Raw genomic sequence first — 65,219 nt, 5'->3', positions numbered from 1 at the left:
TGTATGATTCTATTCTGTTACACAGATAATTAAGGTATTCTTTTAGGCTATGGAGAGCCCTGGGACTCTTCCTTCTGGGGGCCTGGTTTTCCAGTTGGTATGTCGTTTCCATAGATACTGGGCATATAGCTCAAAGTCCACAGTCTGGCCCGAGATGGAGTCCTGCTTTCCAGATGGAGCCTGTTTTGTTTCCCCCTTCAGCCATCACTACTGAGCCCACTAACCTAGAGCCTGTGCTCTGCAGTAAGGGAAGCTGCCACAGTGAGAAGCTCACACACCGCAACTAGAGAGTAGCCCTCTCACAGCAAGGAAATGAAGAGCCAAGATATGGAATTCAGAACAAAGGATCCTCCACTCCCCTCCCACTTCTACCATCTATAGAATCCTGGAGCTGGAGGAACCCCACAGATTTTTAATCATTCTTACCTTTCCTTAGAAAGTATTAGCTCACAAAGGACCTCAAATGGGCCTGCCCACTCACAGGCAGTGGACTCTTGTGTTCACATCGCTACAGATGAATCTTTGGCCACATGCTTAGAAAGACATTGTACTGGGGAGTTTATAATAGGATTTTTTAAAAAATAATATGAATGCTGATAGTAAATTTGGATTTTAAAAACGTATAGTTTCTTTTTTTATTAAAAATTATAGCTTCTAAATATACTTTTCATTTCAAAGACAAGATTTTTGTCCTGAAGTTAGTAATTATTTGATTTCTTTCTCATTCAGAGGCATTAAAAAAAAAAAGTCAAGATCAGAGTACATATAAAATTTCATGGACCTTTTTTCTTTCTTTTTACTTTTAACAATCAAAACATACTTTCTTCTCTTGACCATAAATTACTTGGCCTTGAGCATCATTTCTGGCTACACTGAGAGGATGTGCTGTGACTTGTTCAGTCACTCCCCATGTTATGAACATTTAAAATGCGCCCATAATTTTTCAAAAGAGTGAACATGTAGATGGTTATGATGGAATCATTTTCCAAGTGGAATTTTTCTATTAATTGATACTGTCACCCAAAACAAATGTTTGTTTCAATGCTTCTCTACATGAAGATATTCTTCATGGATATCTCACTGGGTTGAAAATTATATCTAATTGTTGTAGTCTTCTTTAATTACCACCAAAATGTACCAAGTAATTGCAGTCCTTCATTGCTAAATTATTTGTCCATGTCCTCTGCCCACCGAAATATAAAAACTGCCTTTTATTTTACTTGGTTAGTCACTGTAAGTTTTAGATAACCCAAATCTGAGGCCCTGGGCCGAGGAAGGGAAAGTCATAGAATATAAATCAATTTATAGTTTGACTCAGCTGAAAATAAGAATGGGATTCTCCAGGCAAGAATACTGGAGTGGGTTGCCATTTCCTCCTTCAGAGATCTTCCCGACCCAGGGATCAAACCTTCGCCTCTTGAGGTTCCTGCGTTGACAGGTGAATTCTTTACCACTGAGCCACCTGGGAATCCCCCCAAAATGTATAATATGTTTAAAAAGAGATTCTAGGTTGGGAATATGGCTGCAACGGAACAAACTCTAAGACTAAACCTATTTAAGGACACATTAAAATCTTAGAATTGGAATTATATACAGTAACTACGAATGGAAGACATTCTGGATGTCTTTGTTTTGATTCAGAATAGGTATAAATTCATTGTTCAGAGGAGGGATGCCAATTTCCAAACTCTAGTTCAAGCTGCTGAAAAAAAATCTTCTCTGCTCACTACCCAGATTGACCACTGGGATGCCCACATGAAGTCTAATGGATTTTTATCACAGTGGATCCTTTCTTAGCCTTTTCGATATATGATGTGAGACTCAATCTGCTTTAATAAAGTCCCATCAAATAAGTGTAAAATTGGTCCCTATATCAGTGGGTGGTAATGCTAATTGATGGCGGCTGCATTACTATTAAGCTTAGTGCATCTATGAGTATTTCATCAATGTGCTAACCTCCAGTAAAATCTCTTGTGAATATATTGACCTTACTGATCTGGGTTTTTTTTTTAAATTATTATTTATTTTGTTGTTTAGTTTTTTGCACCTTGGGACCTTAGTTCCCCAACCAGGGATTGAACCCGGGCCCTAGGCAGTGGCAGCTCAGAGTCCTAACTATGGACCACCAGGGAATTCACTGAGCTGTTCTCCCATGTCAAAATGACACACCGGTTGAGCCCTGGTAACATACTGCTCACTGAAACAGGTGACTTGGCACATGCTGTCACATGTTGATGAAAGGAACAATAAAACACCAAGACCAACTTTGGCGAGCAATTCTAACAAAATAACACCTGGTGACTTCTCTGGGGCCTCAGTGGTTGAGCATCTGCCTGCCAATTCATGGGATACGGGTTCGATTCCTGGTCCAGGAATAGTCCACATGCTGCTGGGCAGTTAAGCCAGTTCACCACAGCTACTGAAGCCTACACACCTTACAGCCCATGCTCTGAAACGAGAAACCACCACAGTGAGGAGCCCGAGCACCGCACCTAGAGAAGGCCCACGTGCAGCAGCGAAGACCCAGTGCAGCCAAAAACAAGTAAATAAATTTAAAAACTGACACCTGGCTTTTGAGTGTCTTCCTTTGTTTGTTTCGGACAGAGAACATTTTCTACTTTAGAAAAGTGATGACGTTAGGAGATGTTACCACCCCTGGAGCTGGTGATGCAGTTGGTCAACTCCTCCCATCTCCAGGTGTACCTACATCTCCCAGTAGAGAATCACAACCATTTTAGTGGAAGTTTAATAGGTGGAAAATACACTTTTAAAGAAAGAATGAATAAAATTGGATTCCTTTTAAAGAAATTGTAAGAAGCCAGCCCTTAAGGGCAGCAATAAGGGTCAAGCTGCCTTTTTAAAAAAATATTTACTTTTGGCTGCACTGGCTCTTTGTTGCTGGCTTTTCTCCAGTTGCAGCGCAGGGGGTTCTCACTGCGGTGGTTTCTCTCGTTCTGGAGCAGACTCCAGCGGACTCAGGCTTCAGCAGTTGCATTACGAGGGCTCAGTAGTTGCGGCTCCTGAGCTCTGGAGCACAGGCTCAATAGCTGTGGTGCACAGGCTTAGCTGCTCCGCAGCATGTGGGATCTTCCCAGATCAGGAATCAACCTGTCTCCCCAGCATATGCAGGGGGATTCTTTACCACTGAGCCACCAGGGAAGCCCCCAAGCTGCCTTTAAGCTATACACACAGCTAAATTTTGAACAGGGAGAAAGGCTTGAAGGTTAATTCAAGTCTTTTAACTGCATGTCCAGCCTTAAACTCTGAAGACGTAAATAGACTACTGGACAGCAACTGGTCTGCCTTCTGGAGAACCAGGTAGGGGGAGGAGGGTGGACAAGCCAACCAGCTGTGGCTGCAAAGCTCTATGTCAGAGGCTGCGCCACAAGACACTGAAACCATTCTTTCTGGGTTCATAACCTGGTTGGCTCACCTCCTAAATGTGTGGTCTTGGCAAGTTATTTGACCTTTCTGTGCTCTACTCATTCAACAGATATTTATTAAGTAGCTACTCTGGGAACTCCCCAGCGGTCCAGTGGTTAGGACTCTGAGCTTTCACTGCTGAGGGCTTGGGTTCAATCCCTGGTGGAGGAACTAAGATCCCATGAGCCCTGCAGTGCGGCAGGGAGCTGGGGGGAAGCAGCTACTCTGTGCCAGCGGCTGTATTAATCACTGGGGATCGAGCAGTGAACAAAGTAGACCAAATCCCTGTTCTTTTTGTAGAATGTGTGCGGTGGGGGTGGTGGTAGTAGTGTTTTGTGATTTTCATGCTGGTTGATTTTGGTATTCAGTTCATAAAAATTCATTGAACTGTACATTTATGATATATGTACTTTGTGTATTTTATTACTCAATAATGTGTTTAAAACTTCATGTCCTTGTGTAGATCACAGCTGTATTAAATGAATTATGTAAAAGCATGTAGAGCAGTCCTTGCCATGATAACATGCATTCAAAAACCAGTGGCTACTATTTGTTGTTCCAGTGAAATTCCTTAATAGCACAAACCAGGCCATCAGGGGATGGTCAAGAGGGATTCTGCTGGCTTTGCCGCTAGGATTAGTACACAGAGTCCTTCTTTAAACCAGTTAGGCATGGACTGTGCATCTGTCAGGGAAAAAAGATGTGCTTTTCTTTCGGGATCAAAGCATAGGAAGAGGAATTTTGTTTGTACTTGTGAACTAAAGTGATTTAGGGCTGCTCTGATGTGTGGACAAGCTGTGAACTGCACAAAGTTTCCACATTTAAGGGGTTTCCAGTCAAACTCCAAGCCTCGGGGGCTTGTCTATTTATCATTTTCTGGCAGGAATTCTGGTGGTCAAGTGTCTAACAAAACTTTTTATTAAAACAACTGTCTGACAGAGAGGAGCCAAAGGTGTGAAAAACACCGCTAAGTTGCAAAAAGATGTTACAGGGAACCACCACGCAAGAACTTGGAAATGAAGAGAGGAGCCTGCCTCCTAGGAGCTGTGCCTTCAAACAAATACACAGGGGCCCTGACACAGCCACCTCTGAGCCTACAGAGCCCCAACCCCTGAGACCTGACTGTCGCTGAACTTCAACAAACTGGACTTGTGGCTAGTCCGTTAGCCTTTGAGGTTCTGGATGATGAAAGTCTTCAACAGAGACACATCGTCTCTGAGGTGCTGACAATTCACGTTTCTGAGGACAAGACTTCCTCCCAGTGTGGCTTCACTGAGGTCCCAGCCCCTCGTAACACAACATCCAAACTTCTCCCGGTGAAGTGAGTTCTAGCCGACCTCCTCCTAAGAGCCAGGCCGACTCCTAGATCCCCAGACTGGCAAGTCTGAGCGACACCCAGGCATCTGTCTGGCTGACAAACATCCAAGTGACTCGAGTCCATGTGAGGGTGGAAGACACCATTCTGATTGGGTTTCTACTGAGGGGACTGAGATCAGGTTCACTCGAGCTCAGCCAGACCCCTCGCCTAGGAGAGAAGGGGTGTGGGAAAGCAGGAGGCTATAGTCAAGCTCAGAAAGGCTGGTATGTGCAGTGGGGAGAGGGAAAGGAAAAGCTGGGAAGTGGATCCTGCCCTCTCCTAGGCTGGGCCAGGGAGAAGCTGCCTGCTGGGGTGGGTGGGTGGAGAGCTAGTGTGCAACAAGCCTGGCCTTGTGGGGACCGGGGGTGGGGTGCGGGGTGCGGGTGCAGGCGCTCATCCTCCAGCAGCCACAGGTCAAAGAGCAGAGCAGTCACCGCGCTGCCCTCCCTCTGGTGCAGGCCTAGGCCTGGGCCTGGGCTCCTGGTTTTTGTCTCATCCTATTCACAGGACAACGAAGCTCTAGGGACAGAATTAAGCCAAGCACTGAAGAGCTGTGGAACAGTGACAGGGAGAGTCAGACTGGCCACCAAACTGTAGACGGTCCAGGCTAGCCCTGAGTTCCAACGCCTGACCCCTCCCCAGTCATCTCCTATGCTCAGAAGAGTCCAGGCTGGGACCAGAGTTGAGAGTGGCTTCTCTGCCCACAGCCCCTCCAACATGCAGACAGTCTCCACACTGCAGTCAGTGAGCGGGGCAGTAGACCACGAAGAATCACCCTCTCAGGGCCTGCTCCAAGCCTCGTGACTCAGGGCGGCAGCAGCTTCCAGTCGGCTCCACTCTCTGTGGCCTCTGTCCCCAGCCCTGGGGAGGGGACCCCAAGAGCATTTTTGCCAGAAGTTGGAGTCTGGGGCACCTGTAGGGTTAAAGCATGGACTACCCGCAGCCGTCACCACTATTGCTTCTGACGCCACCACCGATCTCTGCCCTCAGGACGGCCCGGGAGGTGCCTCCCACCCCTTCTCCTCAGAGGCCAGCCTTGCTGTTCGTCCCCTGCTCCCAGAGAACACGGTGTAACCAGTGTTGTTGGGGGCTTGGCTGTCCTCCCCTGTGGGTTCCTGGCACAAGAGCTAGGGAGCGCAGAGTGGTCAGGTGTGGTCATCAGGGAACAAGGGTCAAGACCAAGAGGCCAGAAGCCAAGAGGCAGGACGTGGAGAGGGGGTGCTGGGCTGGTGGAGTCACCGTGCACACTTTACACAACCAACAGGAAGGACTTGGTGGGGAGAGGGGAGGCGGGAGGCGGGGAAGGAGTGAGGACGGCTCTCCCGGCCTGAGCAGCTCAGGGAGGCCACAGGCGGCTGGGGGGCAGGGCCGGAGCTCTGTGCCCACCCCATACCCAAGGCCCAGCCCTCACCTCAGAGCCCCAGGGCCCTCGCTGTGCCTGCTTTCCCCACAACGGGCAGGCTTACAGGAACAGCCTCCCATCCTCAGCCCCCAAGGCGGGAACAGTGGGGCAGGAAAGAGTGGCAGGGGGCTCCGGCCCCTCTAAGGAGCTGAAGGGGACTCAGAAATCTGAATGAAAAAGGCCGAAAGGTTTTACTCTGTGAGCCCCAGGGGAGGGCCGGGCAGAGCACAAGGTGTCCACAGGAAGAGGGGGTGCGGAGAGGAGGAGCTGGTGCTGGAGGAGCGAGGGGGTGTGGGGCTCTGGAGCCCCAGTCCTGGGTCCAGCTCAACACCTGCCCACTGGAGTTCACACTGGAGTCCTGGGCAGTCCTGAGATCACGGGGCCCGCCTGAAGTCTGGGTCGGGAGAGGAACGCTGGGCAGAGGGAAGAGGCCGGCCTGGGCTGCCCGCAGCTGATCCGAGTTCTCCCGGGGCTTAAGTTTCCACGGCAGGAGGCGGCACCGGCCAGGCAGACACCACTGAGACCCCGCACTGCTCCATCTGCGGGAGCCGGGGGCCCAGACCCTTGGGCTCCCAGCTCAGGCTCTCGGTCAGCAGGAGCTGCTGGGTTAGGCTCAGAGCTCGTCAGGGGGGCTGTGTGTGAGCGGGGAAGCCTTCTGGATGCCCTCGTCCTCCTCGGGGCTGGGGTCTCCGTCGAGGTCGCCCAGCTCCTTCCTCTGTTTGCTGCCACCGCCGCCCAAGGCCTTGGCCCGGCCACTCTTCTTCTTGGATTTCTTGCCTCCCAGGGCAGCTGTGTCCCCCTTCTTGCCAGACCACTGCTCTGCCAGGCAGCCTGCAGGAAGGAGAGACACCCTCAACAGGCTGGCTGGCTGGGCCCCGGCTGCAGAGCCACCGGGGGTGGTGACGGGATCTGGCCCCAGCTCTGCTTTGCTGGGGCCCTCCCGGCCCATCTGGGGGGCATCTGAGGCACCAGGCCCTGACCCCGCCCTGTACCATCCAGCTCCTTGAGGATGGAGGCTCCAACGCCACCATTTCTTCTTTCTTTTGCATCCTCTCCTCACCCACCTCCCGAGTGGAGAGTATGGAGGGCCCAGCCCTGCTGCCCTGGGACTCACTGGCGTCCTTGCCCTTCAGCACATGGTTGGCACAGAGGAACTGAGTCAGGTCCTCCTCCTGGTGGTTCCTGTACCAGTCCTCAATCACCTCCTCGAACTCCTCCACCAGGACGTCGCACTGTTAACCACAAGGCCTCACGTTGGCAATGCCCGGGCCTGACCTCTCCCGGAGGAGCCGGGCGAGCCTGAGCCTTGTCTCGCCACCCACCCGGCTGGTGGCTGTGACTCCCCCGAGGAGCCAGAGGCGGGGTGAGACGGCTTGACCACAGTTCCCCGGCTCCCGATGGTCCTCGTCAACTGAGGACCCACCCTCATCGAGCCTGGAGTTGGGGCGGGGCCCCTACCTGCTTCTTGAGGTCGGCCACCTCTGCCGAGGTCTCGTTCCACAACTCGTAGGGGATGTCCATCACCACCTTGACCCCTTTGTGCACCAGGTTGTGCAGCGTCTCAAAGGTCTCGGACATGCCCTGGAAGACGCGACGGGATGTGAGGCAGAGACCCTTCCCCTCCCTGCCCTGCTCCTCTCCCGGTGCGGCTGGAGATCCAGGGACCCCGCCAAGGTCAAGACCCTCTCCAGCTTCTCATGCTCATCCTCACGTTCTCCTCCCCTCTTTGAGGCCTGTGTCCCACAGCCCCTCCCCACACCTCCTCCTTTCAGAAAGGTTGCTCTCAGGACCCTTTGAGCAAATACTCCTTTCCAGGATAATAAACTGGTCCTGTCTCTTTCCCCTCACTGTGGCCTCCCCTGTGGCCAGCCTACTCCCTGCTTCTGGTTCTTCCCAAAACTTGTATCTTTCCTTGCTGGGAAGAAGCACAGGCAAGGCAGGGAAGACTCTTGGTTCTGTACAAAATTATTTCTGCCAGCCACCTAGGTCTTCTCCAGAGACAACACAGTTTCTTCTGTCTCCCAGAGACCACGCATGCGGATGCAACCCACTACGCACACAAAAATAGCCTCTCCTCCACCCCTACTTCACCCCCGTACAAGCAGCTCAATGTATGTATCATACACAATATTCTGCACCGTGTGTTTTTTTACTTAATAATATCCTTTGGAGAGGGCTTCCTGGGTGGCTCAGTGGTAAAGAATGTGCCTGCCAATGCAGGAAACTCAGGTTCCATCCCTGGATCAGGAAGATCCCCTGGAGAAGGAAATGGCTACCCACTCCACTATTCTTGCCTGGGAAATCTCATGGACAGAGGAGCCTGGAAGGCTATAGTCCATAGGGTGGCAAAAGAGTTGGATATAACTTAGTGACTAAACAACTATACTCTGGAGGTGATTTTAGTTCAACTCATAACGAACTACCTCATTCTTCATTACACAGTTTGTCTAAGAGTCCAATGAATGGCCAATTTACTTAACCACTCCCCTACTAGTGAATGGCCAGGCTGCTTCTAGTTTTTTCACTATAGAAAATAAAATTAAACATTATTACATTAAACATGGGTTTATTACCAAGTACAATATTAATACAAATTATAAAGATAAAACCTAGGACTTTTGTGGCTTAGAAGTATTCCTCTAGGTTTCCCAAGGGTTTCTGAAGGATCTCCTTTGCTAAAAGGGTACTTAGGTGGAGAAATGTGGGAGACAGCTCTTCTACCAGGCATAGAAGATAGAGATGAAGAAACATGGGCCCTTGTAGGAGTGACAGGAGACACATGAGCCTCCAGACCCTGCTCCCCAACCCCCTCTGGATCCTTTTGGAAAGACACATGGCAACAGGTATATGGGGAGGGGTATGGAGATAGGTGGGTAGGATGACATCTTATCAATGTCCGGGAGTCCTGGCATCATTAAGCCACAGAAGAGTTTATTGTCAGTTTATTGTCAAGCCACTCCCTGGAATTGCGTGGCTGGTAGATTCTGCGTATGAGAGTGGTGTGCTCACACACGTGTACTGACTTCTGAGCCACTGCATCCATGTGACACAGTCTTCAAGCAGAATGTGTGAGATGAGGCAAGAGCAAAAGAGGAAAGGGAAGACATCCAGTTTTTGATGGGACTTTAAAACCCTGGGCCAGAGCAAGATTGCTGTTGTACGGATCTGTTTTCCCATCACACATCTTATTCTGGATCAGAACTTAAACTGATACACTTTATTTATTTTTTCACACACTCATGCACCTTTCTTTTGTGGATAGAAAAATAAATAGCACAAGGGAAAATTTTAAAAAAAGGAAACATGGGCCTTGCTGCAAGGAAGCTCATTCTCCAGTGAAAGAAGCATTCATATACATGGTGAGTGCAATAAATGTCATAAAGGCATCATGAGCGAGATCCAGGTGGGGCCCCATGGGCCCAGAGAAGGGACATGGCAGTCATCACGCCCTCCCCAAGAGTTTTCTGACATCTCTAAAACTCCCACAGTTCTGCGCATCCTGAGTTCTCCCCCTGCACAAAGTGCTCTGGTCCCCAGGGGGCTGCCACCTAGGAGCGTTTCTGTCCTAGGCTGAGGCAGGACCCCAGGGGGCAGGCCCAGACATCAGCAATGTGCCCACCTGCACTGAAAAGTCAGGCCGCTCAGGACGGGAGGAATGCAAATGGCAATGGATAAAGAACAGGAAGCTGCCGAGGAGGGAAGCTCCCAGGGCATGATCTTCTGATGGCACTCAGACCAGGCGACACACTGAGACCCGAAGCCCGGCCCCAGTGGGGAGGAAGGGCATATACAAAGCCAACCTTAGCAAATCGGTTGCTGCCGGTCCTCTCCTTGTGCAGGCTGTAGTCCAGGAGCCGCTTGCAAATGGTCTCCGTGACTTCAATTAACCTTAAGTCCCTGCCGAGACAGCAGCACAAGACAGTCCCTGCCTGAGCTCCCCTCCTCGACCCTGCGGGTTAGGGGTCCAGCCCTCCAGCCCTGCTACCCCAGCACCTGCAAGGCTCACCAATGGGAAGGCAGAGCTGGGAGGGAGATAGGTCATCGGGGGGGCTCTGAAATGCTGGAACACAGACCAGAGAGACACAATTTTAACAGTTCTATGGGAAGAAAGTTGTTGTTGTTGTCTTAAATATAAAGTTAAATGATTAGCTAGATTTTTTAAAAGTAAAGCAAAATGTATGGATATTTGATGTCGAGATAGTGTTTCATTTGGAAAGGATGATCATATTTGATGGAAATGCTTTTTGGTTTGTTTTCAATATTTATACCTGGCAAGATTAAAAGCTGGTGAGCCTGTTTTTTCTGGCTGCACTGAGCAGCTTGCAGGATCTTAGTTCCCTGACCAGGGATTGAACCTGGGCCATGGCAATGAAAAATGTCCAGCCCTAACCACTGGACCACCAGGGAATTTCCCAGCAATCCTATATTTTTAAAGATTGGTCCATAAATTCCAATCACTGGGAGTTACTGGTGAGGTCCAATAGTCTTGCTTTTACAGATGAAGGATGTGAAGCCCAGAGGCACTTGGGGATTTAGGAAGGCCATACAATCAGTTCAGGGTAGAATCAGTGGGCAAACCTGGGTCTCAGTTAGAGAGCTGCCTCCTTTTGGTGGGTCTGCCTAGCGGGAAGGGAGAAGAGAACTTCAAGATGCTGATGCCTCAAGGAACAAAGCAGGGCAGGCTGGTGCCCCTCTCCCTCCCCTCTACTTACGACTTGGTATATTTGACGCCTGAGGCCTTCCGGTCCAGGATGCCATAGCCTGTGTCAATCACCTCCTTGGTCTTGCCAGTTTCCTCAAAGGCTGACTTCAGCTCCACAGCGACATATTTACACACTGGGGAAAGAAGACACAGCACCACCTACTGAGTTCATGTGAGTCTTTGCTGGGAGCCGGCTGCCAGCAAAACAGACCCAAGCGGACACCTCTCCGGGACTGGGCTGAGTTGATGCTTGGGGCAGAGAAAGGAGTCAGCACCAGACCAGCAGTACAGTTCAGTGGGCAGACCAGCAATAGAGTTCAGTGGGTGAAAGTAGGCTCCAAGATCCACTGGCCCCTGTCCTCTCTGGGCCCTTTTCCTACTGCCTCCATTTCTCCCAGCTCCTTCCTGTCCCCTACCCCCACAATCATTTATGTCACTGAAAAGAATTTCAAACATACAGAAAAGCTGAAAGAGTACAATGAATAACCATATACCTTATACTCACAGTCAAGAATTGTTAGTAAAAAAGAAAATAAATAAATTAAAAAAGAAAGAAAAAACAACAAAAAGAGCTGTTAGTAAAAAAAAAAAACACACACAACAGTGATTTACCACTATTTCCTATTTATAATATAAAGCAATGTGATAATAACAGATGTCAAAATATATGCACTGTTTTTGCTAAACCATTTTGAAAATAAGCTGCAAGACATCATGATCTTTGCTCCTAAACAAGTCATCGAGCACTTCCTAAGAACAAAGACCTTCCCCTACTAATCATAAAACAACCACCATGCTTGGAAGATTTAACAACAATTCCTATCTCATCTAATACTCAGTCCATGTTCAAATTCCCCAATTGCTCCCAAGATGTCTTTTATGGCTTTTTATTTCTTGATTTCATATGTTATTTCAACACCACGTCTCTACTCCTACCAAGTTAATTCGCTCCATTTCCCCCCACAGGCCTGTTTCTACTGTTTCTGCACATTTATTTTCTCATTTCCTCTATTCTTCTTCAAATAGTTATTAAGCAACTCCTATGTGTCAGGCACTGCCTGGGGATACAGAGAGGAAAACAAGGTCTCTCCCTCCCAGATACTCAGTCTAATGGAGCAGAAAGAAGTGTAAACAAATAAATTACCGTTGCATAACACTGCTACCACTGAAAGTGTGCAGTGCTTGGGGCCTTAGGGAAGTGCTTCAGGGCTTGTCTGTCCTTCCTCTCCACCTCATCTTAAAAGCCTGCTCCCCCAGGAAGCCCTTCTGGATGAGTCCCACCTGCTCTTGATTTCATCCTGAGACACTGTAGGACCCATGCTCTCACCAGGGGCCTTGATCATCTCATGCGACTCTCCAATTAGACTACAAGGGCACTCGAAGTGAGGCTCATGGGCTGGATTTCTTCCTTATTCCCCTATTTTGGGACTTGGTATGTACTGGATACTTGATAAATACTGCCTAGAGAGACTGTGCTTCTGATCGAGCAGCTTCGGATGTCTCTGAATGGAATATGATCTGCAGGCTAAATGTCAACAGCATTGTTTTAACAACATCAGCAGAGTTGGATAGAAAACCAATTTACCACCGAAACAAACAAATCCCCTGGAGGCCTGCTTGGTGAAATTTTATAACATACGCATTAATAGATGGCTTGGAGAACTTGGAACACATGAAGATTCCAAAACGTCAGCCACTGATCTCAGAGTCCAGGATGAACTGAGGGTGTCTCACCTCCCTGGCTCTCCATCCAGGGCCGAGGCTCCCGCCCTCTTCTGTCCTGTACTCTGTGCGAGCTTATCATTTTTCTGACTCCTGTGCTCCCCCCTCCCAGGTGCTCAATATGTAGTATGCCAGGCCCGGGGGGGTGGGAACCCATCAATCCATTTCTCTTATATCCATCAAGTACAACCTTGCCTCTCAACTCTCCCAAACCTTACCTCTTCAAGACCCCCTCTAGGGATCCCACCCAGAACCAGACTTGGAGGAGACTCATGGCATAGACCCTACATTCCCGTGAACATCCACCCACTTCTTTCTGGGCAGGTTCTCTTTCCTCTGTGCCAAGGCCTCTTCTACTCAGGCTACTAAGCCAGAGGCAGGTTTTGTGGGCCAGTCAGCACTTAATAACTAAGGTGTCACAGTGATAAATAAAAGTAAATATACACTTAGGTTAAGCCATCCCATGACTGAAAATCCCTTTTATTCTTTACCAATTACCTACAAAATCAGGTTGGATTAGAATGATCTAAAGATTTTTGCCAGCTCTATGCTTTTATGAGTCTCCTATGGAGAAGAAGTGTGAGCTTCTTAGGCTTCGAGAACAACAAGAGAAACCGTAAGGGCTCTTTGGCATCAGAATAAGATAGAAAATGAGAAGGGGAAGTGAAATCCCCAAAGGATCTTAGCTGTGGCCAAGAGAGTGAAAGGAAGGCATTATAACCCTGTGACTGTCTGTTCACGAGAGTGAGGGAGAAAGTACAGGCTAGAACCCATACTGGAAGGCTGACCAGTGAAGTCAGCTCATCTCTGAAGCAACTCACCTTTAATCTCTCAAATGAAAGGATTATGCCTCCCAAACCACCCACACTTCCCAGTGCTCAGGAAGTATCTGGCTGGCTACAGGCTTTGAATTAGGATGCAACCGGTTTATAGCCAGCTTTCAGGGGTGAGGGGCTGGGGTTAGAGAGGTGAGAATGTAGGAGTGTGTGTAAAAGTCTGAGGACAAAACTGAGAAATGGAGAGGAGGGGAAAAAAGGCCCTTGGCTGGTGTGTGTGCTGGCATGCTTCTCTCTCTCCCTCCCTATCTCTGTTTCTCTCTCACACACACAAGTGCCACACTTCCACCTCTCTGTCTTTGGGATTCACTCTCTTCCCATATCCCTAAAATCTCCCTCTCTCACCAAGTTCCCTCAGGTTCTACTTTTCTCCTAAAGTGACTCCTTAGGTCTCAGACCCTCTTCCTTCCTCCACACACACCCACAGCACCCCAGCTTCACCCACGTCCACTCATGCCTGTATGTGAACAGCTACCTAGACAAGGGCCCTTGCCCTGGAGGAGCTCACGGCTGGTGGAGGAGACGGCCGGTGACACACAGCCGGTTGTGGTCAGGGCACAAGAGGAGCGTCTCAAGTTCTTCCCCCAAGACCGGTCATGTGAATCTTTTCAGTTCTTCAAATCTGCCCTTTGCCTGTAGGCCTCAGCATCTCGTGACTTCGCTTCTCTTCACTAGACTAACTCCTAACCTCTCAGGGCTTCCAGGAGGAAGCCTTTCTCCGCATCTGGGGTCTAGATTTAGATGCTCCTCACCCAGCCCCCAAAGCCTGGCGCCTCCTCTCTCGTGGCATCTACCACCCCCATTGTAACTGCTTGTTTTCACCGATTTCTGAGCTCCAGGTGCACCGAGACCCGATCTCTCGGCCGCCCCTGCGTTCTCAGCGTTCAGCACAGTGTCAGGCACAGAGTAGGTTCCAGGAACGGAGACCCGCTCAGAGCCCGGGTCGGTCCCTCCCCCAACCCTCTCCGCAAGCCCCGCCCCCCAGCAGGATACTCCCCACGGGCCCGCCCCCTCACCTTCGCATTTGCTGGGCAGTCGAACCCAGTCGGTGTCCTCGGCTTGGGCCTGCCTGGGGCCCAGCTCCGGGGCCGGCAGTAGCAGCAGCAGCAGCAATAGCAGGGAAAGAAGCATAAGACGGTGGGGCCTGGGTCGGGGCCCGGACGCGGGCTCAGGTAACGGCTCCATGGCCCAGCCGGACCCGACCCGAGCGGACCGGGGCTGTGCTTCCTCCGGCTGCGCGCGCTGGGCAGCTTCCCGGAGCCGCTTCCGGGACTGCACACGTGCCTCGGCGTAACCAGGGCAACGGCGAGCCCCCCCCTCCCCGCTCCCGCAACACACCCGCTCCCCCTCCAGCTACCTCGGCCCGCCCCCAGAACGACGGAGGCCCGCGGACTCGGCAGCCAATGGGCTTTTCGGGGTTTGCCTTCTAGCGAATGGGAGGACGTTCTTTTTTAGGCTTCGGCCAATGAGAGAACGAATGGTGTCCTCAGTGACCTATGGCAACATCTTTTCCCACCTCCTAACGGAGGCTCTGGGAGGGACTCGAGGACCAGAATTAGGGGAGAGGGAGCAACCCTCCGGTCCTGAAAGGTATGGGAAAGACAGTTTTCACTGCCTTCTCCGCCTTCTTGCACGCCACTTACCCCTGGGATCATAGGGCAGCTAGCCCTATGTCTTTTTATTATTATTATTGCTTTTGTTGTTACTGTCACTCGAGTAGGCTCTGTGGATGAGATTTGGATGATTCAGAGTCCCCTGCCTTCAAGCAGCTTTCTTTGTGCCCAGTAACCCTAGGCTTCCCCGACAGCTCAAACGGTGAAGAATCCGCCTGCAATGCAGGAGGCACAGGAGACACAGACTCTATCCCTGGGTGGGGAAGATGCCCTTGAGGAGGAAATAGCAACCCACTCCACTATTCTTTCCTGCAGAATCCCCTGAACAGAGGGACCTGGCAGGCTAAACCCCATAGGGTCGCGGACACAACTGAGTACGCACACGCCTGTCGCATAAAGCCCTAAGTTTATCCCGCTGGTAACTAGAATAAACCGTTTCCTCTCTGAGCCTCAGTTTTCATCTGATGACAAAGTGATCCTCCTAGCTGCTGTTCAAGGCTTACCTGTTCCTGGGAAGCTCGAACGGGTTAATAGAATTAAAACTTATCGAGAGGATTGTAAAAAGTTCATGCATTAACTTTCATATTAGTGTGTGAACTCAGTTCCTTTTCTGGCCTATTATTTGTATCTTTGGATTCTGAGCTCCCACAGGCAGGGACTTGACTAATGAACGATTGATTTCCCGTCCACATCCCCGGCATCAGGGCGCTTGGCACAAGGAGTTACTCAGTGAAACCTCCTTATGCTGTGTCATCAGGAAGAAGACTCTCTGGGTTTAGGGGGATGGCTTCATTCTGCCCCTGAGCTCAGTGGTCTATGGACACACAGAGTAAGGCTGCTTCTCTGGGAGTCTGCCTTCAAATTCCATTTTTTGCCCATAAATCCCTGTTTCCAATGCCTCCTGTTTCCTTCCTGGAGGTTGGATATTTATGGTATTTTATAAAGACTTTAAAGGACTGATGCTCAAGTCTATTGAGTTGTCATTTCCTGATCTTAGCTTCTTGCTCCCAACAATTCCGTAGCTGACAAGGCACTCTTGGATAGGCAGGAGCTGTGGTGTGTAGAATTCCACAATGTAGAGGATCAGATCACTGTCCTGAGGTCCTCCATGCTCTCTAGTCTTCAGAAGACTTGGGGAGGCTCAAAGTCTGGCCAGGAGACCTCCTAGGAAATGATGTTAAGCCAGCCACAGTGGGGATTCAGAGTCTGGGGCAGGGCAGGATTGGGGGAGGGTGGGCAAGACGGAGAGAAGCATTGAAGCTCAGGGAGGTTTGCTTCCAGAATAAACAAAAGGGCCTCTGAGAGCACACTTACTGAGACATAAATTAGTTTGGTGGGAGCTCTGGGTTCAACATGTGGGCTGAGAGCTGGGAAGGGACAGTGACTGTAGAAAGTCTGCATTCGCCCCTGCCCCCACCCAGCCGCCCCCTCCTCAGTCTGTGTGGTAGGGAAGGAGAAGACCCTGTGGGGCTGGTGAACAGACTGACCCCCAGAAGCTGTGTCCTCTGCCTCAGAGAATCCAAAACAGAGGTGGGAGAACCTCCTTACAGGCTGGTGAGAGAGGACCAGTGAGGAGAGGTGAGGGTTTTCATGGAACAGCAGCTGAGAGGGCTTAGAGGCTCTGGGAAGCTGGGAGTGTCATTGACACCTTGTGTGTGGGCGGAGGTGGGTGGGCAGGTGGGCAGTGCTAGAATGGAGTGCTGCCACTGCCTCTTTGGGAGAAGGAAAACTACATTAGGGCCGGTGATCCAGGTAACTGTCCTGTGCTGCCCTGGGGGGACATCTGGATTCACATGTAAGCGTCCAGATTCTTGGGGTGATGACTGGAGAGAAAACCCTGGGTTTCCTGCCAGCGCTGGATAAACAGGGGACACACAGGTTACGCTCCATTGTGGGAACCTCATATTCTATCAGTGCAAGAGCCCTGTTGAAGAAACAAAACAAAAACCTCTCTAGTGCCTGGCTCAGAGTTGATGCTCAGTGAATATTTGTCAAGTGAATAATGATCTTATTTGATTAATGACGTATACTTTGGAATTACTGTCTGTGCTCTTGCCCTTGGATATGATCCTATTACTCTGGAATCCTGGCCCTGTTCTTTTCCCTCCAGTCTATACAAGCCTTCACATCAGGCCCAGCACAGCCTCTTCCTTGGTTCCCAGGCCCCTCCCCCTGACCTCTCAGAAAGTTTGGGCAAGTGTGAAGAGACAGAGAGGGGGCCTACCCAGTGCCTGATGATGGGGAAAGGAGACAGAGGTGGGCCCTGCATTCTCCCCAACCCCCAGCCCCACTCCCCAGGCTGTCACCCTCCGGAAGCCTTCCCAGATTTCTGCCTCCTCTGAATGTGCCAAATATCCTTCTCCCTGAGCAGACATGAATTAAAATACTTTTTGTTTGCTTGTGTTATATGTAAGTTCTCCTTTAATTGTTGTCAACTATTTGCACCTCAGATGTTCCGGTGCCTGGGTGGATCACCACCCTCAAGGGGCTTCCAATCTAATGCGAGAAACAAAGCTTTTTTTTAGCTCAGAAAGAACCTCAGTCAGAGGGGGAGACCGAGCCTAGCCCCCGGGGAAGCTCGGGTCAGCTGAAGGAGGTAGATTACAGAGAAATGCTCCAAGGCTTGAAGTGGGGAGCCTGAAGGAGGGTCCCGAGCTCCAGGCCCTGAGCACCGGCGGCCCCTCCTCCCAGACTGGGCTTCTGGGATCCCGACCGGGACTGCGGGTGTGATCCCGGCGGCGGCGGTCCTGGGGCTCCAGCGGCGGCGAGGCGGACACGCTGAGACCTCGGCCTGTGGTGCCCCCATGATTGCGGCGAATCGGGTCGGCGGGGCCTGCGGACGATCCTCGGGGCGCCGGAAGCAGCGGCAGGAGGCGGCTCTCCGCCCGGAGGACCTCGGGGGGCGCGGGGAGACCGGCGGCCCCAGAGCCCGGCGGCCCTGCCGGGTCCCCCCGCGCGGCGGGCGGGCGGCAGAGGCGGCTGCAGGTCAGCAGCACGTCCAACAGCAGGAGCTTGAAGAGCAGCAGCCGCAGCGCCCCGAGCCGCAGCACCAGGGCCCGCGTCCCTGCGGGAGAGGAGGAGCTGGTGAGCGGCCTGGAGGCTGGCGCGGCCCCACCCGCGATGGAACGTTCCCCAGAGGAGGGGAACCAGGGGACGGCCTTCCTGGTGTCTAACCTCAGCTCTGACTAATGGGAATAGTCAGAGCTTCCTAGCCTTCATGTTATTTCACCCCCCAACAACCAAGGGGATGTAGGCCAGGCAGGAGGCAGAGCCTGGCTGTGAACACCACTCTATGTCCAGCCCATGTCCGGTCTCCTGAGGCTCCCTAGACTCCCAAGAGTCTCCCAAGACCCTCATGCTGGGGCCAACCCTCTGGGCTGCCCAAGGACCCTTTTCTCAACCTGGTGTCAAGAAAGGATGCTGGGGTCAGAGGATCTCCCTCCTTATGACCCAGGAGTAGACAGAGGCCCAGGCTAGCCAGTGCCCCAACGCAGGGAGGCAACCTCTTCAGGGGATACCCACCAACCTGCGCTGCCCACCCCCCCAAGGGAGTACATTAGCCCAGAGTCGGGCGGGGGCTGAGGTCCTGGGTCCCAGTACTCACCCCGGAGAGGCTCCCAGAGGCAGGTCCTGGCCGAGGAAGCGGCGCCTGGCAGCCAAGGAAAAGGGAGTGAGTCCTTGGGATGGGCTGTGCTCTCCGCCCCAGTGCTATGCCCCAGCCCTGCTCAGGGCAGCTCTTCATGGTGTGTTGGATAAATGGACAAATGAACCAGCAGTGGGAACCCTTAGCCCATCTGTGGCAAGTCCTGTCAGGGGCCCAGATCTCCTTGTCTCCTGACTGTTCCCTGCTCTGTGCCCTTAGAGATGCCTCAGCACGTTTAGACAAGGAATCAGTTTTCTTAGCAGTCTTCTTTGGAAGGCAGGACATTTATTCAACAAATGTTCTTATTTGGAGGATGAGAAAACTAACATAATCCAAAAAAAAAAAAAACCGAAGTAAGTCATCTGGTCAGTAATAATAATAGCTGGCTTTGGACATGTTACTTGACCTCTCTGTGCCTATAAAATGAGAAGACTAGCATGACCTACTTGTAATACGGTAATATGACCTAAATGTAAAGCATTTACAACAGTCCCTGGCACAGAGCAAACAATAAGTAAGTGATAGCAATTTACTATTTAACTCTTGTTTGGTTCTAATAGGTAGGGTGTCACAGTTAGGGTGATATAGATATTAACCCTGGGTATACATAGAGAGGGGCTTCCTTGGTGGCTCAGATGGTAAAGAAAAGTCCACCTGCAATGTGGGAGACCTGAGTTCGATCCCTGGGTTGAGAAGATCCCCTGGAGGAGGGCATGACAACCTACTCCAGTATTCTTGCCTGGAGAATCCCATGGGCAGAGGAGCATGGCAGGCTATAGTCCATGGGGTCGCAAAGAGTCGGACACAACTGAGCGACTAAGCAGAGCACAGCATAGCATACATAGAAAGGTATTGACCTCAGGATGGAGGAGCCATTATTACCTCTCAGAAGTCACACATCAGAGCTTGGATCTGAATGAGATATCACAGTTGCAAATCCCAGGACCCAGGGGCCCTGAGGCCACCCTGCTCTGAGCCCAGGCATCACCTCACCTAGATGTTTGGTCTGTAGCATGCACGCCCTCCCACCACATCCTGATTCCAGAGTGTGTGAAAGGGGGCAGGGAGCAACCCCCAGGGGCCCAGGCCCTGTCCCCACCTGACAGCTGTAGGGGCTGTGTGCTCTGGCTGTGGTCCCCAGCCCCAGGCCCGGTGTGGCAGACCAAGGTGTCCCAGGCTGCCAGCTCCTCGGAGTGCAGGGAGAGCTGAGCCAAGCGAGTCCAGGTGCCATCCTCCGCCGGGGAAGGGCCATAGGTGAAGGCATCCAGTGAGCTGCCATTGCCAGCTGAGAACCAGATGGGACTCTCAAAGCCAGGGGGTGCAACGTCAAGGACCAGGCAGACCACCAGCGTCTGCTGCTTCCCGTCCACCAGCAGTGTGATTGGTGGGGCCAGAGAGGGGAAGGGTGTGCTGCCGACACCTGCAAGAGAGCACACACTTGTAGGGGGCCTAGAACTGTCCATGCCCTCCCAGGTCCGAGTCTCATATCCTTCCATCTGGGTTTCTCTTCCATCAGTCCTTCCACCAACCATCAATCTATCCTACCCAGGCATCCATCCTTCTCTCCTTGCATTTACCTACCTAACCACCTTCCTTCCCTCCATCCTTTCTACTATCATCTGTCTTCCCTACATCTCTTCTTTCTACTTTCAATCTCTATATATCCATCCATCCATTTATCCATCTTCCCTTCCTTCATTCATCCATCCATCCTTCTGTCATCTATCTGTCACATCTGAATCTCTCTGTGCCAGGCACTGGGGATACAACATCATTAAAATATTGTCCCTGCTCTCAGTGATTTCAATCCCATGAGAAAGGCCACAGATGCAAACAAATACTTATAGTACCTTGTTGTGCCGGCCTCAGGAGAGTGGTTGCCTCTGGGGAGGAAAGGAAGGAGGTAGGATATGGAGTGAGATCAGAGACCTCAAATGCTCTGCACCTTTTTGTTTCTTTTTAAAAAATATTAGATTCAAATGTGGCAACATTTTAACCATCTGCTAATCTGAGTAGCCTATGCTTGGGTGCTTGTTGTATTAGTCTCAGGGTTTTTATTTTTTTTCCTGTTAAGTCTGTAGCATTTTTAACAGCTTTGTTTAGATTTAATTTACATGCCACACAATTCACCTGTTTAAAGTGTATGTCTGTATTATTTTATAATTTTTTAAAAGCAAAAATAAGTCATGTAAGTACTGCAAACATTTGTCCTGTATTTTTCAGAATAGTCCTGATTTTCCACAAATTTATTCTTTGCAATAAAGATGACTCATTTAATATATAACAAAATGCTATTTTTGAATGGGTGGCTGTCTTTTCATATAAACAGAATCTCAAAAGTTAAAACCTACAAATAAACTCACACCATGAGTTAAGCGCAGCCAAGCTAAAGAAATGCCCCAGGGTTCAGGGAAGGCACTAGAGAATCTTGTGGGGACCTAGAGGTAGGGGGTGCTCACAAAAGTTTTTTTTTGGCTGTACCATGTAGCATGTGGGATCTTAGTTCTCTGGCCAAGGATTGAACCTGTGCCCCCTACAGTGAGACTGTGCATTCTCAACCACTGGACTGCGTGGGAAGTCCACAAAAGATTTCTTGAAGGTCAGATAACTGACCTAGAAGCAGGCAGATGGTAAGTAGTCACTCAGGGTTTGGATTCAGACCTCTGTGACTCCCAGTTTCACAGGCCAACCCACTTGGAAAGATGACCAAGATTTTCCTACATATCACATAGGACCAAGCCTGGGACATGGCCTCAGACAGAGTTGGTTTGACTTTTGACTCATCCACTTAATTTACTGAGTCTTAATTTTCCCATCAATACAATGGGGTTAATAACACCAACACAGGGAAACTGTGGTGGATAGTAAAGATCATGAACATAAAACACCTGGCAGATAAGGATTAGTATCATCAATACTAGTATTAATAAGGCATCAGGATCAAAGGGAGGAGGAAAGGCTGAGAATGGGTTCCAGGAGCCTCAGCCTCCTGAGCCTTTCCAGCTGTACATAGAGAAACACTCCTCAAGTTGAAGTCAGCATCTGCCTCTTCCACGAAGCCTCCCAGAATTGCTCCTTCTCACCCTGGCTGCTTCCTTCTCAGAGCTCAGGTCTCCCACCACGGGCTCTTCCTGCTCCACGTGGGTGTGATTTATCTCCCTAGCAAGGGAGTGCTGGTGACATACTGGGGGGCAGCTTTAGAACAAGGAGATGTCCTGATTCAAAGGTCAAGGACCTTTCCCCACCACAAACATATGAACATGCACATGCTACTAGATGAACCTGGAATTTTCAAAAGTTCAGTGCTACGTCTCCAGCCCCCATCTTTGAAGGGGCGGGGTCAGGGGTCAATACACCTGGAAAGTCACTGAGGCCTTGAGACTTCTATGCACCTATTGGTAGGGGAAGTTGGGAGCGAACATGAGATACCCTGAGCCCTGAGGGCAGGAGACTGGACAGGAAGGAGCAGGGGACTTACCGTGTTGCCCATGTCCTATGGCACCGTATAGCCCACCACAGCCAGGCTACCCCAACCCCACCCATCACACCTGTCCAACTCACTCCAAGAGGTGAGCACCCTCCCTCCCAACATGGTGGACCTCAGGGGAGCAGGACTTGGGGGCCCCAGAGCAAGGTAGCTGGGAGGTGGAGTAAAATGGGGAAGGGGATAATGGGCTTCTGGCAAGACCCTCCTCAGGGGACCCCAAATATCTCTGTCCTGCCTCCCTGCATCCCTCCCACACCAGGGATGCCCAGAGTGAGGGTGTGGGCTTGGGCCCACTAGAGCGGCACAGAGAAGGGTGCAGGGGTTTGCTCACCTGTGGGCAGGGCTGGACACCCGAGGGCCAGGAGAAGCAGCAACCAAGACTCAGCCATGGCCCACCTGAGAGGAGGCAGGACCCAGCTGCAGACCTGTGTGTGGGCTGGGGGAGGAGGCAGCCACAAGACGGCCTCGCAGGCCACAGGCACAGCTGCATCTCAGCTGCTCCACCACGGAGCCGTTTCCCCCGGTGAGGAGCCTCCCACCCCCAGCCTGGCCCCCAAACCCAGCCTTCTCTCACCGGTCCAGGGAACTCGGAACACCACACTCCCTCCCATCTGAAGAGCACTCCACAGCGTGCAAGGCCTTTTCCCAGCCACTGCCCCTGTCACTTACAGGATCTAGAGCACTTGACGGTATGTCAGGGGCTTAACATCCAACACTTCATTCCATCACCCAAGTGCTGTGAGTTGCATTTCACAGGCAAGGCAACCGAGGCTCAGAGAGATTGAGTGACCTGCCCAAGGCCACCCAGCTGGCCAGTCAGTGGCAGAGCCAGGGCTTGAACTGTTTTCTGATGGCTAGCCTTACTATAGCCAAAAAGCCCAATAAGCTTATTTCCATGTAGTTAAATATAATCCTTTTAAATAGAATTTGTTTTCTAGATCAGTTTCAGGTTAACAGCAAAAGTGATTTCCCATATACTCCCTGCCCCATTGCATCAAGCTACCTCCCCCGCTTTTAAAAAAATTATTTTTGGCTGTGCTGGGTCTATGTTGCTGTGTGGGGGTAGCTGTGGCAAGCGGGGCTACTCTTGGTTGGTGCTTGGGCTTCTCACTGCAGTGTCTCACCGTTGCGGAGCACAGGCTCTAGAGTGAGTAGTCTTCAGTAGTTGTGGCGTATAGGCTCAGCAGTTCCAGCTCACGGGCTCAGTAGTTGTGATGCACAGGCTTAGTTGCTCTGTAGCTTGTGGAGTCATCCCTGACCAGAGATGGAACCCGTGTCTCCTGCATTGGCAGGCAGATTCTTAACCACGGTACCACTATAGAAGTCCTCAAGCCCCCTTTTAAAAGTAGACTTTTAAAAATGCCATTTTCAGTGACTCTCCTAAATTTTAGCTGTAACTATCAATTTGACCCTGACACTTCACATCCAGATATATATCCTGATGGAATAAGAGATTCAATCACTGTAAGACAAAGATTTGTGCACAAAAACGTTCTTTCAAGTATTACATTAGAAACAAGGAGAAGGAATTCCCTGGTGGCCCCGTGGTTAGGACTTCGTACTGCCAAGGGCTGAGGTTCAATCCCTGGTGGGGGAATTAAGATCCTGCTAGCTGCAGTGTGCAGCCAAAAAAACCCCCCAAAACAACGACAAAATCAAACCAAGAAAAATAACTACCCATGTTCAATGCTTGGAGAAGAGTTGAATGAACTAATGCTTGGTGTATTTATGTTAGTAAATGTTACGCAGCAGCTTTTTTTTTTTTTTTTTTTTTGCCATGCCTGGCCACTTGGGGGAATCTTAGTTCCTGATCAGGGATGGCAGTGATGAGTGATGAGAAAGTGATGAGTCCTAACCACTGGACCACCAGGGAATTCCTGTATGCAGTGCCTTTTAAAATCATGTTTTTAAAAGAATATTTAATGACTTGAGATATAGACTAGAGTTTGGTTCAGTGTGTGGGCTGTGAAGCCAGAACACCTGGCTTTCAATCCTGACTATATCATTCAGAAGTTGTGTGATTTACACCAAATTACTTACTTCCCTAAATCTCAATTTCCTCATCTGTACAATAGGAATGATAATACCTCAGCTTGAACAGATCACCCATGAAATGGGTCTAGCATTATTCTCTCTATATAGTAAGAAGTCAATAAATGTTCTCTTTCTGTATATATGTGTATGCTAAATTACATATACAGAAAACTGAAACAAACAGGATTCAAATTTAAAAGGAAAATATACACCCAATTTTGCATAAGAAATATACGATTATTCCTAGAAGGAAGCATACCAAATGTTAACAGTGGCTATCTCTGCATGTGAGGATATTGAATAGTTTTTCTTTTCATGTTTATAATTGTTTATTTCTTCAATTTTCTATGATAAACCTGTAAAAATCAGGATAATAAACATTATTAAAACATAAAACTACAGACATACTAGAGCTTATTTAGCCATGCCTTTACTTGTAGATATTTGGGTTTTCCAGTTTGGGGCAACAGTTATCTTTATTCATAAAGTATTTTCCAAATTCATACTTACTTCCTTAAGATTAGCTTAAAGGCCTCAATGATTTTGAGGGCTTCTGTTTAAGTTAAAAGTTTTTAAAATTGTAGTAAAGTGGTGGTGGTGGTGGTTTAGTTGTTAAGTGATCTCTGATTCTTGCGATCCCCTGGACTGTAGCCCACCAGACTCCTCTGTCCATGGGATTCTCCAGGCAAGAATACTGAAATGAGTTGCCATTTCATTCTCTAGGGATCTTCCCAACCCAGGGATCGAACTCAGGTCTCCTGCATTGACGGTGGATTCTTTACTACACAGTAAAGTACACATAACATAAAATCTACCATTTTAAGATCAGTGATATTAAGTACATTCACATTATTGTACATCTCTCACTGGATATCCCTCAATGGTTGCTTCTCTGTTATAACTATTGTAAACATGGGTGTACAAACCTCTCTTCAAGACCTTACTTTTAGTTCTTTTGTGTGTATACCAGAAGTGGAATTGCTGTATCATACAGTAATTTAATGCTAACTTTAATTTTGATAGTGGCCATTGGAATGGGTGTGAAGTGTTATCTTATGGTGGTTTCAATGTGTATTTCCCTAATGATTAGTGAAATTAAAAGACACTTACTCCTTGGAAGAAAAGTTATGACCAACCTAGATAGCATATTCAAAAGCAGAGACATTACTTTGCCGACTAAGGTCCGTCTAGTCAAGGCAATGGTTTTTCCTGCGGTCATGTATGGATGTGAGAGTTGGACTGTGAAGAAGGCTGAGCGCCAAAGAACTGATGCGTTTGAACTGTGGTGTTGGAGAAGACTCTTGAGGGTCCCTTGGACTGCAAGGAGATCCAACCAGTCCATTCTGAAGGAGATCAACCCTGGGATTTCTTTGGAAGCAATGATGCTGAAGCTGAAGCTCCAGTACTTTGGCCACTTCATGCGAAGAGTTGACTCATTGGAAAAGACTCTGATGCTGAGAGGGACTGGGGGCAGGAGGAGAAGGGGACGACAGAGGATGAGCTGGCTGGATGGCATCACCGACTCGATGGACATGAATCTGAGTGAACTCCAGGAGTTGGTGATGGACAGGGAGGCCTAGTGTGCTGCGATTCATGGGGTCACAAAGAGTCGGACACGACTGAGCGACTGAACTGAACTGAATGATTAGTGATGTTGCGCATCTGAGGCCTCTGTGTTTTAAGTCTCCCTGATACACCTGTTATACTAATTTTGTGCTTGTGGTCGGTCACTCAGTCATGCCCCACTCTTTTCGATCCCATGAACTGTAGCCCTCCAGGCTCCTCTGTCCATGGGATTTTCCAGGCAAGAATAATGGAGCAGGTTGCCATTTCCTTTTCCAGAGGATCTTCCCAACCAAGGGATCAAACTCATGTCTCTTGTGTCTCCTGCATTGGCAGGCAAATTCTTTACTGCTGCACCACCTGGGAAGCCCCTTATGATCTGTGTTGGTATAAAACCACCACAATGCACGAAAGGCCCACATCACTCCTACCAGAGCTTTGTTGCTGTTGTTCAGTTGCTCGGTTGTGTCCGACTCTTTGCAACCCCATGGATGACAGCACTCCAGGCTTCCGTGCCCTTCACCATCTCCCAGAGCTTGGTCAAACTCATGTCCATTGAGTCAGTGATGCCATCCAACCATCTCGTCTCCTGTCATCCCCTTCTCCTCCTGCCTTCAATCTTTGGCATTTCATTAAAAAATAAAGTAAAAAATTAAAAAAATCCTACTTTAATCAGTTAATGGCATCTCATTCCCCTGATGACAGTATTTTCCCATTTTAGCTGTTTCCTTTACTGTGCTGTCTATAGTCCTCTTTTAGTCCTAGTGTCTAATTAATTTTGTAAGGGCTTTAACATATTAAAGATATCAACTCTGTGTATAATGCACTTTCGTCATTGTTGTTTCAGTCGATAAGTTGTGTCTGACTCTTTGTGACCCCATGGACTATGACTAGCCAGGCTCTTTTGTCCATGGGATTTCCCAGACAAGAATACTGGAGAAGGTTGCCATTTCCTTCTCCAGGGCATCTTCCTGAGCCAGAGATGAAACCTGAGTCTCCTCATTGCAGGCGGACTCTTTAGCACTTAGCCACCTGGGAAGACCTATAATACACTTGGCTGGAGCCTTTTCCCAATTCACTGACTACTTCTAATTTCACTTTTTTAAAAAAACCTGCAATTGTTTGTTTTGTATGAACCAACATATCCATCTTCCCTATTTGGATTTATCTCATACCTTTAAAGCCTAGAAAATCCTCTCCTCTCTAAAGGATGGATACATTCCCACTTGTCTTTTTGTGCAAGTGTTGTTTAATCCCCCACCTCCAATTTAGCGCCATCGGGAACCAAATTAATTTCGGTATGTTGTAGAAGATGTGCCTCTAAATTTCATTTTTTACCACCAAAGAACAAATCAATTATCCCAGGATTATTCATAGATAATCCTTCCTGTCCTTACTATTTGCAAAATGTTCTTTATTACATGTTAATATCTTTTACATTGGCGGGTTTATTTCTTCCTGGCTCCCTGATTTCTTTATCCTGGTACCATCTTCACTCGTTTCTGCCTGGATGGTTATTTTAAGAATCTCGTCGATGGCACTCTCCGGTGACCTGAGGGACCCCCGAAGCCCAGGTTGAGTTCCCACCCCTTTCCCATGGGGCCGCCTGGCAGCTTTGGGTGCCACGGCTTTGGGTGCCACGTGTTCCCAGGCGCCACCCTGGCCCAGGTGCTCGCAGTCTTGCAGTCTCAGTGGGTTCCCGCCGGGAGGGGGAGGGAGAGAGGCAGGTGTCCTTAACGACTCTCCTGCCTTCCAGCCGGTGGAGGTGCTGGCTTGGGCTCAGTTACCACAATACAGATGGGGAAGAGCCCTTTGGCTTGCTTTGGTTTTGAGTTTCAAGATCTTCCCAGAATAAGAAGGCTGAAGACCCCCACCCCCATCCGTGCCATCAGCAGCCTGCTTCACCTGCTGTCTGCTTGGGCCACCTCGAGTTGGGACAGCTACCCTTCTACTGGCCCATTCCCAGCTCCCTGACACAGCTTGGCCTGGAAGATTTCTTTGCCTGCTCTTACACTGGTTCCCTCCTTCCAGCAGCCCCAGGAATCTCCCCCAACCCCGACCTCACAGCCTGGCAGGTTCTAAAGATGCCCTCCCCGCAGGATGGTGAGGATGCTGGTTTTAGATCCCAGAACTGAACCCCTGCCCTGAGCTCCTCACTTGGGACAGAACCTGCCATTTGCAGATCCACAATTTAGAGCCAGAGGGTGTTAACAGACATCTCATTAATCCTCAGTTCAGCCTCTCAGATCACGTGATATCCCAATTTTGCAGTCGAGGAAACTGAGGCTCTGAAAAACGCAGTTACATCGCAGAGGATTCTCTGGTAGGCATGTGAAGTTGGCCATTCATTCCAGGTATGTGTTCATAGGTCTGTCTCTCTCCAAAGCTTTTTTCTCAAGGTTGTGGGGAGAATTCAACTTAATACGAGGACCCATCTGACTGCTGGGTGCACAGCGGATTATCCTTCTCCCCTCTGTTTTCACAGGCACAGGTAGAAAACCCAGGGCTGTTGTTTAACTGAGGTGAGCCACATAGAATGTGAAAAAGAAAGTTTAGGAAAAGTAGCAAAGCTTACTAGAGAAGATTGCTGATGCTACCAGTAATTACGGAGTGTGAACCTGACCTACCTGATTCAACCGTAACCAGAGGGGCAAACAGGGAGTCAGCGTGTGTGTCTACTGAAATATCGAGTAGAAGTTTCTTTCAGCAATACCGATGGGAGACTTCCCTGATGGTCCAGTGGCTAAGACTCTGAGCTCCCAATGCAGGGGGCCCCAGTCCCATCCCTGGTCAGGAAACTAGATCCCACATCCTGCAAACTAAGACCCAGTGCAGCCTTTAAAAAAGTACTGACAGGGATACCTGTTCCATTGATCAACTTAAAATCCTACAGTAATTTTTATTTATTTATTTATTTTTGGCCACACTGGCAACATTCAGGATCTTTGTTCCCTTACCAGGGATTAAACCCGCACACCCCACAGTAGAAGGGTGGAGTCTTAACCACTGGGCCACCAAGGATATCCCCCCTACAATAATATTTAAAATGAAAAATTAAAATCACCTCAATGTTCAAAAATAAAATAAAATCACCTCAATGTTCAATATTAAGGTAATAACTGAATAAACTAGAATAAGTCTACATGATGAAATATTATGCAGGCCTTAAAATGTCCTTTCATTCAGACCCATTTACTGGTCTGTTTTATGCCAAAGATTGGGGCTGGACATAATAAGACAAAAAGAGAAATTCCTTGTGGTCATGGAAGGAGACGGGCTCATAAACAGATCAGGGACTTGGAGTATGACATGTCTGTGTATGTGTGTATGTTTAGGGGTAGAGAATGGGGTATTAGAAGAGGGAGATTATTCTTCTAGAGCTGGAGTGAGAATCAGGAAAATTCTTTAGAAGATGATGCTTGGGCCAAGTCTTGATTCTTTCTAAAAAGCTTGTGATGCCACGGATGTGAACTTGGGCAAACTTTGGGAGATGGTAAGGGACAGAGCGGACTGGCATGCTGCAGTCCATGGGGTTGCCAAGAGTCGGACGTGACTGGGCGACTGAACAATGACAAGTGTCACGGAAAACTTTTATGATGATGCTCAAGGATTTAAAAAAAGAATATGTAGTATGGTCTGAGGTTCATGGAGACACCACACCAGCGTGGGTTGCTTAGCACCAAGTTTAATTTACATAAGAAAGACGTAAATTTTAGTCTGTGTACACTATTGTTATTTTAGGGTTTCTGTTGCTCATTGCCAAACTAATCCTAATTAAAATACATGTTGTATGTGCCAGGGTCCTAGCAGAAACACTGATGGGTAATTTGAAGAGAGTTTAATAAAGGGATTGTTTGTAAAGGTGTGGGCAGGGTATAAAGAAATCGCTAAGGCTGTTGCAGCACCCCATGGTTAGTAATAGTGGGGTGTCAGCCCCTGAGGCCAGAAGAGGGGAGGGGAGCAGTTACAGGAACCCAGAGCCAGAGACAGCTATGTGGAGAGGGTCCTTGACAACAGCTGTGACCTCCCAATAATGGAGGTGCTGCTGATCTGGCAGGGAGGGAAGCAGGAGAATAAAGGACCTGACTTTGCCATCTTCCTAGCCTTAGACCTCTGGCTGGTCCCCCACTGACAAGTAGGGGGTATGAGAGTCCTCTGAGGCTTTCCAGGGCACAGGGCTGGTGGGATGGGAAGCGGGAGGAAGAGTCTGGAAGGTCACAGAGAAGGTCCTCTTAATCTTTGTGCAGATGAAAAATCCATGTCCCCAGCACAGAGAACATGCAGGGACCCATCGACTACTGTATCATTGGGAAGTGACGTCGTATGTCAACTGAAACCTAAAATATTAGCTCCCATCAGTGTTGTTCACATAAGGTAGCAGGGGACAATGGGGTTAGGAGAACTAAGTTCATATTCACAGCTGCCTCCTTTGCCCTTCAATGATGTATTCTTTTTATCCTTTGCCAGCACCTTGGCTGGACTGTGTTCTTTACCTGGTGGTGACTCAGACCTTTATTCCTATGGGGTCTGAGTCCTTGAGAATCTTGACATAGTGGGTTGCTGAAATTTTCTGTTAACCAGGACAACTGAGCAGAGAATTCTTTTTTAGGGAACTGATTCTTTTTTTTAAAAAAAAAAAAAACACATTTATTTATTTGACTGCACCGGGTCTTAGTTGCAGCATTGAGCAGTGAATTAAGAGGCACTTAGTAAATCCCCAGAGTTCCAGACCTAGCACCTACCTCTAGAGTATGGTAGCAAGCAAAATTTTCTCTGGTAATTGAGATTAGTCAACCCAGATATTACACTAACCTCTTTCTCTGCCTGCTGGTTCAGTAGCATGAGAAACCAAAATGGCCAGGGGTCATCTCAGCTTTTCTAAATAATCAGTACTAGGATCATTCCACAGTGCAAGTGTTTCTCCCTTGAATGCTAGAAATGCCAGACTCCCTGAGGTCAAGGTTATGGGGATGGGTAGCAAAAGCTCTTTCAGTAGATCCTAAACTTTAGCTATAACAGGGAAAAGCCTGCAGCTACCCCCACCTCTTGGTTGTATATATGTGTGCGGGCTCAGTTGCTTCGGTTGTGTCCGACTCTTTGCGACCCTATGGACTATAGCCTGCAGACTCCGCTGTCCATGGGGAGTCTCCAGGCAAGAATACTGGCGTGGGTTGCCATTCCCTTCTCTAGGGGATCTTCCCAATCCAGGAATCAAACTCACGTCTCCGGCATCTCCTGTATTATAGGCAGAGTCTTTACTCACTGAGCCACCAGGGAAATCCCAGTGTACTGGGACACACAATTCTGGTTTGGGCTTAAAGAATACACAGTATTCCTACAGGATAGAACGTCCACCTTGTAGGCTGTAGTTTCTCTGCTCTAACTGAGCCTAGAGCTGGTGCGTCCTCCATTCTATCAAGCCAGCCGCCCCTGGGTCATGGGGCACCTGGTAAGACCGGTGAGTGCCTTGGGTATGAGCTCATCTGTATGCATTCTTGGCCATAGTACATGTGCCCATGTTGCAGGCGATGTTATGTGGCATGCCATGGTGATGGAGAAGGTATTCTTTAAGTCCATAAATAGTGGTGAGTACACAAGCACTGGAGGCAACAGTGAAGTCATATCTGGAACGTGTGTCCTCTTGAAGATAAAGCACAGCCCATCCTTTCTAGGGGGGCCAAATCAAGTCAAAATGAGAATGGTGCTCTGTCAGGCCATAAGTAGGGTGGTCACTCAGCACTGGCCACAGCCAGACTAGCCTCAGGGACCATGGGAAGTCCTCAGGGAAGACCATGATAGTAAGCCAAAGCAATAGCTTCCATGCCTGCTACCACGGGTCCACCAAACAAGCCCTGGAGTGCCTGGGGAAAAGGCTGACCGTAGTCCACAGCCTGTCATTTTTGCCCACTTGCTGACCATTCTTTCCCATGCTTTATTCTGGGTCATTATTTGGTTGTTAAGCATCACCACCTGCTGTTTACCCCACTAGGATATCATTATTCTCATCAAGATCAGGGAATTAAGTTTCACTATCTGATATCCCTCATTAGCATCTCCAGCCTACAGAGGATGGCCATCAGAGCTAGTCTAGGAGCTGGTGGCCCTCACCCAGGCATTTTTTTAATTTTTAGGTTTTATTTATTTACTTATTTTTGGCTATGCTGGGTCTTTGTTGCTGAGTGTGGGCTTTCTCTAGTTGTGGCGAGCGGGGGCTACTCTCTAGTTGTGGTGTGGGGGCTTCTCGTTGTTGCAAATCACAGGCTCTAGAGCTTGCAGGCTTCAGTATTGTGGCACACGGGCTCTAGAGTGAGCTCACAGCTCAATGACTCCAGAGCACCAGCTCAGCAGTTTCACTGCATGGGCTGCCTTGTAGCATGTAGAATCTTCCCAGACCATGGATCAAACCCATGTCCCCTACACCGACAGGGGATTCTTAACCACTAGACCACGAGGGAAGTCCACCAATGCATTTCTTAATCCTTTGGTGAAAGAGAGTGTTTTCCAGACCGCCTTAAAATACATGGCTAGGAGTAGTTAAGCAGATTGCACATAATAAATCCAATCCAGCATTCCCATCTCTCTGAGGTTTTGGATTCCTTCCTCTATAGCATGCCAGGGAAATTCTGGCATTTCAAGTTTATTAACTCTAGGCTACCATTAAGTCCAGGCTTTAATTAAGCATCTTAGCAGACTATTAATTCCTCTCCCAGGTGCTTGAGCCAACACATAAAATCCCAAATCCTGTACGAGCATCCATGGCCATGAGTTTGGCCAAACTGTATCTTATCTTGGCCAAACTGTATCCACCCTCCCAGGTCTATTTCCCTTAGAACTTCCCCCACACACGCTCCCATGGCTCCTGCCAAGGCAGTTTGGCAAGGGCCTGTGACTCTGTCTGGGCATCCTTTTCTCAGCGTGGGCCTTGTGCTCCTCCACCCAGGCTGTGCTGAGATCTAACTCATGAAGGGCCTGGGGTCAGAAGGGATGGAGGGGGAGTGGTTCTGAGACTGGCCTCCTAGGAGACAGGATCACGACAAGAGGAGGTTGTCTCTACAGACAAGACACTTCAAGAGAATCTGGGAATTCAAGTTCTTAGTCTTGTCCATGTCTGCCCAAATGTCTCCATCTCAAGGTCCACCCTTTCCCATCAATGCCCTCATCTTAGCATAAAAGACCTAGAGGGGTGAGGTGGTGTTTTTTTTTTTTTTTTTGGCTACGGCTTGCTGGATCTTAGTTTCCCAATTGTCAGTTAAAGCTCAGAGTTACAACCACTGAATGGCCAGGGAATTCCCTAGAGAGCATTTAATAAGCCATATAAGCCCTCTCTAGGAGGTGCAAGTTCAATCCCTGGGTCGGGAAGATCACCTGGAGAAGGAAATGGCAACCCACTCCAGTATTCTTGGCTAGAGAAGTCCATGGACAGAGGAGGCTGGCAGGCTACAGTCCATAGGGTCACAAAGAGTTGGACAGGACTTAGTGATTAAACAACAATGAACTCTACCTGTAGAAGGTGAGGAACTCCTTCAAGGTCCCATCAAGGAGTCCACATTGCTCACTCACTTTCCTCATCAGGCCCTGGTAACTTCCAGATCTCCTTTCCCCTGCAAGTGTTCCCTACGGCCACCGGAAGGTCACACTGATGACTGAAACTGACATAGGCCACAGAGAGAAGGTGAGTTCTCCCTTCATCCAGTGGTCGGTTAAAAACCCCAACTGGAGTACCATGTAGTCTAGTGCTAAGTGCCTGTACTTAGCAGAGATCCCACAAGTTCAATAGCACAGTCCCCAACAAGACTGCGCTTAGTTCAGATGCCAACTGCAAATTCAGAGTCCTGGGCCAGAGGCCCTTTTGACTCACTGGGTACAAATGTGGGAGATGCCGCAACCCCTCAAGTTCAATAATTCGCTAGACAACTCACAGAACTCAGGAAAGTTCTATTCTTGGGATTACAGTTTTGTTAGTATGTGTGAGTGTGTGTGTGTGCATGTACACACACACCCTCTCAGTCGTGTCCCACTCTTTGTGACCCCGTCCACCAGGCTTCTCTGTCCATGTGATTCTCCAGGCAAGAATACTGGAGTGGGTTGCCATTTCCATCTCCAAGGAATCTTCCCAACCCAGGAATCGAACCCACATCTCTTGTATCTCCTGCATTCTCAAGTGGGTTCTTTACCAGCTGAGCCACCTTTTGTTAGAGAGGCTATCAACCAGTGAAAGATTGTGTATTAGTCATTCTTGTGTCCAATTCTTTGTGACCCCAGGGACAGTAGCCGGCCAGTAGCCGGCCAGGCTCCTCTGTCCTTGGAATTCTCCAGGCAAGAATACTGGAGTGGGTTGCAATTTCTGCCTCCAGGGGATCTTCCCAGACCAGAGATCAAACCCACGTCTCCTGCATTGCTGGTGGATTTTTTACAGTCTGAGCCACAGGGAATCAGAAGGACCAGTTAGATGAAGAGGCGCCTAGGGCAAGGTCTGAGGATAGCCCACATTCAGGGCTTCTGGGTCATCTCGTGGAGCCAGGGCATGCCACCCTCCCAACACACTGATGAGTTAATCAATCAGGAAGCTCCACTGAGCTTTGTGTCCAGAGTTATTATAGAGGGTTCATTCCATAGGCACTGCTCATTAAATCATTGACTGGAGGCTGAACTCAGTCCCACTTCCTGGACCCCCCGTGGCTCAAAGCCCCAACCCTCTAATCATATGACTGGTCATTCCTAGTCCTGAAACCCCTAAATGGGGCCACCACGAGTCACTTTCTTGGCATAAACAATTAGGGCCCACCATGAATATCACTTGTAATACTTGGGAAATTCCCAGGATTTAGTCTTCTTGTGAGGAACCAGGGACAAAGGCCAAATTCTTTATTATACGACACTAGTGTGGTCAGTTTCCTCCAGACTGATTTCTATAGCTCACCCTTTCCAACTTTTTGACAAATTTCAAATTGTTTAGATTCATCAATTCTTAGTTTTGCCACATAAACCTTTTCTCTCATCATGATATTCACCCATAAGTACCTCTGCATGTATCTCCTATTCCCCACATAAGGAAAACACAATTACTGTGCTTAATTTAACATTGATATAATACTGTCATCTAATATATAGAGCATACTGAAGTTTTCCCAAGGGTAAAATGTCCTGTGTAACTGATTTCCCCCTCATCTTCCTCCAATCCAGGATGAACACTTTGCATTTTCCACATCCCCTTTAGTCTGACATAGACCTTCAGTCTTGTCCTTTTCTGTCTTTGTGTTTTATGACCTCAATATCTATGAAGCGTCCAGGTCAGTCATTTTTTAGAATGTCTCCTACTGTGGCTATTCATTCCTCCAGTTTAGATTCAGAGCGAACGTTCTTGGCAGGAACGCTACAGAGATGTAGTGCTTCTAAACCTGTAGTGTGCGTCCATCACTTCAGGAGACAGATGAAGCTAGTTTGTCCAATTAGTAGTAATTAAGTTTTGCTCGCTTGATTAAGGCCGTGTACGCCAGATCAGGCTAGCTTTCGATAAACATAGAAACCTGGGTTTTATTGGCATTGATTTCCCAAGCAGCTGAAGGGAATGTAGCCCTCCTGGCCTGCCTTCATCTTCACTCCTCCACTCTGTGAAAGCCAGGAATAGTTTCCACCGCAGGACGTGAGGGGAGAGTGGCGAGGCTCTGCAGGGGCGTCGCTTGCTCCCAATTCTCCTGAGGCCAGCGGAGACATCGCCTCCGTTATTTTCTGTCTGGCACTGCTGGGCAGGGGATGGAGGTTATCCCCGCACCCCACCACGCGCCACGTGTCTACGCAGTAGTCTCAGCCGGTGCGTGAAAGCAGGTGAGTTGCCATGGCCCGGGCATCTGTGCAAACTCGGGTCTTTTGGCTTGTATCGGCGTGTGCGCATGCAGTTCCGTTCTGTGCAAGCCTTCGTGGCTTCTAAAGCATTCTATGTCAGGGGCTCTGGGTCCAGCTAAGGGCTCTATGTGTGGTAAAGCGTTTCGGTGCGGAGCTGGCCCCCCGCTCTCTGGACCACTTGGTACGGTCTGCGTCCCCCTTCACTTCCTCCGGCCGTGGTTGCGCCCATCCAACCGGGAAGCGCCCAGGCTCCGCGCCCGCCATGGAGCCTCTTGGTTGTCGGAGCGAGTCCCTCCCGGCTCCCTCGCCCGCCGAGTCAACCCCGGCCTCGGTGACACTTGCGCAGCTCCTGCAGCTGGTCCAGCAGGGCCAGGAACTCCCCGGCCTGGAGAGGCGCCAGGTCGCGGCGACCCTTGACGAAGCCACGGCGTCCCGACTCCCGCGGAGACCCAAGCCCTGGGAGGCCGCGCGCTCCGCGGAGCACCCGGCGCCACAGTTCCAGACTGGGGACCGCAGGCTCGCCGACCCTCCGAGTGGGCAGAGGAGCCGCCTGGAGGAGCCTGGCTCGGCCGTTTCTGAGGCTCGATGTCCTTTGCAGCTGTGAATGAAAAATTTTGCTGCCCTGTCGGCAAAGGACACTGTAGCCCCAAGGGACACCCCCAGAATGGAGGAAGGCCTGACTACTACGGAGCCCTCAGCCACTGCAGACACTCCCAACCGTGCACCCTGAGGTGCCTCTGGATGGGACAGAATAAGATACTGGCCTTGGATAGCTAAGGTTCATAGCAAAGGAATGATTTTAGTGAGCCCGGACTCTTTATGACTTCCTATGCATGAGAAAAGCTAAATTCTTTAACGTGAGCTGTCTGGTTTTCTTTAACAGTAATCTTTTGATGGTCTGACTACCCGGTTTTGTTGCAAAACTCTTGTATATCCTACACAGCAGTCCCTCAGAGCTATGTGAGGCTGCCTCCTGGGCTTGAGTTCTCAGTCTGCCAAATAAAACTATTCTCCACTTTTAGGTTTTGCTTTTTTTTTCCCCCGCCCTAGTCCACAGTTTTGATGACCACTCAGGGAACCGAGAGCAGACTTCTTTCCTTCGCTTGAACTCTATGGGGAAATGGAGCCTTGGTACTAGCAGAGTCCTCTTGTGCCCACCCACCTCCTCGTAGAGTTCAGACGAATTGGGGTGAGTCTCTCCTTGTTTTCGGGTCTCCTAATTTTTGATGGAGTATTCTGAGCTTTGCTTGGCAGTGTCTAACAGGTACCTGGCTTTGCAATTGAAAGATATTGGGGAGGGACCTCCCTAATTGACAAGATACTAGAGGAGCTCTGTTGAAAGACACCGGAAGAAAGTACCCTCTAGCTGAAAGATACAGAGGGAGCCTGGTTGAAGGACACTGGGATTTACCCAGCAGAAAAGATGAGGAGTCTGGGCTGCATGTTTCAGTAAGAAGCTCACCTGAGGCTTTCCTCAAATTGGATACCTTAAAAAGAATTCATTGGGATAAAAGATTTAAAAGTAAATCTTATCCCCAAGAAACTCATCTTTAAAATGGGAAATAGATTCTCTCAAACAAAAATGAGGGACATCAGAAAACCCACCTCAGACCAACAACACTCCAGCCAGATTTGTGAATGTACAGAGTTCATACTTGCAAGTACCTACTTAATTGGGAATTAAAGGAAATCCCACCCTGAAAAGGACTTAAGTTGGGGCTCTCTTATTGACTATGCGGTTAAGTTAGAAAAAGCCAGCTTGATAAAAAAATCTGAATTCTGACCTTAAACAAAAATAAAAGCCCTTGTAGGGGGAGCTTGCATTTTTCTGTGTGTTTGCGATGTAAATATTCTACCTCATCTTTTTCAGGCCTTTTGTGTTAGGCCTTTTTGAGAACTTGGTCTCTGCCATCCGGAAGGGGCACATACGGTATACACTTGGCAGACAGTCATATAGGCTGGGATTCTGAGCAGTCTTTTGTCTGAATACCAACTCATGGGCTTTTTGCCATATATGTGTATTTTTTAATTGGGGAGTAGCTGCTTTGCAATATTGTGTTGGTTTCTGCCATATATCAACATGAATCAGCCACAGGTATACGTATGTCCACTCCCTCTGGAGCCTCCCTCCCATCTCCTGCCCTTGTAGGTTGTCACAGAGCGCTGGGTTGAACTCTGTGTCACACAATTCCCACTTGGTATCCGTTTTACATACGGTACTGTGAATGTTTCCATGCTATTCTCTCAGTTCCTCCCACCCTCTCCTTTACTGTCCACATGTCTGCTCTCTCTGCTGCTCCATTAGTGAAAGAGAAAGTGAAGTTGCTCCGTCGTGTCCGACTCTTCGCGACCCCATGGGCTGCAGCCCACCAGGCTCCTCCATCCATGCGATTTTCCAGGCAAGAGTACTGGAGTGGGGTGCCATCTCCTCCTCCGCTGCTGCTCCATTGCTGCCCTGTAAATAGGTTTATCAGTACCATCTTTCTGGATTCCATATGCATGTGTTAATATACAATATTTATCTTTCTCTTTCTGACTTCACTCTGTATAATACGCTCTAGGTTCACCCACCTCATTAGGACTGACTCGATTGTGTTCCTTTTTATAGCTAACATTCCATTGTATATATGTACCACAATTTCTGTATCCATTCATGTGTCGATGGACATTAGCTTGCTTCCATGTCCTAGCTATTGTAAAAAGTGCTACCGTGAATATTGGGGTATAGGTGTCTCAATTATGGTTTTCTCAGGATAGTATATGCCCAGTAGTGGGGTTTTTGGGTCATATGGTAGTTCTATTTCCAGTTTTTTTTAAGAAATCTTCTGTTGTCCGTAGTGGCTGTGTCAATTTTCATTCCCAACAACAGTGCAAGAGGGTTCCCTTTTCTCTACATCCTCTCCAGCATTTGCTGTTTGTAGATTTTTTAATGATGGCCATTCTTACCTGTGTGAGGTGGTTGTAGCTTTGATTTGTGTTTCTGTAATAATGAGCAATGTTGAGCATCTTTTCGTGTATTTGTTGGCCATCTTTATGTGTTTGGAGAAATGTCTCTTTAGGTGTTGCGTCCATTTTTTGGTTTGTTTCTCTGGTATTGAGCTGCATGAGCTGCTTGTATATTTTGGGAACTGACCCTTTATCAGTTGTTTTGTTTGCAATTATTTTCTCGCATTCTGAGGGTTGTCTTTTAATCTTGTTTATGTTTCCTTTGCTGTGCAGAAACTTTTTCGTTTAAGTCGCATTTGTTTACTTTTGTTTTTATTTCCACTACTCTAGGAGGTGAGTCAAAGAGGATCTTGCTGTGATGTATGTCGATATATGTCAAAGAGTATCTCCTATGTTTTCCTCTGAGGCTTTTTGCCATCTTAACTTTGGTGGTGGCAGCCTGTACCACAAAGGCCTTTTTTCTTAAGACTATTTTTGGGGAATAAACTTTCTGGGTCTTGTTTAGGTGGCATCTTCACACACTCTTGTGGGGAATGCCTCTTGCATCTTACTGGTTTGAGTCACTATTAAGATACCTCTCATTAATGGCCAGATGATGGATCCTTTAAATTGGAGAAACTCTAAATAGGTACAATTTTTAGAGAGCTCTCATTATAAACAGCTATTTTATCGGTATCTGTGAGGAGAAAGGAAGGTGGGAAAAAAATACGATGGTTAACCTGAGAACTCCCTTAGTTTAAAACAAACAAGGTTTGGGAAGCCTTATTGTGGTCTCTTCTTCCCCTCAGTGGGTCTTATAGATGATAATAAAAACATTGGAAGAATTAATTAGGCTGACTAACAGGAAAACAAAAAACTGAAGGGAAAGTCTACACAGACTTCCCCCAACAAGGTGGAGATTTTAAGGTGACTGGTCCCAAATGGATAAAGAAATCCTTAGATGGTTACTTGGAAGTGGGATAAATAAAATACGTGTTAATAGGATTAAATCAAAGGTTTGAAAAAACACTACCTAAGGTTGGATGGGCCAAAGGGACCCCCTAGTGGTCTCCAGCTTTAAAGGATACCAAACAAATCCACTCTACCCCAGTTAAAACATATATTTAAAGGGCTGAAAAAAAAAATACACCGAGATACTTGACCAAGATAATTGTTGACCAACAATTATTTGGGGTGGCAGGCTAATTAATCAAGTTAAAAGATTGACAAAAGGGCCTGAATCCCTTGGCTCGACTGGGGACTCCAGAGCCCCAGTATAAAAATCCAAAGTAGGTACAATGATTGGGGGAAATAGAGTTCTAGAATTCCTTGTGAGACCAAAACTTGTTCATTGGGTCCTAATGAAAACTAAAGTTTAAAGGTATAAAAGTTGATAGAATTGAGATGAAAGTTAATAAAAATTATTAAATAGGCCTTATATTTGATAGTTACGTCTCTTTTGCTTAATTATATTGTGGAATAGACATGTTTTGCTGGGGAATGCCTCCCTTGCTTGATATTATAAGAATGGGCATATATATCTACCCCTCAGGAAATATTAAACATACTAAAGGAAATCTTAGGATTATCTGAGCCCATACCATGTAAAGTAAGAACCTGAGAATTCATATTCAGGAGCTAATAAGAGATTTTGCTCTGGGCCTAACCTGTGCACTCAGAAAGAGAGCCTTTTTTAAAAGCCTTCTGCAAGTTTTTGTTATTTTACTTGCTATGTTAAGTCCAACTCTTTGTAACCCCATGGGCTGTAGCCCACGCTCTTCTGTCCATGGGATTTACCAGGCAGTGGGTTGCCGTTTCCTTCTCCAGGGGATCTTCCCCACCCAGGGATGGAACCCATGTCTCTTGTATTTGCAGGTGGATTCTCTGAGCCACCAAGGAAGTTTCTGAAGGCATGATAAATTAAACCCTAAACTTTTGGAACACGGGACTCTGACATTTAGAAATCTTTTCAAATCAACCTTTTAATATAATTTAGGTGACTAAAAATTCTTGGAAATTTAAAAGTTTTTGTCTCACAAGTGTTGATAAACCAGAAATGTAAATACAACCCACAAGAACCTGAAACTGAGCCTAATTGACTCACAACTTGAAACCAAGGAAGAAAAAAGGAAAAGGCGGCCTTTTAAAACTTAAACAGGTGGAAAGGCACCCTCCGCCAAAATCTAATTCATAGCCTCCTTAAGGGTTTATTAAGATCAAATACAAATCTTAAGTCTTTTCCACAAGTAATAAAGCCTTCATCATCTTAGCAAGCAAATTTAATTTATTCCAACTTACTTGTGAACTAGTAAGCTTATATTGTAATAACTGATTCATAACGAAGTTTTAAAGTGAAGCTATGAGATCTCTATTTTGTCGTTTGTGTCCATGTGTACATTAATAAGAGACATTATTATGAGATGTCTACCTCTAGGAAATATTAAAATTAAATTTTAAAAAGAGCTCTATATAATTGACTTAAAAGTAAGATGTTACAAACTAAATATTTCTAAATATGAAAGAAACTGGCCAGAATGAATCTCAGGTTTACAGGATCTAAGAAATATTCAATATTAATGTCTCATTAAAAAATGTTTTTATTGACATAGCATTACTTATAATGTGTTAGTTTCAGGTGTTAGTGCAGCACAGTGGTTCAGCTTATATACATATATATATATACACATACAAATATATATATTTTTTCTTTGACTTTTCCTATAAGGGAAAGAAAATATGGAGTATAGTTCTCTGTGCTATACAGTAGGTCCTTGTTGGTTATCTATTTTATATATAGTATAAAATCTGGTATTAAAAGTAGTTTAAGCTTGCTAGCTTAATCAATATAGACATGTCTGTATTGTACCTAGGTTTACTGAAGGTCAATAGACTGATGCCGTTTCTGTTACGGTTTGCCAACAGCACATTTCCTTGGTATGGCAGAATTTTTATAAGTTATAAAACAAAGGTAACTATGATGAGAGTTTCAGGTGAACTCTTAGAAGTAATTATATCTTGGGTATGTCTATCTAAAAGTTTCTCCAGAATTTTGGTAACTTGAGTTTTGCTAAGTTAAATGAGGAGAATGTATTGAATGTCTACATTATTTCAAATAAGAAAATGCTGATACATTAATTGCTAAACAGGCCTACATTTAACCACTTTTCTTAGGAGAAGAAAACTAAGTGTTCATTAGAAACATATCTTGAACAACATTGAGGAAAGAAATCATGGTATATGTTTCTAGAGGTTTTGGAATATTCCAGTCAGGGAAGGCTGATGTGACAGTATATAATTACTTATTGCTTGTTGGTTTTTGCTAGAGATTAAGAGTGTTTTTAAAAAAATATTTATTTATTATTTATTTGGATCCCCCAGGTCTTTGTTGGGATATGTGGGATCAAGTTCCCTGACCAGGGATCGAACTCTGGTGGGTGAGTCTTAGCCACTGGACCACCAGGGAAATCCCGAGATTTAGGTTTATAATGGTTAAAATTGTATGTAATTAGAACTACTAAAGATAATGAACTATTTCAGTATGCAAGGGAAGTAGGATGTGTGTTTTCAGCAAAAGAAGGTATGCAGAATGGAAATACATTTTATTAAGGGGAAAGAATGATTCCCTAGAGCTGGTTATTTCTGGATTTAAAAAATGGACAAATTAACATGGATACAAAAAGTTGTAGAAGATTTGTTTAAAAAAAAAAAAGGAGCCATGAAAAAGTTTTGTATATGGCCAGGCTCAGATTCAGTTCAGTTCAGTCGCTCAGTCGTGTCCAACTCTTTACGACCCCATGAATCGCAGCACGCCAGGCCTCCCTGTCCATCACCATCTCCCGGAGTTCACTCAGACTCACGTCCATCGAGTCGGTGATGCCATCCAGCCAGCTCATCCTCTGTCGTCCCCTTCTCCTCCTGCCCCCAATCCCTCCCAGCATCAGGGTCTTTTCCAATGAGTTAGCTCTTTGCATGAGGTGGCCAAAGTACTGGAGTTTCAGCTTTAGCATCAGTCCTTCCAAAGAAATCCCATGGTTGATCTCCTTCAGAATGGACTGGTTGGATCTCCTTGCAGTCCAAGGGACTCTCAAGAGTCTTCTCCAACACCACAGTTCAAAAGCATCAATTCTTCGGCGCTCAGCCTTCATAGTCTAACTCTCACATCCATACATGACCACAGGAAAAACCATAGCTTTGACTAGATGGACCTTAGTCGGCAAAGTAATGTCTCTGCTTTTGAATATACTATCTAGGTTGGTCATAACTTTTCTTCCAAGGAGTAAGCGTCTTTTAATTTCATGGCTGCAATCACCATCTGCAGTGATTTTTGGAGCCCCAGAAAATAAAGTCTGACACTGTTTCTACTGTTTCCCCATCTATTTCCCATGAAGTGATGGGACCGGATGCCCTGATCTTTGTTTTCTGAATGTTGAGCTTTAAGCCAACTTTTTCACTCTCCTCTTTCACTTTCCTCAAGAGGCTTTTTAGCTCCTCTTCGCTTTCTGCCATAAGGGTGGTGTCATCTGCATATCTGAGGTTATTGATATTCCTCCCGGCAATCTTGATTCCAGCTTGTGTTTCTTCCAGTCCAGCGTTTCTCATGATGTACTCTGCATAGAAGTTAAATAAGCAGGGTGACAATATACAGCCTTGACGTACTCCTTTTCCTATTTGGAACCAGTCTGTTGTTCCATGTCCAGTTCTAACTGTTGCTTCCTGACCTGCATACACATTTCTCAAGAGGCAGGTCAGGTGGTCTGGTATTCCCATCTCTCTCAGAATTTTCCCCAGTTGATTGTAATCCACAGAGTCAAAGGCTTTGGCAGAGTCAATAAAGCAGAAATAGATGTTTTTCTGGAACTCTTGCTTTTTCGATGATCCAGCAGATGTTGGCAATTTGATCTCTGGTTCCTCTGCCTTTTCTAAAAGCAGCTTGAACATCAGGGAGTTCACGGTTCACGTATTGCTGAAGCCTGGCTTGGAGAATTTTGAGCATTACTTTCCTAGTGTGTGAGATGAGTGCAATTGTGTGGTAGTTTGAGCATTCTTTTGCATTGCCTTTCTTTGGAATTGGAATGAAAACTGACATTTTCCAGTCCTGTGGCCACTGCTGAGTTTTCCAAATTTGCTGGCCTATTGAGTGCAGCACTTTCACAGCATCATCTTTTAGGATTTGAAACAGCTCAACTGGAATTCCATCACCTCCACTAGCTTTGTTCGTAGTGATGCTTTCTAAGGCCCACTTGACTTCACATTCCAAGATGTCTGGCTCTAGATTAGTGATCACATCATCATGATTATCTGGGTCGTGAAGATCTTTTTTGTACAGTTCTTCTGTGTATTCTTGCCACCTCTTCTTAATATCTTCTGCTTCTGTTAGGTCCATACCATTTCTGTCCTTTATCAAGCCCATCTTTGCATGAAATGTTCCCTTGGTATCTCTAATTTTCTTGAAGAGATCTCTAGTCTTTCCCATTCTGTTGTTTTCCTCTATTTCTTTGCATTGATCGCTGAAGAAGGCTTTCTTATCTCTTCTTGCTATTCTTTGGAATTCTGCATTCAGATGCTTATATCTTTCCTTTTCTCCTTTGCTTTTCACCTCTCTTCTTTTCACAGCTATTTGTAAGGCCTCCCCAGACAGCCATTTTGCTTTTTTGCATTTCTTTTCCATGGGGATGGTCTTGATCCCTGTCTCCTCAGATTAGATAAATGTAATTAGGTAAATTGATAATGTTATTAAAAGTAGGCTGGTGCAAGCTTGGATTTGATTTAGTCTGTTAAGAGAATGAAGTTTTCTTGATACACTGCTTTTGGTAACAGATTGTGTGAAGTTTTTTTAAGTGATCTGTTTTTTGTTGCTTTTTAAAAATTTTGTCACTTTGGTTAAGCGAGTATTGTTTTACAGTGACCTATGATCCTATTTGAAACGGTTAGTTGCTCAGTCGTGTTTGATTCTTTGCAATCCTGTGGACGGTAGCCCTCCAGGCTCCTCTGTCCATGGGATTCTCCAGGCCAGAATACTGGAGGGGTAGATGTTCCCTTCTCCAGGGGATTCTTAATCCAGGGATCGAACCTGGGTCTCCTGCATTGGCAGGCAGATTCTTTACTGTCTGAGGCACCAGGGAAGCCTGTAGTCCTATTTGACCAAGTGTTAATATTTTTGACAAATTTCCCAGATATCAAACTTTAAGGTTCATTTGACCTGTGGTTAAGTCTGGGATATTTCAGATGACCTGTAAGGCATCTTAATTAGCCTATTAGGCTAATTAGGCTTATTTGATATGTTCAATTACTTGAGAAACATTGTCAAATGATTGGAGATGAACCCTAGGTTATATTATATAGATAAATGTTATAGATATTCTAAATTTTATATGAAATTTCTAAAATTCTGATATGCTTTGGTATGTTTTTAGTCATAATTCTAGTTATTATCTTAAAATGTTATATGTCACAGAAGTATCCAGATTTCTTGCCAGCTGCATTGCAGTCAGATCTTTAACCATGCCATTTAAGTCTTATCATTTGTTGACAGTCAGTTTTACTCTGATGCTTCTATAAAATGAAAATCTTTAAAAGTTCATAAAAAGGAATTTTGACAAATGTTAAGTTCTGATAACTTTTAGATCATACCACTGAACTGGGTAAGAAATTATAAAACTCTAATGGAAAACCTGAGTACTTCATCCAGATCATCAGAAATTAATTACATAGGACTGAATGAACTGGTAAATAAATGTTATTTATAATTTTATGAATTTTTCTGCAAAATACTGGCTTTAAATCTTTATTTTCCAGAAAAACCTTTCCTCCGATGTTGATAAAATATACCTTTATAAAAATTAAACATTTATCTTTTTCTCTGTACCTAATGCTCTCAGAATTTGGCTTCTCCAGCTAGGTCTCCTGTGGACTTGATGGCTTATTACAACCAAATTACAAGTAGTTATAGGCTTCCCTGGTGGCTCAGATGGTAAAGAATCTGCTTGCAATGCAAGAGACCTAGGTTCAGGCTCTGGGTCAGGAAGATCCCCTGGAGAAAGGAATGGCTACCCACTCCAGTATTCTTGCCTGGACAGTTCCATGGAGAAAGGAGCCTGGTGGACAACACTTCATGGGTCACAATAGGTCGGACATGACTGAGTGACTAACATGTTCACTTTCATACTAATCATTGTTTTAATTTGTTCTTTGTTTGCAGATTGTTTATGGTTTGTATCTCTCTGTTGTACTATGATCTTATTAATGTTACTAGCTCTATTACTTATCCCAGCTAGCTTATAAGATTCTCTCTTGCATTGCTTAATGTGTAGCCAGGTCTCTAACAAAATTAATGATGGGCAAACATCTGGATGAGATGGCTGGATGGCATCACGGACTTGATGGACGTGAGTCTGAGTGAACTCCGGGAGTTGGTGCTGGACAGGGAGGCCTGGCGTGCTGCGATTCATGGGGTCGCAAAGAGTTGGACACGACTGAGTGACTGAACTGAACTGAAACATCTCAAGGAAATAGATCAATGATTGTAATAGTATGATTCTAGATATGGGAAGAAGCAACAGTGAAAAACCTTTCCTCGATCATAATAGACTAGTAAGACAAGGGATCCAGAGAATTTTAGATTATCAACGGCCTGCTCCAAGAAAACTTCTCAATACATTGAGTAGCTTATCAACAGAATCTTTGCCTGAGCTAGGAATGAGCCTTCCTAGCACCATGGGACCATATTGGTTATGAAATGTCTCCCAAATGTTGGTCAAATTTTATTACCAAGTGGAAGCACTGTGGATGAAGAATGTTGGCTGCCATATCAACAAACAAAAGGGGCAGTGCCATCAAACCATCAGCTGCTACAACTGCCCCTGATGGGGAGCCCTGAGGGAACTCAGGAGAGACAGGTGGGCTGCCTGCTGCCAGGCCCTCACCTGGGTAGCCACCTGCGTGCACCCTGAGGGAACTCAGGATGGGAAAGAACAGGATGCTGGCCCTGGGTAGGTCAGGTGCATATCAAAGGAATGGTTTCAGTAAGCCCAGACTCTTGCATCTTCCCATACATAGAAAAGTATTAAATTCGTTAAATTGAGATGTTTGGATTTTCTAGCTAATCTTTTGATGTTCTGACTACCTGATTTTTATTGAAAAACTCCTGAATATCCTGGCTCCTTCCTTTCCTCTTTGGAGCAGTCCCTTGGAGCTGTCTGAGAGGCTGCTTCCCAGGCTTGATTGCTCAAAACGTTCACCAAATAAAACATAATTCTCCATTTAAAGTTGTGTGTTTTCCTGAGATCTGGAGGGAATGACCATGTCCCACATAGACTCAGACCTTGGATACTGGCCACTCTGCTCTTTCTTGTACTTTTACCCCTACCTATCAGCTGGACTTACGCCTCCTGGGAGCATCACTGCAGTGGTTTTGCAGTTGTATCTCTGGACTGGGAGCCTCAGTTTAAAAGATTTTCTTTTTAGATTCTGTTTCAGTCCTTATATAAATTGAAACAAATCTCATAACTTTACTACGTGCAGTGCATAGATATGTCTTCATTTTTTAATGCTACTTAGGAAACACTAAATGGTTCTGACCCACTGGGAATTATTTCTTAGGAGTTTAGACATCAGTGTTTATCTCCCAGTTTAGTTTATACTGGTGGTTGTGGAAGTGAATTTGGGATCCAAGTGGCATTTTGATTTCAGATAACCATTCTCCAGATAGGCAGTTAAAAAAAAAAGTCTGATGAGAAAACTTGGCCCTGGGATGACAATGAATGAAATCTCAAAGCATAAAAAGAGCCAGTCAACAACAACCCCTAGAACCCTAGGCTCTGAGAACCAGCTGGGTCAGGCAAGGGGCTAGAGGGCCTAGAGCTGAGGAATAGCTTTAACTACTTTTTAAAGTCAGTCTCTTTAAATCAGCTACTTGGCTCACTATACCTACTCTTGCTTCCTGAAAGTAGGTTTTTTTGTTCTGCCCACACCTAGAACATATCCCGTTCATGACTCACGAACCCATATTAGCACACATTAAAAGGACTAGCTTTTCCCAGAAATAAGGATAGTCCCACAATTTGTTCAGGGAATGGTATATATTATGGTATACAATACAGAAGAGCATAAATTTTTAAACCTCCTTTATAATAATACTCAACTATGAGAGGCAGACAGGCAAGACTATATTAGTTCCATTTTACAGGCAAAAGTAGGAACATTCCTGTATTTAGTATAAGATCTGGGCTATAAACCCTGGGCTTCCACACTCACAACTGCTCTTTTCTTGTGACTTTGATACATCATTTCAAATAAATCTGACTTCACAGTGCTTTACAGTATGAGTAACATCTATTCCTGGCAGGTTAACTCTTGAGCCAATTAACTATGAAATAAAATTCATATTTTATGGCCAAGATAAGAAAAATTTTAACAAAAAAATCTCTGCCCTTTTGCCTCTTCTCTCCCTCACTGGGCATTGTGTACCTGTATTTTGCATCAGTTGAAACCTTCCCCTTCAGTCAAAATTGCCACTCAACAGTAAAGAGCAGCATTCTCCTAAAACAACTCCTTAAAGGTAATATTCCTTCCTAAGAGGTTACATGGTGCTCAGATCTGGATTATGCAAATTGTCAACAATATGTCATTTAATGTACAGCCCTGTGTCTCAAAAAACTTACATAACTTGACTTCTTATGGGCGTAATAGTTCTCAGAGCTTTCTGAGATGCTCTTCCTGGATTATAATTCTCAAATTTGGCTCAAATAAAAGCTTAAGTTTCCTTTTTAGATTTATTTTTCATTTCATTAATATATGCTTGCTGTAGGCTATGAGAGATTCCTGCCAGAGGCTACCTGGGGTCTACTCAGAACCAGTGCTTGGTACTGGCATGGGCCCATTGAGCCCCACCAGCTTCTCAACACTCCTCAGTTCTTGGTAAGTTCTCCTGATCTTAGATCTCATTGTTTGGGTGTTGATCCTAAAATTTTTATTTGAGCTGGTTTTAAGACTTGCTGTCTTTAGGGCACTGGTGCATTTCCTAGGCACCTAGGGGGTCTGGACAAGAGGACCAGGGAAACATGTGGCTGGGTTTTTGTCAAATTGGGCTTTAATTGAAAAAAAAAAAAAAGAGTTGATATATGGTCTGAACAAAATATTACTAGTGAAATCAGAGACTGAGTTTTTCATCTCCAAAGAATAAAGGGACATTTTGCTCCTTCCAGTCACAAGATACTCTTAGATGACAGAGGATCTCCCAGAAGTGTCATAGGATCAGTTTTCATGACCTGTAGCAGTCCCATAAGGAAACCCCACTATGATCATTAAGTAAGTACTGCTTTATCTGGGGGCATGACAGAGGCTGATGGCCTAGTGCTTCAAGCACTCATGATGGTGTCATTGAGAGAAACTGAGCCACCTAAAAGAACCCAAACCAGGGAATTCCCTGATGGTCCAGTGGTTAGGACTTGGCACTTTGACTAAGCTCCAGCAAACTGTGGTGAGGCAAAAAAATAAAATAGTATCTCCAGATCTTAGTAACTAGAAATTAAACCAAATTAGATTATGAGAATTCATTTGCTATCCAGGTCATTTCAAATAGGATGAAATACCAGAACATTAATTGTTGGGGAGGTCTGTTCTTAAGAGAGGAAAACTAACACCTAATTTTGTCAGTCAGGAAATGCTGATATCACAGCAGTTTAATTACTTCTTGGTTTTCACTAGAGATTTTTTTGTGTGTGTGTGCCCATAGCATGCATGTCAGGTGGATCTTAGTTCTCTGACTAGTAATCAAACCTGAGCCTCCTGCAGTGGAAGCTCAGAGTCAACAACTGGACCACCAGGGAAATCCCGAAATTTTAAGGTTTTAAGGTTAAGAATTATAAAGGAGACATTTCAGGATGCAAGGAAGGTAGGATGTGTGTTTTCAACAAAGAAAAGTATAAGGAATGAAAATGCATTTTGTTAAAGGGAAAAAAAAGGTGGTGTCCTAGAGCTGGTTGTTTCTTTACAGATAGAGAAATTTATCGAGGTTTGTGAAAAAGGACACTGTGAGTTTTGTGCACGCTCAAGACTGGCTAAGACTGAACTTAATTAAGAAAAAGTTTTAAAGTGGTACAAAACCTGAATTTGGCCTTCTAAGAGGACAAATTTTTCTTAAAATATTGAGCTGCTTTTGTTAATAGATTGAGTTTGTGTTTCAGTGACCTGACTTTGCCATTGAGATCTTTCACTGGCACTTTGGTTAGGTGAATGGCAGTTGTTTCACAGTGACCTGATTCTATTTGACCAAGTGTTTTAAAACTTTTTGATACTTCTGACAACCTTTCCAATGATCAAATTCTAAGTGAAGTTTATTTGATCTGTCTAGCTAACTTTGAGATTTTCCTAATTGCCCCTGGAACAACTCAAAATACTTGTTTTCTTCCCATCTCAGAGGAATATTACACTGATTAGACTTATTTGGTATGTTAAATGAGAAGCATTGTTAAACAAGTGGTGATAAAACTTCTTAGGTTGTGTCATATGGGTAAACATTTTTAATAGATATATACTAGAAATTATAAGGAACTCCTAAAATTCTGGTATGACCTGGTGATATCAGTCATAGATTTAGTGTATGTCACAGCAGTCAGTAATCAAATTGCTTTTCAACTGCAATGTAATCAAAGTCTTTAACCTTGACTTTGAAAGTTTTTGTCATATATAGCTAACAATATGGTCAGTTAACCACTTATTTGGTAGAAATGAGGGTAATTTTAGAAAGAAAAAGATTCTTTCAGTGAACATTCTAGTTTTGTTAATTGAAGTATATTTACTGATTAAGACTCACTTCCCAGATAGCTCCTTGTAAGTTTAGTTATTAAAAGGACACTGTTTCTGAAGTCTATCACAATAATCTAACTTCGGGGTTTTTTGTGTTTGTGTGTGTTTATTTGGGGCATAGTTGCTTTACAACAGTAATCCAACTTTGGATGAAGATTGGACTCACCATCACCTGCAACCAGGATATTATTCATACTGGAAAAGACATGGGATAAAGGATTCCTTAAAGCCATGTTAGAAGGCCTTTCCTGAATGAACTGAAACTTGTTTTGACACCTGATTTTAAGACCAGCACTATCAGACCATGATAAGACACCTGAAATAAGACAGCTGACCCAAGATTCTGGACCAGGCTTGTATACTATTTTGACAATTGCTCTTAGTTTTGCTTAGGAACCAAATGTATTTCTTGGGCTCAAACACATGCAAGTTTCAAAGAGCAATTATTTTAAGACAGTGTAGCACTGTGCAAGCTGTTACACTGCCAGTATCACTGAGACCCTTTCACCAGCCAATTAATGATGCCTCTTCTGCCATGCCGTTGTTGTGTAGTCACTAAGTTGTGTCCACCTCTGTGACCACGTAGACGGTAGCTCGCCAGGCTCCTCTGTCCAGGCGATTTTTCAGGCAAGAATACTGGAGTGGGTTGCCATTTCCTTCTCCAGGCGGGATGCATTGGCAGGCAGATTCTTTACCGCTGAGCCACCAGGGAAGCCCGAACATTGTGGCACGTAGGCTTAGCTGCTCCATGGCACGTGGGATCTTCCCAGACCAGGGACTGAATCCCCGTCTCATGCAACGGCAGGTGGATTCTTTCTGTGATATCTAATCCTTTATATTAGTGGCTGGTACTTCCTACTAGGACCCAGTAAGTTTTTGGTACACTTTGTGACCTCAGCTCTCCCCAGGTTGGTTAGGGGGATGCACAATCACGTTTCCCCTGGGCTCAAGGATACTCACAGGCAGCCCGAGAACAGTTCCTGGCAAGCTGTCAGTCTGCCTTCAGTGCAGGACACTGGTTTGTTTTCCAGTGATAGGACCATTTGGCCATGGTATTTGTTTCCTCATCTTAAGACCCATGAAGAGGCAAATTTCTGCTCTGAAGTTCAGATGTTTGAATGGCTTGAAACTGGATCACATCTATAGTTCTCTATAAAATAATGTACATACACAATGTACATGCAAGGACAATTAGCTCAAGTCCCTTACTGGACAATCTAGAATTGACTGTCAGTCCCTGACCAACATTCTGCTCGCATAACCCCCAAAGAGAGAACCGGGCTATCAGGACCTGGCATCAAGCGGCCTGATGGCCCTGAAGCAGGCAAGCACCCATCCCTGCTTTGAGGGACCAAACACTTGGTCACCTAACACTTTGTCAAAAGAAAGATCAACAGGGGGAAACTGTGAAGTACTACCTTATGGCAAGACTTTTAAGTGTCTTATTTGGCTAAGCCAGGTCTTCTACATGGGATCTTCCATCTTTGCAGCATGCAAGCGAACTTAAGACATTTGGGATCTAGTTCCCTGACTAGGGACTGAACCCTGGCCCCCTGCATTGAAAGCAGAGTTTTAGCCACTAGACTAAGGAAATCTCCAAAACAAGAAATCATCTCTGGCCTTCTCTCTCCTGCCACTGTGCATTGTGTGTGTAGCTACATTGACCAAACTTTCCTCTTTGGCAGAAATTTCCCCTCAACCATAAAGAGCAATATTCTCCTAAGACAAGCCCTTAGAGGTAACATTTCATTTTTAAGGGGTCCCATGGCACTCAGGTCTGGACTGTATCAGCTGTCAATGTTATTTGATGTACAGCCTTCCTCTCAAAAAAATTTATGTAACTGTGTCTTCACTTCTAATCAGAACAGTTCTTAGAGCTTTCTGAGATGCTCTGTCTGAGTTATGATTCTTAAATTTGGCTTGGATAAAGTTTTCCACTTCTTTTTAGATCGACTGATTAATGGCACAGGGGCTCAGCATTCTACCATATTGTAGGAAACATCCACTTGGCTTGAAAGGGAAAAAAAAAAACCTCTGGTAAGCTTTGGTCTTCCAACAGGGCACAGAACCAGAGGAGGCTGCAAGATCAGAGCCTGTGTGACCAATACTGACAGCACAGGACTTCTTCACATAAGGTCCCTGGGTCCCTGAGAAGGATCTACAAATACCCTAAATTTCCAAGAAAAAACTGGAGTGTATGTTTTTCTGGGAAAGGGACATTCTCACAGATCCAGGAGTAGGTTAAAATCCTGAGCTAGAGAAAAGCACTAAGCCAGCTGCAATGATAAGACACTGGATATACCTAGAGCCAGCCTGAGAGCTTGCCAAGCTGTCGCTGAAGTTAGAACATGAACTCACGGGAGAGACAACCAAGTACCGTTTTTGTGTGCTTTCAATTTTAATTTTAAGTTCTAACTTAACTCAATTCTAACTTCAAGTTCTTCCAAAAACAAGGCCCCAGGAAACCCCAGGTTCAACATGCTCCTGGGCTTGGTCCACTGCTGTCTTGTACTCATAGGTAAGTGTTCAGTCACCAACAGTACAGCCCAGGAGAGACGTGATAGAAGAGGACTTCCTCCTCCGTGGCATGAGCCTTTGCTGGTTTCAGAGGTGGACGGTGGTCACCACAGGAACTTTTCCTTGGAACTGAGGTGGGATGCAGTGCAGGCTGGGAACATCACCGTGTTTCCCCTGGCCCTTTCCTCCAGTTTCTGAAGATATATTCTAGCAGAAAACAATCTTCCCTGAAGATACTGAGTGACAAGTCCATAAAACAACAACACACGCTTCCAGTGCACTATTTTCAGGTACGCTGAGGAAGAAAAACAACTCCATTAATACAGATGTACCGTAACCCTAACCTAAGCCTAACAATAAAAGCTTTCCAGAATTAAGATTCCTTCAACAGAGGAAGGAATATCCTTTTTGAAATTAGTTTTTTATTCTCTCTCCATCTCCAGCTAAAATGAACACAGCAACAGAGTTTTGGTCACTCAAGTGTTTTCTATCCTGTAACTCTTGAGATACACACAGCCCCATGTCCTAACCAGGCACTCACTGTTTCAAGTATCTCCATCCACTAAATTTGTGAGTACCAGCCACCTCCCACCCAAAGTTATTCTCATACACTTATAAATGCAAGATGACCTTTTAGGGGGTGAGGCCTGGCCCATTGAGAGTCCACCAAAGGGCAGTTTCAGCCCCACCTCACCTGGGTTTAGTTCAGCTGCCGGATGAGCTGATTGATGCGTTCACCTCGATAGCCTGGTGAGCCCACTTCCTTGAGGAAGCCCACTCTATTCTTGGTAGCATGACGGGCCACTGAGAGTTGGAAAGGGCATAGGAACCTTGAGATCGCCAGGAAATTCTTCCCCGGGAAGGCAATTTCATGAATGAGGTCTTCCAAGCAAATGACATCAAACTTTCCTAAGAAACATAAGGTTCAGATTCCTGTGTTTAGCACTTTCCCAGCACATACTGTGAGACTCTGATATGCCAGCGCTCAGCACTCTGGCAAGTTCTGGGGGTCCTTTCTGCTGACTCCTCAGACGCTCACTCACCCAGGTGCTCCTCAATAACTGTGTTGTCTGTCAGAGGGATGACCCTGTTCTTGACCTTCGCTTGTCCACGTTTCAAGATGAGTTCCCGAACAGACTTCAGATTTGGAAATCTATGTGAGGCAGAACGAAGCTCAATCACAGCACCGCCAGCCCCTGGCAGGCTGCACCACGCTGGCAGCGCAGTCCTGTAGCCTGCCTAAGGAGTCTCCCAACCCCCGTCCCCACGAGTGTCCTCAACACACTGCAGCTGGGACACTTGGGAAGCATACACCCAAAGGAGGTGAAAAACACCCACACAGCCCCAACTATGTAATTAGAAACTAAAATTTACAGATACAAATGACTGCCAGGTAAAGATATTTATTTCCCAGCAAAAATAAAGTCCTGGGTTATAATCTAGGACTTTGGCCTTATGTGACCCTATTCAAGAGTCTGAAAAAGTTTGAAATGAAATCCAAGTCTTTTTTTGGGTTTTAATGTTTGGCACAATGTTCCCCTGACTCAGCAACATAAGTGCTGGAGAACAGTACCCTGTGCATCCCAATGTTTTCAACATTCTCCAGTATCGTGTAATGTGAATTCACACAAAAAACCATACTCACCCCCAGGTCACATAAGGTTCCACGATACGAAGCGTCTTTATGGTTTCAGGGGTCACTTTCACAAAGACACCACTGAAAATCTTATTTAGGCGAAGTCCGGCAATGGTCCTTTGCACCAGTGAACTCACCCCATTAATCCTGAAATGAACAGCAAAGTCAGGCTCTGCCCAGTAAGCACCATGAACTGTGTGCCACTAATGGGCACCCAGAGGGCAGGTTCAACTGAGTGGGAAGCAGCCATGTAAACAGATCACTTGCCACACTACGTGGAGCAAAACCCGAGGTGCTACAGGGATAGGAATGGTCCCTGGACTTGTAATGGGGAGGGCTGTATGTGTCAAGCTAAGGACAATGGACTTGTGCCTGTGGGTATTAAAAGCTAGAGATTTTAAGGAGACGTAACCAGATTTGACAACCATCAGAGAGAGCATATAAAACAGAAACAAGAAAAGTGACACCCAAGTCTGGGAAGTTTAGCTAGACAGCTGATGTGATAGGCCAGGAAAGAGATCATGGGCAATGAAAGCCAATTACACTTTAATTTTAAAAATTGAGATTATGGGCAAGGGCAAGGATAGGAGGCTCACACATACTTAAAACCCACAGGTTTCTGGGACTTCCCTGGTGGTCCAGTGGCTAAGACTCTGTGCTCCTGATGCTAGAGGCCCAGGTTTAACCCCTGGTCAGGGAACTAGCTCTCACATGCCACAGTGAAGATCGAAGATCCTGTGTGCTGAAACTGAGACCTGTTGCAGCCAAACAAAAACAAAACCCCACGTGTTTCTGACTTGGATGACTGGGTATGAAAGGGAGAGCTAACACTGTATGTGCCGGTAGGAATGGGTAAGGTTATCGCTGAATGTGAAAAAGCTCTCCCCAGCACTGACTATGCACCATCTGCTGGACCCTGGTTCCGTTCCTAAGAAACCACCCTGATCCTACACTTGAACTTCCTGCATCTCTGCCTGGAAAGCTGCCCCCCAAACTTTTCATGTGGGCAGGCCACAGCTTCCTGCTTCAAGTGTCCTAAACCACTACAGATCACACTGTAGCCCCCGTGTCCTAACATCCAGCACTTTGCCTTCACAGCAATTAGTGTATTGTCATGTTTGTTTGCTTAATGTCAGTCTCCCTAATATATTTACGTATTTTTTGGCTGCACCTTGTGGCACGTGGGATTCTTGGTTCCCTCACCAGGGATCAAACCTATCCTCCTGGAATGGAAGTGCACAGTCATAACCACTAGACCACCAGGAAAGTCCTAATCTCCCGAATCTTTTTTTTTTCCATGTGGCTAACTTTACTAGACGTCTTTATTGAATTTGTTACAGTGTTGCTTCTGTTTTGTCTTTTTGTACAAAGGCAGGTGGGATCTTAGTTCCACTGATCAAACCCACACCCCCTGCACTGGAAGGTGAAGTCTTCACCACTGGACCTCCAGGGAAGTCCTCCAGTCTCCCTAATTTTGAAGACAAAATCTGTTTTACTTAGCCCAGAATTCCTAGCACAACTTGCCTTTAGGGCTTAAATCTCATCTCCCTAAAAAGGGTCTAAAGCTGAACCAACAGTTTCCCCAGCCTCATGGAATCCACCAAGTTCCCTACCTTTCAATGCGTACAACAAAGGCCAAGGAATGTTTGTCTGGCACTTCCAAGCCATGCGGTTTCACTTTTAGCCGTCTGAGTCGCACTCTGTCCCGTAGTTGCCGCCAGGAATCATGTACAAACCATTCTAGTCGCTTAAACTTGATTTGTTTTCCTTTCCTCTGCTACAGAGAAGGCAGACCATCATCACCATTTTTTTTGCCTCTGTATGCATCTTTTTTTTTCACAAGAGTAATTCACTAGTCACTATTCATAGAGCTTATTTCCCCTATGGTCTGGAAAGGGGCACAAACAAACATCCTCTGTTTTTACTTTTTTAAATTTATTTTTACTTATTTTCTGGCTGCATTTCAGCATGCAGGATCTTAGTTCCCTGACCAGGGATTGAACCCATGCCCCCTGGGATAGAAGCAAGGATTCTTAGCCACTGGGATGCTAGGGACGGCCCCTCTATTCTTATATAATAAAAATACAAGATCGACAAGAAAGAAGTGAAGCTGAGAAAACTTGGGAACTATTGGGAAAAGTCCCTTATAAACAAACGAAAAAACCAATGTACATGCTGTCAGCCCATGAACAGAGAAGCCTGGTAGGCTGCAGTCCTTGGGGTAGCTAAGAGTCAGACAGGACTGAGCGACTTCACTTTCACTTTTCACTTCCACGCACTGGAGAAGAAAATGGCAACCCACTCCAGTGTTCTTGCCTGGAGAATCCCAGGGACTGTGGAGCCTGGTGGGCTGCCATCTATGGGGTCGCACAAAGTCGAACACGACTGAAGGGACTTAGCAGCAGCGGCAATGTTTACCATCAAGTAATACATCAAGTGTTTAGGGACCCTAACACTGTGTTAGGCATCATAAACTGCCTCCAAAATGTATTTCTCCAAAATCATGTAGCAAATAGCAAAAATTGTACAAAACTGGTACATTAAAACTTTCTTCCAGGTACAAATTCTGGTCTCTCAAATCACTTGGTATGAATCCGGAACTCTGCAATTACTTTCTTCCTTAACAACTCAAATCCAGTACTTTGCCCGTGGAAAGTGTTTGATACATTTTTTGCTAAACAAAGGCAAGAAACCAATATCGGGTACAACGCAACCGATGGGGGAAGGGGCCATCGGTACCAAGTCTAGTTCAACACGTGCTGGATACAACTCAAACACAAACTCTAATTCCCTCCACCTGGTTCCCACCATTACCTCCTTCCTTTGCAAAAGCGCCTGTTTTGCCTGGGTGGCTTTGAGGGCCTGATAAGCCTTCCTCTTTTTCAAGAGATTCTCTGGAACCAAAGGGATCTTTCTTCTTGGTCTGATACAGAAAATGGAGACCAGAGATAGTATTTAAGAAACAAATATGCACCAGATTTCCAAAAGATATCCCGGGCCTAGGGAAACACTATCTTCAAATTCCTAAGGGCTGTGGCCCTTCCGAAATCTGTGGTTTCTAACACTAGCCCTCAAAATGGACCCCTCACATTTCCTAGGACCCAAAGACTTAATAAGTCACGAACCCCACAGCCACTAGTCCTCATACACGTCAACGGAGCTTCTAATGCCACAGCTTTATAGACTATCAGCGATGAGATTCCGCCCCGTGGAGTTGGGTCGCGTGCAGACCCAGCTACAGTGGTAACACTTAAGCACAGCTGGGGGAACCCCGCCTGCTCTCAGCCCGCTGCCCGAAAGTCAATCCTCGCCCCCTTGAGATGACGACCCGAGCTCAGCGGCGGCCCCCTTCGCCCACCCACACCAAGCCGTACGGCGCCTCACTCCTCTCTCTGTAATCTGGAGCCTTTCCTATTCTCTTCTTTCAGTCCACAAGTACCCTTATTTTCCGCCAGCGAGAAATAAACACTGTGGATGGCACCGGATGCTCAAGAAGCCACGCCAGAGATACACATCCCCAAACACTTACTCTTCCTCCGCCATTTTTCCAACGCTGCAGCTACTTACTCATGCGCAGTTCCAACCCCCAGGGCCGAGAGACGCCTCTCTACGTTTACTCGACCATAGAGACGTCTACTCTAGCTCAAGGCGGGGCGGACGGGGCAGCCCGGGCCGTCTTAGCAGTAGTAAACTGCTGAGGTTTTGCTAGCCTTGATTCCCGCCAAAAGTTACACAAAGCTTCTTTCGCACTTCTTGGAAGCTTTTCGGAGCCGTGTCATCTTCAGAATCCAGTCCTTTCCATTCCAAGTGTACTCGCTTTAGCGCTGGAGGCGGGGATGTAAATAAACATCGAGACGCTTCCCACAATGCACTGACTTCCGGTGGAGTGTGGGCGCTGGGCCTCCGGCTTCCGCTCGTTGCGCTACGCGTCTGCGTGGCTGGGTGGGGAGAGTTGGGACCCCGGCTTTGGCGCTCTCTTGTGGGTAAAGGTGAATAAGAACCACTTAGGATGGTGCGAAAACGCAGCTCTGATTCCATCGGCCTGGCTCCGTCAGTGGATCCCTGAGCAAATTCTTTGACCCCTGTGTCCCTGAGTTTCTTTTTCCCATAGATAGACAATGGATCTTGCCTTATTACTAGTCTCAGGAGAGTTATATGAACCATTCCATCTAAAGCTCTTAGCACAAAGTCTGGCGCTAAGCGAACTTTTAACACTATGTTAATTGTTACTGGTGCTGAACCGAAAACTAGAAATTCCAACTTACTATCTCAGGACCTTCCCTCATACAGCTCTTACCGCCTGGAACATGCTTCCTTCTTTCCTGGTCTTCATAAAATAATGAAAACTCATGTCTTGTCTTTTCTGGAAACTTTACGAGCACAGTGTCTCAGGCATTAATGTGCATCGGAGTTACCTGAGGATGTTAGAATGCATGCTTTTTATTCAGGAAGGGGCGGGGATCAATACTTTACATTTTAAACATGCTTCAAAGTGATACGGATGCTTCAGGTCTGAAAACTACACTTTGACAACCAAGGTTCTTGAGTAGTCTCTGTCTTGAATTCTGTTAGGGAGCTGTTATATTTTTAACATCTCTTCCCCATGATACTAGGAGAGCAGAGATCACACCTGCTTTGCTCATCACTGATCTAATGATCATCAGCACAGGTTTTTCAGTCTCAGCACTACTGGCATTTGGGGCCAGAAAATTCTTCGACAGGACAGGGACGGCTGTCTTGTGCATTATAGGGTGTCTAGCATCCTCAGTTGTGACAAAAAAAGAAACAAAAAATGCTCCAGGCATTGCCACATGTCTAGCATAGTACATATATTTATCTTTCAAATATATATTATTTATTTAAGTTGTGACAAGAAAAAAATAATGCTCCAGGCACTGCCACCTGTCTAACATAGTACATATATTTATCTTTTAAATATACATATTTATATATTTATCTTAAGATCTAAAACAATGTCATTATTTGACAGTACTTACAGGAACAGGGGCTTCCCAGGTAGCACTGGTGGTAAAAAAACCCGCCCGCCAATGCAGGAGACATAAAAGACACGGGTTTGATCCCTGGTTGGGAAAGATCCCCCAGAGGAAGGCATGGCAACCTATTTCAGTATTCTTGCCTGGAGAATCCCTATGGACAGAGGAGCCTGGGGGGCTGAAGTCCATAGGGTTGTAGAGAGCTGGACAGGACTGAAGCGGCTTAGCAGGCATGCAGGCACACACTTGCAGGCATATCCACAGATATTATCCTGTATTGCTTGGCTTATTGTTTCCCTGACTAGATTGGGTTCTCTGAAGGTTGAGAACTTGTCACATACTTCTCTGAATCTTCTACAGCACCTCTCAAAACAATGGACACCTGCAGGGACTTATTAACCATCTAAGCTCAAAACATCATTTTGGTTAAGTGCTATGTAACTATTAATACTTCAACCATGAAGTACCATGCACAGAGCTCAATAAATGTCGAAGGACAACATGGTCTTCAGAACCACAGACTGGTGTGAGGCTCATTTTGACTCGCTATTTCAGCACCTCACCATGTATCTTGCTTTGTGGAAAGGCAAAAACAGAAAGGCCAGCAAACTATGAAACATCCATTACATAGTAAGCAAGAAACAAAATAAATGTTTTGTAAGTTCCCCTCTACACATACAAGATAGGTTCTGTGGTACTAGAAGTTCTTTCAGAGGTGTTCAGTTCAGTTCAGTGCAGTCGCTCAGTCGTGTCCAACTCTTTGCGACCCCATGAATCGCAGCATGCCAGGCCTCCCTGTCCATCACCAACTCCCGGAATTCACTCAGACTCACGTCCATCGAATCCGTGATGCCATCCAGCCATCTCATCCTCTGTCGTCCCCTTCTCCTCCTGCCCTCAGTCTCTCCCAGCATCAGAGTCTTTTCCAATGAGTCAGCTCTTCGCATGAGGTGGCCAAAGTACTGGAGCTTCAGCTTTAGCATCATTCCTTCCAAAGAAATCCCAGGGTTGATCTCCTTCAGAATGGACTGGTTGGCTCTCCTTGCAGCCCAAGGGACCCTCAAGAGTCTTCTCCAACACCACAGTTCAAATGCATCAATTCTTTGGCACTCAGCTTTCTTCATAGTCCAACTCTCACATCCATACATGACTACTGGAAAAACCATAGCCTTGACTAGACGGACCTTAGTCGGCAAAGTAATGTCTCTGCTTTTGAATATGCTATCTAGGTTGGTCGTAACTTTTCTTCCAAGGAGTAAGCGTCTTTTAATTTTATGGCTGCAATCACCATCTGCAGTGATTTTGGAGCCCAAAAAAATAAAAGTCTGACACTGTTTCTACTGTTTCTCCATCTATTTCCCATGAAGTGATGGGACCAGATGCCATGATCTTCGTTTTCTGAATGTTGAGCTTTAAGCCAACTTTTTCACTCTCCTCTTTCACTTTCATCAAGAGGCTTTTTTGCTCCTCTTCACTTTCATGTAACGCTCCTGGCTGAGACTTGGAGGCCAGCAGTCAGGAGAGGCTCTCCAGGGCCAGCAGGTGGCGCTAGCAGAACACGTATTCTCAGGCCCAAAGCCGTCATTCCACCAGACTGATCCAGAGAGAAAGAGATGAAGTACTTCTCAAGGCCCAGATGGTCACTAACTACATGTTTATAGTGAAGTGAATATATGCCCTGAGCTCTGGGCAAGATAGATTTTTTACTTGAAACAGGTTCCTGAATGAGAATGGCGCATGGCCATATACAGCCTCTAGAATCTGATTCTACAGCCAGACCGCATAGGCCTCAGTTCTCTTTTTCCTTGACCATTTCAGTTGTCCATCATTAGGGAATGGTTAGAACAATTTATGGAAGACTATGCAATTATTGATATATGCAGTGAGGTAGGTCTTTATGTCCTGAAATCTCAGTGGTATTTTTTCTGTTTTGGCCTGCTGACCTCTGTCCCCTTTTCTCTTGTGGGCTGAGTGAGCTCTCCTTCATTGGGTACAGTCTTTGGAGGGTGGGGCATCAAATCCAAACACACTTGACCTCCCAATACATCTGTTGAAGGGGTCTCTGGAACATCTTTTCAACTCCCACCTGCCCATAAGACCCTAACCTTCTCTCCTCCAGATTTTGAATCTTCAACGGAGTGACAGTGGAAGAAACAGAATTAGTCCAGGGCAAGACTTTTAAGGATTTCTACCTCCTAAGGAAGGCCTCCTGGAGTATTCTTATTCCTGTCTTTCTCAAGTCTTCAAATTCTTTGTTTTCGGAATTTGACCCCCAAATACTTTAATTGATTTTTTGCTGATTAAGTTTAGAATTTTAATTTTTATTTATTTATTGGCCATGCTGTTTGGTTTGAGATATTTTAGTTCCCTGACCAGGGATCAAACCCATGGCCCCTGCAATGGAAGCACAGGGTACTAACTACTGGATTAGCAGAAAATTCCCTTAAGTCTTCAAGCTCTTCAATCTTCCCTTTTATCTTTATCCTTCCTATAAAACTTTATGCCGTTAACTGACCAGATGGGTTTCTGTTACATAAAACAAAAGAATCCTAACTATAAAACTCCCAGACATTTGGCTACGTTTGAAAAATCAAGATACAGAATAGAGTACAAAGGATATATAGGAAAGTGTGAGCTGCCCTGGTGGCTCAGACAGTAAAGAATCTGCCTACAATGCGGGAGACCTGGCTTGGGAAGATCCCCTGGAGGGGGACTTGGCAACCTGCTCCAGTATTCTGGCCTGGAGGACCCCCATGGACAGAGGAGCCTGGTGGGCTACAGTCCATGGGGTTGCAGCGTTGGACATGACTGAGCACCCAACACACAACTAACACACACATAGGAAAGTGCTGGCAGACGTTATTTTGGGGAAATGGGAGTAGAGCCTGGAATAGGAGAAAGACGGACACTTTGTGGTGCGCCCTTTGTTTATTACTTAAGAAAGCACTCTCTTAGGTTCTTGTGATTTGCCTGTTTTAGAAACCACTTGACTGTATGTTTGTTTGTTTTTTAGGACTCCTTGCAAGGGACTTCCTTGGTGGTCCAGTGGTTAAGACGCCAATGCAGGGGCACCGATTAGATCCCTGATGGGGGAACCAGGATCCATGATAAAAAAAATTCAGAGCCAACGTTCTGTGGTTCTCTGAATTGGCTCTGGGATTCCTTTCCTAACATATATCTGCATTTTGGGATTATTTGGAATTCATGCCTTCTCAGTAAGGCAAAAGCATCACACCCCACACACCCAAAAGTGGGCCAAACTTGCAATTTCCTGTCCGCCCCAAACCTCTTTCTTGAATTAGGACCCTTCTTGCAGTCGACTTTTGTTTCAGGATTTCCTGGTTGCCTCCTCAGAGAGTGCCATGGGGCCCCCAGGCGGCCGGTGGGAGAGAGCAACCAGGTGAGCCTGGAGTTGGGAAAGACAACATGGACAGCAGCTTTAGGTCCTGATAAACGAGCAAAGGGAGCAAAAGTGAAAGGGGAAAAGGAGAGAGCTGAGGGCGTGGGCAGAGAGCATGCTGTAGGCAAGACCAAATGCAAAACAGAACCACCCAGACCTCTTGTCAATTATTTAGGGGATAATGGAACTTTAGCTTTTCCTACCTTCCACATTCCTTTAAGACTTCATTTTACACCTTAAAAAGTGGAGAATCAGGACAAGTCTTCCCAGTTGATAGGCAAGGAAGCAAAGGATCAGAGTAACTTGCACGAAGCTGTCTGATGAGAGTTTAGGTGAAGTTCTGGGGCCTGTTCCCAGGTTCTGCTGCTAAAGACACTTTCTGTGCCCACCCGCTCCCACCTCCCATTGTACCGCTTTCCTTGACCTTCACACGTGATTTGCTCCAGCACATGCCTACAATGAATATAGATCAGGGATTCATGAAGGCCTGTGTGTGCTCCAGCCCAACAGGCTATTCACTTTAGCCTGTATGTATCCTTTAGAATCCACTTGATACTGCAAAGGTGCTCCTGCAGTTTGTGTCTGCTGCACCAGATTTCTCCATATAGTTAACACTATAAAATTCCTCTATCTTCATTCATGCAAAAAGTATCATACTTATTTTTTCTCAAACGTACCTCAGGAAATTGCACTAAGAAGCATGGAAATAAGAGGGGCATGGGAATATAGATCGTGGCTCTCTACCAAGTGGAGATCTGGAAAAATTTTAGCCCCAAGTTTCTTTTCTCTTGGAATGTAGCTATTTATGGACTTGTTTCCTCTCTAGACTGAGCTCCTTGAGCATAGACATCACATCCGAGTGACCTGTAGATGCCCAGGGTTTAGCACACTGCCTGCAAACTGCTCAATAGTTTGATACTTAATGCCAGATGCCTGGGAGTCCGCCCTCTGTCTCTGAAGCAGAGCCAGAGCTCAGATCCAGTGCCACAGATATCCTGCCTGAGTGATGCTGCTGCTGTGCCCCAAGATGGTAGAGTTTCTTTCCTTTCCCTTCCCTTTTCCCCCCAGTAACTCCCTGGCTACTCTCCCTACATCAGGTGGTGCTAGGACCCCTCTCCTGGGACAGGGCCTCTCACACACAGGGCTCAGGGCTCTAACCATCCTAAGAGGTTTTTCCTCTGTGTGTGCTCTGGCGCAACACACAGACTTCACTCCTAACCAAGTAGCCAGATGATCCTTCTCTTTATTCACAGGGCACACCCACTGTAAATGGGCAGAGGGGCAAGAGTGTCCTGTTGGTGACGTATCTGTCCTTAGCAAGGGGACAGGCTCGACAGCAGGACACCGCTGCAAAAGATATTAAGGGATCCGTCCACTGATGTCATTATTCTAACTTCTGTTAAGACATAGGAGAATGACTTCCTCTTTATATATTGATTACTGAAGAATCTTGATATCCCAACTGCTTCCACCTAATGGTGGGGGTGGGGAAAGGAGCCATTAAACCATAAAATAAGGAGGCTGAGTATAAATTCTAGGAGAAAGCAATGGCACCCCACTCCAGTACTCTTGCCTGGAAAATCATATGGGTAGAGGAGCTTGGTAGGCTGCAGTCCATGGGGTCGCTAAGAGTCAGACACGACTGAGCGACTTCACTTTCACCTTTCACTTTCATGCACTGGAGAAGGAAATGGCAACCCACTCCAGTGTTCTTGCCTGGAGAATCCCAGGGATGGGGGAGCCTGGTGGGCTGCCGTCTATGGGGTCGCACAGAGTCGGACACGACTGAAGTCACTTAGCAGCAGCAAGTATAAATTCTAGGCCCCAAAGAAAAAGGTAAGGAGTCTTAGACTTTTACTCCACGAAGTTTCCACTCTGGTAGTTTTCCTGACCATTTCAGTAAAGTTACACTTGGGATGGAGTATAGGAATTCAGAAGTGCCCCTGGGGCTGACTTTATAGACATAACAGGGATTATTTCTCAATATAATTTGGTCAAATGTGTGAAGCCAAAGGGAAACGTGTTCATTCCAGAACAAGCCTCATGTCAGACAGTTCTTAATCTTTTTCATTTTTAACCTATCCCTTAGCCTTCTTGTCCCCGCAGAAACATAAATATAATGACTACAGGAAATTTCTCGCAGATTGAGACCTTTAAATGACCTCATTTTTCCTTCCTTAGTTAAGGGCCCATGTGGCAGGAGTCCCGGGAGGGAGGCCTGACATGTACTTGACTAAACTTTCTCGCTGATCAACTTTAAACTGTTTGGAAAGGCTGATCAATTAAAATCCTACCCCTTCAACGGCAGAGCTAGTTT

At 46.3% G+C, this 65,219-nt stretch overlaps 3 protein-coding genes across 8 annotated transcripts; all 3 read right to left on the bottom strand.

Moving 5' to 3' along the window:
- Positions 1-6,350: 6,350 nt before the first annotated feature.
- Positions 6,351-15,484, bottom strand: CNPY3 (canopy FGF signaling regulator 3). 2 transcript variants are annotated; one of them, XM_069564496.1, is made up of 6 exons: positions 14,459-15,484; positions 10,895-11,018; positions 9,983-10,079; positions 7,641-7,763; positions 7,297-7,414; positions 6,351-7,013 (listed from the first exon to the last, which is right to left on the bottom strand). In XM_069564496.1, the coding sequence occupies exons 1-6, from the start codon at positions 14,625-14,627 to the stop codon at positions 6,796-6,798; spliced, it is 849 nt and encodes a 282-aa protein (XP_069420597.1). In that variant the 5' UTR covers positions 14,628-15,484; the 3' UTR covers positions 6,351-6,795. The 2 variants fall into 2 exon arrangements, with proteins under 2 accessions (XP_069420597.1, XP_069420596.1); XM_069564495.1 differs by lacking the exon at positions 7,297-7,414.
- Positions 15,485-17,442: 1,958 nt separating this feature from the next.
- On the bottom strand, positions 17,443-22,670 carry PTCRA (pre T cell antigen receptor alpha). 2 transcript variants are annotated; one of them, XM_069564497.1, is made up of 5 exons: positions 22,517-22,574; positions 20,549-20,581; positions 19,798-20,118; positions 18,660-18,704; positions 17,443-18,119 (listed from the first exon to the last, which is right to left on the bottom strand). In XM_069564497.1, the coding sequence occupies exons 1-5, from the start codon at positions 22,572-22,574 to the stop codon at positions 17,617-17,619; spliced, it is 960 nt and encodes a 319-aa protein (XP_069420598.1). In that variant the 3' UTR covers positions 17,443-17,616. The 2 variants fall into 2 exon arrangements, with proteins under 2 accessions (XP_069420598.1, XP_069420599.1); XM_069564498.1 differs by lacking the exon at positions 20,549-20,581 and having other exon boundaries at positions 22,517-22,670.
- Positions 22,671-52,729: 30,059 nt separating this feature from the next.
- On the bottom strand, positions 52,730-58,398 carry RPL7L1 (ribosomal protein L7 like 1). Of its 4 annotated transcripts, none has more exons than XM_069564488.1 (7): positions 58,038-58,398; positions 57,323-57,431; positions 56,122-56,285; positions 54,518-54,655; positions 53,916-54,025; positions 53,567-53,781; positions 52,730-53,167 (listed from the first exon to the last, which is right to left on the bottom strand). In XM_069564488.1, exons 1-6 carry the CDS (start codon positions 58,049-58,051, stop codon positions 53,573-53,575), a joined length of 744 nt encoding a protein of 247 aa, XP_069420589.1. In that variant the 5' UTR covers positions 58,052-58,398; the 3' UTR covers positions 52,730-53,167; positions 53,567-53,572. The 4 variants fall into 4 exon arrangements, with proteins under 4 accessions (XP_069420589.1, XP_069420587.1, XP_069420590.1 ...); XM_069564486.1 differs by having other exon boundaries at positions 58,259-58,398; XM_069564489.1 differs by having other exon boundaries at positions 56,122-56,282; positions 58,038-58,391.
- Positions 58,399-65,219: the final 6,821 nt, after the last annotated feature.

This window comes from Ovis canadensis, chromosome 20 (genome assembly GCF_042477335.2).
Source record: "Ovis canadensis isolate MfBH-ARS-UI-01 breed Bighorn chromosome 20, ARS-UI_OviCan_v2, whole genome shotgun sequence".
NCBI lineage: Eukaryota > Metazoa > Chordata > Mammalia > Artiodactyla > Bovidae > Ovis > Ovis canadensis.
The sequence above is the reverse complement of the archived record's forward strand: the minus strand, read 5'-3'. Positions and strand labels throughout refer to the sequence as shown.

Coding starts and splice junctions, on each gene's coding strand:
- CNPY3 (XM_069564495.1), bottom strand. CDS start 14,627: ATGGAGCCGTTACCTGAGCCCGCGTCCGGGCCCCGACCCAGGCCCCAC. Junction 7,764..9,982: donor GCAGCAACCGATTTGCTAAG/GTTGGCTTTGTA, acceptor CGCGTCTTCCAG/GGCATGTCCGAGACCTTTGA. Junction 7,014..7,640: donor TGGCCGACCTCAAGAAGCAG/GTAGGGGCCCCG, acceptor TCCTTCCTGCAG/GCTGCCTGGCAGAGCAGTGG.
- RPL7L1 (XM_069564486.1), bottom strand. CDS start 58,287: ATGACACGGCTCCGAAAAGCTTCCAAGAA. Junction 56,286..57,322: donor CGCTTTTGCAAAGGAAGGAG/GTAATGGTGGGA, acceptor CCTTCTCTGTAG/CAGAGGAAAGGAAAACAAAT. Junction 54,026..54,517: donor GAACCTTATGTGACCTGGGG/GTGAGTATGGTT, acceptor TGCCTCACATAG/ATTTCCAAATCTGAAGTCTG.
- PTCRA (XM_069564497.1), bottom strand. CDS start 22,574: ATGGCTGAGTCTTGGTTGCTGCTTCTCCTGGCCCTCGGGTGTCCAGCC. Junction 20,582..22,516: donor GTGTCCAGCCCTGCCCACAG/GTGAGCAAACCC, acceptor TTTCCTCCCCAG/AGGCAACCACTCTCCTGAGG. Junction 18,120..18,659: donor CCTCTGGGAGCCTCTCCGGG/GTGAGTACTGGG, acceptor CCTCTCCCGCAG/GGACGCGGGCCCTGGTGCTG.